At 34.6% G+C, this 72,089-nt stretch overlaps 7 protein-coding genes and 1 long non-coding RNA gene across 11 annotated transcripts; 4 read left to right on the plus strand and 4 right to left on the minus strand.

The window, feature by feature from the left end:
• Positions 1-9,176: 9,176 nt before the first annotated feature.
• On the minus strand, positions 9,177-12,796 carry LOC105828613. Of its 2 annotated transcripts, XM_012667072.3 has the most exons (5): positions 12,658-12,796; positions 12,487-12,582; positions 12,226-12,281; positions 12,018-12,122; positions 9,177-11,910 (listed from the first exon to the last, which is right to left on the minus strand). In XM_012667072.3, exons 4-5 carry the CDS (start codon positions 12,117-12,119, stop codon positions 11,050-11,052), a joined length of 963 nt encoding a protein of 320 aa, XP_012522526.1. In that variant the 5' UTR covers positions 12,120-12,122; positions 12,226-12,281; positions 12,487-12,582; positions 12,658-12,796; the 3' UTR covers positions 9,177-11,049. The 2 variants fall into 2 exon arrangements, with proteins under 2 accessions (XP_012522526.1, XP_028046206.1); XM_028190405.2 differs by lacking the exon at positions 12,226-12,281.
• Positions 12,797-12,893: 97 nt separating this feature from the next.
• Positions 12,894-17,734, plus strand: LOC105832315. Of its 3 annotated transcripts, XM_036282684.1 has the most exons (11): positions 12,894-13,049; positions 13,218-13,410; positions 14,372-14,559; positions 14,743-14,874; positions 14,938-15,151; positions 15,257-15,379; positions 15,456-15,629; positions 15,719-15,844; positions 15,920-16,012; positions 16,248-16,345; positions 16,851-17,734. In XM_036282684.1, exons 2-11 carry the CDS (start codon positions 13,263-13,265, stop codon positions 17,091-17,093), a joined length of 1,539 nt encoding a protein of 512 aa, XP_036138577.1. In that variant the 5' UTR covers positions 12,894-13,049; positions 13,218-13,262; the 3' UTR covers positions 17,094-17,734. The 3 variants fall into 3 exon arrangements, with proteins under 3 accessions (XP_036138577.1, XP_036138578.1, XP_036138579.1); XM_036282685.1 differs by lacking the exon at positions 12,894-13,049 and having other exon boundaries at positions 13,153-13,410; positions 15,474-15,629; XM_036282686.1 differs by lacking the exons at positions 12,894-13,049; positions 16,248-16,345 and having other exon boundaries at positions 13,155-13,410; positions 16,851-16,960.
• Positions 17,735-19,039: 1,305 nt separating this feature from the next.
• On the plus strand, positions 19,040-21,664 carry LOC118644339. The gene is made up of 3 exons (XR_004962143.1): positions 19,040-19,816; positions 20,321-20,342; positions 21,482-21,664. It is a non-coding gene; the product is annotated as an uncharacterized LOC118644339 (long non-coding RNA).
• Positions 21,665-30,503: 8,839 nt separating this feature from the next.
• On the plus strand, positions 30,504-33,201 carry LOC114254046. Its single transcript, XM_028189513.2, has 2 exons — positions 30,504-30,954; positions 31,087-33,201. The coding sequence occupies exons 1-2, from the start codon at positions 30,600-30,602 to the stop codon at positions 31,359-31,361; spliced, it is 630 nt and encodes a 209-aa protein (XP_028045314.1). The 5' UTR covers positions 30,504-30,599; the 3' UTR covers positions 31,362-33,201.
• Positions 32,801-36,234, minus strand: LOC105829693. The gene is made up of 2 exons (XM_012668735.2): positions 33,347-36,234; positions 32,801-33,272 (listed from the first exon to the last, which is right to left on the minus strand). The coding sequence occupies exons 1-2, from the start codon at positions 36,232-36,234 to the stop codon at positions 32,801-32,803; spliced, it is 3,360 nt and encodes a 1,119-aa protein (XP_012524189.2).
• Positions 36,235-36,701: 467 nt separating this feature from the next.
• On the minus strand, positions 36,702-39,346 carry LOC118644530. The gene has a single exon (XM_036283209.1). The coding sequence runs from the start codon at positions 38,065-38,067 to the stop codon at positions 36,706-36,708; it is 1,362 nt and encodes a 453-aa protein (XP_036139102.1). The 5' UTR covers positions 38,068-39,346; the 3' UTR covers positions 36,702-36,705.
• A 2,807-nt stretch (positions 39,347-42,153) lies between these two features.
• LOC105829136 (putative nuclease HARBI1) lies at positions 42,154-44,215 on the plus strand. The gene is made up of 4 exons (XM_012667792.3): positions 42,154-42,754; positions 43,023-43,309; positions 43,415-44,000; positions 44,086-44,215. The coding sequence occupies exons 1-4, from the start codon at positions 42,549-42,551 to the stop codon at positions 44,093-44,095; spliced, it is 1,089 nt and encodes a 362-aa protein (XP_012523246.1). The 5' UTR covers positions 42,154-42,548; the 3' UTR covers positions 44,096-44,215.
• A 199-nt stretch (positions 44,216-44,414) lies between these two features.
• On the minus strand, positions 44,415-45,368 carry LOC118644528. The gene is made up of 3 exons (XM_036283207.1): positions 45,248-45,368; positions 45,045-45,106; positions 44,415-44,876 (listed from the first exon to the last, which is right to left on the minus strand). Exon 3 carries the CDS (start codon positions 44,823-44,825, stop codon positions 44,433-44,435), a length of 393 nt encoding a protein of 130 aa, XP_036139100.1. The 5' UTR covers positions 44,826-44,876; positions 45,045-45,106; positions 45,248-45,368; the 3' UTR covers positions 44,415-44,432.
• Between the last annotated feature and the right edge of the window lie 26,721 nt (positions 45,369-72,089).

Raw genomic sequence — 72,089 nt, forward strand, 5'->3', positions numbered from 1 at the left:
GCACCACGACAGGGCATCTCGGAGGGCTGCGGAGGAGCCTCGAGAAGACTAAACTCATCGGGGGAGGCGGCGGGTCCTCTCGCGGGGAGCGGGGGTCACGGCGTGCGCTGCCCCGGCGCGGGCGCACAGTGGGAAAAAAAGCTCATTTTTTGGACAAAAATCTACCTACAGTGCAATTTTCAACCGATTTTAAGTTTGTTTGGCTTGTTTTACTCGTTAAGGTTTGCTCTTTGACGTAGTGCTGCGGCATTATCGATATAGAGTTGAAATACAAAATGACGGATAGAAATAGGACGTCAAAAGTGTTAAAATGCTATCTAATGATACTTTTTGTCTATGATATCAAACATATTTATTTTAAAATGGGTACATATATGTTTTTTGGGTCGCGGAACACGAATTTGAGGTCAAATTGAACATTCAATGATTACAATTTATTATAACATTTATTATAAAAGTAAAAAATACTAAATCTTTACAAGACTCATGGATATACAAGAGAGCAATATTATGCACTTGATGTATCATTATTTAACAAGTTTTTATATTGTTACATTAAATTTTTGACAAAATGGCAGAATTTTGTCATACTGCTTTATAACTTTTTAAATAATAAAACAATATTTAAGCTCTTATACCACGTCAAGGTATTTGCCATTATAAGAGTTATTGTTTTTTTTGTTTTTTTTTTAAATTTTTTTTATGTTTTTGTATTTTAATTTTTTTTTTACCTTTATCCTGTTGTTTTATAATTTTATCGAGCATATTTTACGTAAACTATTGTGGCTCAATTAAAAGATTTCTTATATCGTTTGTAAGTTCAGTCGGTGTTTTTTCTGGGTTTATTCTGATACTGCTTATTACAGGATCTGACGAAATTAAAAGGTAATGCATTATATCTGCATTAGTGCATTTTCTTGATTTCATCCTACTGAAACAGCTCGAGCTTTTCTGAAAATCTTATTATTCGCTTCTTGCGCTTCTTCTGACAAGCAACCAATTGGTAAATCAAGATGTTTAATAATGTCGCTACCATGTATTAAAACTTTATGTACAGATGGTGGCATGCTGTACCAAGGATACAAATTGAGACATAATTCTGCGGTATCCAGACAATATGTGTTAAATTTTTCACAATTAATATCTTTCTCACATGCCATTGTCCGCAAAATGTTACTTAATTGTTTTATTAAATCTGTATTTAATTCAGTTATTTTTGCTACACTTTCTGCTTGTGCAAAAAAAGAACGAGCAACATTTCCTGTATTTGTGGTTCCCGAGCCTTGTTTCACAACGTCAACAGTCAGTGACAATTTCAATTTTAAAAGTTTTTGGACTTTTTTCTTTCTTTTAATTTTCAATATTTTATCATCTCCCGTTGCACAACTCTTTTTAAAATCTAAATTATAACATATATGTAATAAATACTCCATGAAACGAATTCAGCAATGTAATATAGAAAGCCCAAATTTGTAGTTATCTTTATTACACGAAAGACTTTTGACATATTTTAAATTGTTTACATTTTTTGGACCTACCCCACAAATATTGCAACAATTCGAGGATTTTTGGCCACTTAAAATATTGCAAATTTTTCCATCAATCATTGTATATTCGATTTTGAAAATTACATTTAATGTTATATTTTCTACTGTAATGTGTAAAGAATGACAGTTATTGAAAATGTTAGAATAATATTTATATTCGTTAATAACAATGGAATCATTCTCTTTTATAAATTGAAACTTGATTGGTTGACAATAGAAGATTAATGAAGGTTTTTTATTTTTCCATATTATATTATTAGTAGTCACTAATTGAATTGGTACAAAAGAAATTATAAATACTGCATTATATCAGAAAAAGTATCTTTTGCAACTCCGTCATTATCGGTGTCAGTATCATTTGGTTCATTTTCAGTCTCTACGAGCCACTTTTGCCTAGTAGTTTGTTGCCCGGAAGCGCCATCCATACCCCATTCCCATATAAAATTAATTCTTTGTCGCGTAATTCATAAAGCTTTTCCTTCTGCAATATTGATATTATCCTTGAAGTGGTATGAATTAATAGCGACTTAACATTAACACTCGCACTAAAATCGTTGACACTTATATCAGTTGGATAACATTTTTCTTTTGCATCCTTTATAACAAAATATGGCGGATATAGTTTGCTTCCGTGTAATTTGTTATTATATGTGCGTAACTTGTCATACTTATCTTTTGTCAATCCCAAGTCCATATACATGGCTAAAATCTTATTAATATCAATACACTTGGTATTTTTTTTTTGTTTCCGTACCTGAATTAAGGGATTGGTTTTTTAGACATTCCGCGGCTCTCAAAATTTCATCAGCGCTGTACTGAGAAAGTAAATTTTCAATGCGTTTTCTTTTTGTTTTCTCAGAACTTTTATTATAATATGTAGATGGACGACCTCTTTTATTTTTTCTTCTTTATTCTCTGGTACAAGAACTTTTAATGGTGGATTTGACGAGAATTGTGCAATATTCTCAAATGAATTATTTAAATCAATAAATTTGACTACAAAATCATTATTTAAAAATTTGGAATAATATTGTTCAAATCGTTCCTTTTTCCGAGAAACGTAATTCCATTTATTATTATAAGAAGAGAGAAAGGTATTGCGTAATTTAATTTTTATTTGCTCAAGTTGTTCTTTATTAAAATTATGTGCATTTCTTATGCTATTTAAAATAATATCAAGTTTATTTTCATTTTTACTTGAACAATTCCACATATACTCACATAATACTTCATATTTTATTACAAAATCCATTTTTGTTAATCCAAAGAAATATATCAATTATCGTTATATATTATATAAATTTTGTCGTTATATACTCTATACGCAAATATTCAGTTGCGTAAACCAACACAGCAGGGTAAGCGCCAGATATGCGTGAGTGCTCTTGGTTATTGAGGCTAGCGAGCGATTGGGGTCTCTGCCACAACAACAGCGTTGCCAGAACTTCAGACAAAGCGAAGCGCCATCTACCAAAAGCTAACGCCTGTGTGGTAATGGCTGTACGTAGCTTATGCCTGAAGTTCTGACAACGCTGTTGTTGTGGCAGAGCGCAAAAAGCGAATAATAAGATTTTCAGAAAAACTCGAGCCTGTTTCAGTAGGACGAAATCAAGAAAATGCACTAATGCAGATATAATGCATTACCTTTTAATTTCGTCAGATCCTGTAATAAGTAGTATCAGAATAAACCCAGAAAAAACACCGACTGAACTTACAAACGATATAAGAAATCTTTTAATTGAGCCACAATAGTTTACGTAAAATATGCTCGATAAAATTATAAAACAACAGAATAAAAGTAAAAAAAAAATTTTTAATACAAAAACATAAAAAAAATTTAAAAACAAAAAACAAAAAAAAACAATAACTCTTATAATGGCAAATACCTTGACGTGGTATAAGAGCTTAAATATTGTTTTATTATTTAAAAAGTTATAAAGCAGTATGACAAAATTCTGCCATTTTGTCAAAAATTTAATGTAACAATATAAAAACTTATTAAATAATGATACATCAAGTGCATAATATTGCTCTCTTGTATATCCATGAGTCTTGTAAAGATTTAGTATTTTTTACTTTTATAATAAATGTTATAATAAATTGTGATTATTGAATGTTCAATTTGACCTCAAATTCGTGTCCCGCGACCCAAAAAACATATATGTACCCATTTTAAAATAAATATGTTTGATATCATAGACAAAAAGTATCATTAGATAGCATTTTAACACTTTTGACGCTCTATTTCTATCCGCCATTTTGTATTTCAACTCTATATCGATAATGCCGCAGCACTACGTCAAAGAGCAAACCTTAACAAGTAAAACAAGCTAATCAAACTTAAAATCGGTTGAGAATTGCCCTGTAGGTAGATTTTTGTCCAAAAAATGAGCTTTTTTCCCACTGTGGGGCGGTGGCCCGACGAAAGAATGAAAATTTCGCGGGGGCCTGCGAGGCCCCCAGAAGGATTAACAGCGGTCGCAGGACTGCGCGCCTTGCCGCAATTGGGTCACGGCGCGGAGACAATGCGCATGATTGAATGGGGGGTTGTGGCGTCGATCCGGGATCGACCGCGATCCACCCCGCTTTTGCGTGCAAACGGTCCAACCGTTAAGTAGCGTGTCGTATCCCGGGTGACATATCGGTATGGCCAGTGCGAGGCCCAGGCGAGAATGACCAGGACGAGCCTGGAGACTAGGGAGGTGACGATGTCCGGAGTTTTATCGGTGAGGTGGCCCGCTGTGTGAATGTTTTCGTGGGAGCGGTTGCCGGCTAGCGGGGTGTCCCAGGATCCTTTCTGCATCCGCTTTCGCGTTGGTGCGTGGATCGTGTAGGCCGCGGGCTATGCGTGCGCTTGTTTAGTTGGGGATCTATCGGATGTAAGCAGGCAGGACGCCAACGCGCCGAGCCACGGGGAAGACACTCGCGAGGACGCTCGAATTCCGTCAGAGATTCCCCTCGACCGCGTGCGCCGCAGAGCCCTCACGCGAGCGAGTATCGTGTCGCGAGTAGCGGTCGGACGGGACTGCCGGTCTCGAGACGAAGCAAGACGCAGCGGCGGCCGACGATTGCTTTCCGACCCTCGCGAGTCTCGCGGTCGTGATCTATCGTTGCCGGGAGTGTCGGCACGTTCGAACGCCCGAAAATTCTTGTGCGCGGAAAATCCCATCGCCCGTCATTGTCGATCGCGGCGGTATAGCAAATCAGCAGCGTCCCGTTGATATCATTGTTCACTTCTTACATTTATTTTGAATAAATTTCTGTTAATTGTTAAATACGGAGTTGATTTCTCTAGTGTGTCGTCCGCCCCTTCGTGTCGTAGACGTTACCCGCTCCCTTACGTACAGCCCCGCCCCTCTACCATTAGACAGAGCTGGCCGAGGTCATCGCGCGAGGATCGAAGCCGTTTGGGTCTAGCAAATTTCGTGAATTGACGCGTCGTAGTGCGCGTCTGGCGCCCAACTATTATTCGCGATAGCGTGGCTGAGATTCGAGCGCGACGAGCAGTATTCTTCGGACATTGCTCCCTCTTACTATCACTTGTTTCGATCAATGACATACGGCCTAGCTGACCAGCTTCCGTTCTTATGAAGAAGTGAAAAATTATATCAATTCGTGGATTCTTTCAAAAGATAACCAGTTTTTTTGACGCGGGATTCATATGCTGCCAGAAAGATGGGAGAAAATAGTGGCCAACGATGGATAATACTTTGAATTGTAAATGTATAACCAGTTTTTCACAATAAAGTCTCGAATTTCGAAAAAAAAGGCGAAAGCAAAGTTGTACACCTAATAGTTACCGTCATTTAGACTGAAAACAAATAGGAAAACATAAGGAAGGCGTACATGGCTGTGAAGAACCACAACTCCAGGTTTGGGAATACTCCAAAGACCTGTTCATTTTATGACAAGTTGGACGAAATATTTTGCAAATCATCAAATGTCACACCTGTTGCTCTTGCCTCCTCAAGAACAAAAAGAATCCTTACAACAGGAAATGATGATAATAATAGTGATGATACCTCTGAAGAAGTAGACAGTAATTCTGATAATACAGAAAAAGTATAAAAGCAGAGAAGAGCAAATTAAATAGAGAATTAGAAGCTTGATCCAAGACTCTTTGTGACGATGCGAATAAAAGAAAATCAACAAGGGAAAGACGACATAAAGCAATGATCGATGTACAAAATAGAGAAATTGCAGCGTTCACTGATGTTATGAATAAATTTATAGAAAGGTTATAAATCGTTTGCATTTCTTACTTATGAGCAAGTTGGGGATGTGTGCTGGAGATATGTTCTGATATGTGCTCTCTATTAATTATTTAATTTACTGAATCAGATGTAAATGCATCTACTGTTACCATTCATAAGCAACATGAGTGGATATTTTCGTAAAGAAACACAATAAATAACATTTTGATAAATAAAAAAATTTGTACTTATTACATTATTAAAAAAGAACATATATCAGAACATATTTCCAGCACATCGATAAATTGCTCACAAGCAAGTAATATAATTATGACTGTGGTTTACTAAAAATGCCAATTTTTTTACTTTTTTATTATTTTATTTCTACATTTTATTATATTTACCATTTTGTATCTGATTATAATTATCCAAAAATTTTTTTTAACTGCATTGTTTTGTTTGTACAAAATGTAATGTAAGTAATGTAAGATACAAAAAACATTATCAAATTTATTTAGTATTAAAGTTGTCTTTTTGTTATCAGTGTTGCCAATTTAGCTATTTTGTAGCTAGATCTAGCTTTTTTTTCATCTAGCTTGCTAAAAATGAATTTTGCTATTAGCCATTTTTCTAACTTTTTTCTTATAAAGTTAAGGAGAGGAAAAATATGTAAATGTTCTCTTTCTTATACGCATGCGTGCGAACGAAAACGCGAAAGCACAGGTTTGTCCATAATAGAATTATAAGTCATAAGAAATTACCAATCATATTTAATTATTCTTCTTTAAATTCAAATGTGATTGGTTAATATCTTACGACTTACAACTTCATAAAGTCTCTACTCTCTAGTATGATTAATTTGTATTATGTAATAAAAATACACGGTATATATTAAAAATTAAATAAGTACATTTATTAGTACAGATCTAAAAAGCTTGAAAAAAAGTTCACTTTCCTCATTTTTATCCCTTTAAAAATATTGTTAATTTAATAACAGACTTATAATAATAGACTTTAGATTAAATTTCAATTATTATCTATAGCTATATTATCTTTTCCTTGCCGTTAATTTAGCTATTATCTAACTTTTTTCAAGATACTGATTAGCTACCCAGAGAACATTATGACGTCTTAAAGACGTCTAAAAGACGTCTTATATTTCTATAAGACGTCTTATAAAACTATCAAAAAGACGTCTTTTAGACGTTTTTAAGACGTCTTATGACCCGATTTAAGACGTTTTTAAGAGGTCTAAAAGACGTCTAATTTTTTTTATTTATGACGCTTTATAGACGTTTTATTTTTGTCAAATTTATGACGTTTTATCTTATATAAAAATTATTTTAGGCATCTCTGGCGAAAAAATTTCTACGAAATTCTAAAAAACTACAAAAATTTACAAAAGTGTTCCAATTCTAGCATTTTTTGTACAGAAAAATGCTAAATTTGAAACAGACTTTTGTAAATTTTTGTAGTTCTTTAGAATTTTGTAGAAAATTTTTCCGCCAGGGATTCCAAAAGCTATGTTTTATTATTTTTTATTTTTTATTATTTTAAATAAAATACTTTATACTTATATTTTATTATTTTTATTTTATTATTTAAAAAAATTTTTTATGAATAAACAATTTTATATTATATATTTCAATTTTATTTCATGTTTTCGTGATTAGAAATTACAGAATTTTACAGAGATACTGGATTCAGTCACATTTTACAGCAACTTAAGCGCAACACTATAATTATCGTCTGGTTTATTAATTGTCAAACTGTTGTCAGAAACGTTGTCAAAAAGGTTAATTATTTCCAATAACAGTCTACACACGTGATACGTACCCAGGTAGCAAGCCCACGTCATTTTGACGTCCCAAAATGGTCATATCTGGTCATATGTCGTCAAAATGACCATTTTTTTACATGACCTAAAATTGACGTCATGATGACGTCGTTTCAAAGTCATATTTCAGTCATGATCTGACGATTATTTTCCCAGACAGCACACATCCAAAATCGGGACATAAAGACGTCATTAAGACATATTTTAGACACGGTCTAAAGCGGTTATACAATGAGATTTAAGGCGTAAAGCATAAGCATATTATATAAGCATATTATATTCAACTTTAAGAGAACTTTTTTAAGAAAACATTTAGATATCTTGGAAATAATTTCAAAATGGTCAAATTAACCATGCATTTAAACGCTTCAAAGCTTAGTGCTAAATAGATCGCAATTTCCATCAAATTATAAAGGTTATAGAAAAAGTTAAATTTAACAATGAAATTAATAAGTAAATAAGTTAATGCTATTTATTTTTAATATGTTTTGCAAAATTTAATTGCTTTTATAAAAAATAATATAATTGCGACAGTTTATAACATATAGGTATATGTAGACAATAACAAGTACCCATATCGATGATTCAAACTGGCGTAGCAGATAGAGTACAAGGTTTGTAATTCTAAGGTCCCGGGTTCAAAACCTACCAGCGGCAAGTAAGAATAAAATAAAATAATATAATTTAAATTTAATTAATTAATAAATATTTGTCCCAAATTTAGTACGTACTGTTGATAAGAATAATAAAAAAAAATGAAATTTTTATTTTATTTTTTAATCTCTAGTTGCATTTTAAAGATATCCGATTTAAGAAATCTTTTAGATATTAGTTTCATGATATCTTTCTGTTCTCAAAAAACGACGCATTGGTTAACATTCTGACATTATATGTTATCTTTTAGAAGTCTCTTTATGTTATCATTTTCAGAAACAGGATATCTTCCCGGGAAAAAATAATCCATATCTGTTTATGTAAAAACAGATAAAGTTATATACAGTTATACATGGTTTTATATGGTATTATGTATGGTTATATACGGTCATATATGGTATTATATACAATTATATATAATTATATAAATATATTTATATTATTATTTACAATTTTATCAAATCATGCATGAGATTAACCGCACGCTTCTAGTTTTGTATATGCTTAGATATAGTGTCTATCTCTGATCATTTCTGATTATAAAAAATTGTATTAAACACTTTATTTTATTTTTTATAATCAGAAGTGGTCAGATATGGATACCATATCTAAACATATACAAAATCAAAACAAGCGTTTGTTTCGTGTATGCTCTGAAATCATATATGATACACATGTAATTAATATATATGACTAAATATATATAATTCCACCTATTTTTATATAGTCAAATATAAATTTCTTTTAATGGTAAGTAGAATAAAAATTTATTTGTTTTCTTAAAATTACCTTGAAGTATTTAATTAATTATGCAGTATTTAAAAACAACACTCATTTTTATATTATTATTATTAGTGTAGAATTAGCTAACAATTAGTGATTATATTTAAAATTGTATTTAATATATGATATCGGGACTAGAGAAGAGATTACAGATAATAAATGTAATAAAGAAATAAAACTTTATTATGCTTTATGATAAGTGCAGGCTTACATACATCACGCAAAAATTATCATGTATAAATATATACAATAAAACATTGCATAATATTATTACGTATTGTTACAGATTTGCACGCTTATTATATTATAAATGCAAATCACATAATATAAATTATGTAGCTTAACACATAAAACAGAATAATTGACACTCCAAAATTCTTATACCAGGATCAAATGAGAGTACCAAATACAAAAGATAAATTGCCTATCAAGAGTAAAGTTACAACATATTTTTCCTCAATGATTCAGAAATTATACAAATGTAATCATTGATTTGTAGAACTTTGCTTACATGACGTAAATCTGTGGTACGCAATATTAATGGTGAACCTTCATCTTTTATGGGAATAATATGATTAAGTTTGTCACGAGTTTCTTTGTGGAACAAAATTTTAGCATGATTTATTGAGTATGGATCAATGATACAAAAAATAGTTGTTAAGTGATTGGCAAAATATCGAATAGATCCGTAAAGAACTGAATTATCCGGCATTATACACTTTATTATGTAGATCGCTGTTTTAATTGATTTATAGTATTGTGACGTAAATATTTCACCTTTAATACGAGCTCTCGAATAAACTGTTACATTGTCTGCTAATATACCTTTACTTGCTAGGAGGTTTCTTTCTTCTGCTGTAAACGTGACATTTACACTTTTCCCTAAAGCTTTATCCTCAAAAATCTTGAATGAATCATGTATGTCGATTCTATTTTGTAGAACTTGTATTCCCTGAGAAATCTTAATATTAGTAGTTAATTCTTTACCAACATGTTTTGATCCATGAACCATTCCAGACAGAGTTCCTATAAAATTTTCAAAGTGAAAAGCACTATTAGCAGACAACGGGCTCCACCGTCTGGTACTTAAACCTAGATGAAGCATTTGATGAATGTTGTATGTAAGTTCTCGTTCACCATAAAGGTTCTGAAACTGTTCAACAAATTTTTGAAGCAAATATTCTGCTTTTTCTAAATCAGGATGAATACAAATCCTATTTTGTAACAATATATGAATTGCAATGACAAAAAGAATCCAATGTTGTACATATTTTAAAGGCAAAAATGGTTTTATAGCGAAAATGGAATAAAATAAAGCCCAATAGAAGTATTCATAACCTTTCCAAAATTTGCTCAAAGATAAACGTCGTGGAAGACGATTCAATGTATCTGGAGGTTTTATTTGCATAAGGAATATATCGATGTCTGTAAGGTAAACTTTAATATTCCAGTCACCAGGTTTCTCTAATCACAAAGTAATCATTTGCTTCACTACTACTAAAGCAACAGAATGCAAAATTTCTGGAATCAGTAATGTACCGAGATCAGCACCAGGTAATATCTGTGCAATCGTTCTACCTTTCACACCTTTCACAACACAATGAGATTCTTCAGCCAAATTAGCATATTGTATCATTCTTTCATGTGTTCGCAAATGGCATTCATTATGTTGATATTTGTATACTCTTATATGTCACAGTCCTTCTTCTGTTTGACAAGTTTTTATTTCGCAAATGTTACAGCCATACGTTCCATTAAAATTATGAATATTTTGTATCATCGCCCTTGCAGGAGCATCAGCCACCACTAAAGGAGCTGTGACTTTACTTCGTAATATTAATTTTGTTCGGGGATGAGTCCATGTAAATCCACCATTGTGAAAGGAATCTCTCAGCCGCATACATACAGGTATCAAATAGGTATTCATTTCTGGTTTTACATCAGCATACCATACTGAAACGCACAGCATAAACATACGACGAAGTTTGATTGGTACTTCTGCAATAATAAAACTGACTGGCCATAAACTACTTTTTTAACTTTTCTTCAAACATGCACCATCAGTACTCAATATCAGTGTTAGATCATATTTTCTTCGTCTAGAGTTAACTCGTTTATACTCTGAACCATCTGTTATATCGGTAATGATGTTACTATCCCTATATTGCAATATCTCTGTTGTATCCAAAACTTCCGCCAAATTTCTTTGCTCGAACATATATCGAAGTTGTTCTATTATGTCCAACTCGTAAAATGGAATAAATTGTTCATGATTGTTACAAGCAGGACATAGAATTGGTTCAATCCCACAATAGTATTGGCAGTTATGACAACAAAAATGTTCCATAATTTTACAAGAAGGTACAAAAGCTAATACATATTGAAACAATTTATAGACTGTTGACGGTATTCTGTTAGGCTGTAGTAGTATTTTTTTTATAATCTGTAATTCATCTACAAGACATGCATTCGTTTTCTGATGTTTTACATAACAACATAACAAGTGACATCCATCTGAATCCACCGTTATGTTGCTGTTCTGAAATAACTTTTCTGATACTATGTCAGCACATAAATTATTCATCATTTGAATTTCATTTCTATAGTTTTCTTCTGGCAATACTTCGATTGGATTATTGTCTAACATTTCTGTGTTGAGATTATCATTCACACATACAGTCAAAGAATGTACAGCATGTGCAGCTGACACAAAAGATGTGTTCACATCATCGTTATTGTGCGAAAAAGAAGACGAAATTAAATTTGTTTCTGGTAAAAAAATGCTGACATTATCTGAATGAGAAATTGAAACATCACAAACGTTTAGTTTCTCCACAGTCTTTATTACATTTAAAGCACCATGTTCGGCCCATCGATAAACTGTCCTATAAGAAGCCTGTAAAAATAAACATAAAATATTAAAAAATGTATTTTTGATTAACAATTGTAAGATATCAAACATAACATCTATGAAAAGAACATGTACAGATTTGTTACGCTTACATTTTTTGGCAATGGTACATCTTGTACAGAAAGTTTGCGTTTCTTGGTCCACGGTACTAAATCTTCTTGTGATGAATCAGTTACAGATGCTTGACAATCCATGATCTGCAATAAATGTGACATGCTGTTTTATAACGATCACTTGGAGATTAAACTGCCCTATTATAAATAATATATGCAAAAATGTAATAAAAAAAGAAAAACATACATAAAAAAAGACACTCCAAGCGCCTCCAAGTAGTTATTCTTTCCGTGAGTTATTGTCTGTCACCCAATGTCTTATTTTGTATTATTTTATATAGCATACAGTATCAAATTGACATTCTTCATCACGATTTGTATAGAGTGGCATTAACTTAGACACAGTTCAATTGGACACGTCGCAAATGGACACGAAATTTTGGACACAGTTCTGAACGGTGTCCAATTGAACTGTATCCAAGTGAACCGCTCCCTCTGTATACAATACCTTCATAGTATTTAACAGACATAACATATTTTTTGGACACCCTGGTAGATACAGTGGTCAAGCATGAATAAAATACTGGGTCCATAATATTCACAACTAAAAGAAAATATAATTAGATAATTATATATGAAATTACAAATATAGTTGCATAGTTTTGAAAAAGGCACATACTCCGTTACGAAACAAATGCCATGTTAAATGCTAACATGTCAATGACACTCCTTCTCCAAGCCCTTTTATCTTCTTTTTTACGTAATACGATGGAATTATGCGTTAATGGATGATCCGGATTCCAGTAAGGCTATTAATTTCAAAATCGTGCCAGAATAAAGAAAAATGCTATGCCGGCATTGTTAATCAGCACGTCGAGACCATTATACGTGTTCTGCAAGTAATCCCGGAACGTCGTGAAACTAAACAAACAGAAAAGAACAATAAGATAACAATTCGATCGACTGTTGGCTAGACTTGCGCATTTTAAACATACCACACAAAACGGATTTGCCATTAACCTCTCGCACATCACGGTATCACAACATTTCCGCGGAACCATAAAACTTAAGGTGCCTTTTCACGCTGACGCTTGACGCTCATTTTCAGCGTCAAAAGACATCACGTGACTAAAAATTACAAATGGGTATCTTTATTTTTAGTCACGTGATGTCTTTTGACGCTGAAAATGAGCGTCAAGCGTCAGCCTGAAAAGGCACCTTTATATTCTCTGCATTCAGTGATCGAGAACGTGATACTCGTTAATTATTTCCCAAAAGTGTATTATGTTTTTATTACATTGCGAAAAGGACGATTCATTGCTCATATGCAACGAATCGGATGTGATTTGTGAAAATAACGTTGGAAAAGGAGACACAGTGCAGTTTGTATATAATGAAAAGATATATCTTGGTACAGTAATTGAGCACTCTGGTAAGTAAAAATAATAGATGCAGAAAAAAGGTATTACACTTTAGACTACTAAAAAATCTTTCTTTTTTAATGACTGTTGCTCGCTCCCTCCCCCCTCTCTCCCCCCTCCCTCCCTCTCTCTCGTTCTCTCTCTCTCTCTCTCTCTCCCCCCCTCCCTCCCTTTCTCTCGTTCTCTCTCTCTCTCTCTCTCTCTCTCTCTCTCTCTCTCTCTCCCCCTCTCTCTCTCTCCCTCCCTTCCTCTCTCTCTCTCTTTATCGTTTGTTTGCTTGTTCGCTGTCTTGTGTCTAATACTAAATATTTAAATGGCACACTAATAAAATGATTATGTGTGAAAAAGCATAAAAAACGTGATTAAAATATATTTTTTAATAGTGCCATCAATAATATATAAATGCATGTCTTTGAAAGACTCCGTCTGTGATGGAGATTAACTTTATCTCGGTTTAACTTACTGTTTATCTTTTTCTAATTTTTGAAACTAAAATGACATGACAAGTCAATTATTAAACTGAGATTAAAGTTAATCTACGCTGGTAGGAACGGGCCTAAATAAATTTATTAAATACAATTGTTTCTTCTCAAGTAGCAAAGATGATCTGTAAAAACATATTAAAAACATCCACGACTCGTTTCTACCAACGTGGATTAACTTTAATTTCGGTTTAACTTACTTAATTGTCATCTTATTCTAGTTCCAAAAATTAGAAAAAGATAAAGAATAAATTAAACCAAGCTTATAATAGTTAATCTCCGTTGGTAGAAACGGGCCCAAGAGATATTTATAAATTTTAAAAATACTTTATGATATTTTAAATCCCAGATTGCAATCCGGATGCAGGAATTTTGAAGATATTTTGCTATCTGGGATACATCTCTTGGAAATAGCTGTTTGAGTTGTTTTATTTCTATAATTTATTTCTATACTTTGTTATGTGCAATGACAGAAAGAAAATAATTTCAGAAAATGAGAAGGAATTGGAAACACATCTTACAAAACTGCGTTCTGAAAAACAAAAGCAAACAGGACAATCTCAGTCTATTGTAGAAGGAAGACGACATTCAATTCAAAATAAAAAATACAAAGATTGTATCTTGCCATCCGATAAGAGGAAGAAAAAAATTACAAAAAAAATGCACCCAAAGAAAAAGGTATATTTATTATTTAGATCTAATATAATTAGTGTGTGTATATATATATATATATATATATATATACACATATATACATACATATATATATATATATATGTATATACTTATGGAAAAATTAATTTTTTTTTATTGCACTATATCAGTATGACAAGTGTTTCTGAATATATATTTCTATTTTAGATAAAAAAATCTAAACACGAAATCCATACAAAACAAACTCAACTGCACCAAATAATGAATAATGTGGATTTACTTGAATGTTCATCAATCTCGTTCAGTGATTCAGAGACACTCTCTCCCCAAAAGCAAGAGGTACAGATCTATCAAACAAGTTTATTGTTGTTGCTTTATGATTGTTTTATATTTCATTTTTAGGACAAGATACAAGCAGTACAAAACACGAGTCAATCTACACTACTTGAACATGTAAAGCCACATGAACATTACATAGATTCAGAGAACAATAATGTGTTTTCTAAAACATGTAACGATACTTCATCGGTAAAGAATGAATTGTCACTTGAAGACGCTATAAGGACAATTTCAACACTCAAGGCAAAAATATGTGAACTTGAGCGTAAACAACCAGGTAAAGTAGCATTTTTATTAGTGGTATATTTTTTTCTTTACCCTTTTATATAATTTTTGTTTTTCAATATCATTATAATAAATTCTATCTATTTTGTATTTCCAGATGTTGGTTCATCAAGTTCAAATAATGTTATAATTACTCCTGCAAATGTGTTTCATAAAAGATCAAGTACAGTATCTGATAAGGAAAATATAAATAGGAATCTTTCGCCGTATAAAGTGCCATGTAAAACTATTATATTTATTCATATTTGTTTTCCTTCTTATGCTCCTTTTAAAATTACTACATTTTGTATGTATAGTACATTTTGCATATGTAGATGCTGTTCCATCCACGAGTAAATATGAACATGTGAGTAGTCCAAGACTATCGTCAAAGCCAATGAAAGAATTACATTTAGAAAAAGGAAGTATGTATCATGGGAAGAATTATTGTGTTTCGCAACATTTAGCATCACGTAATAAAATAATTTCACGTAAGTAATTATACTACTTCCTTTCCCTTTTCTCTTCAGCTTTTTTTGACATTGACAATGTATATACTATTTTGTACTTGTGAACACAGTTCCCTGTAGTTCTCATGAAAGTGCTACTTCTTCAACACTATCTAGGACAAGCTCAAGTGTATCTTTAAAGTCGGACCTGTTTTCGAAAACTAATACGCCGTGTCAAACATCACCTTCTGCAACAGGTCAGTAATAACATAATAATGTTGTTACTGAAAGATTTTTGTAAAAAATATTGTAAAACATTTTGTATTTTATAGATGATATGTTGAGCTCTGATGACAATAGCATAAGTAGTAATACTGATCGATGCGATTCACCCATAAATCAAGAAACAAATAATGAAACAAATGGTATTATTTACTTTCATATTATAAGAAATACTATCTTGGGAGCTAATTATGCTAATTGCAATCGGATACAAACCAATGAAATTGAATGGTTTGTTTGGATTAAACGATTAATTTTATTGGCTGTGTCCAATTTATTCTGTGTGCACCTAAAACTCTTTTCTTTTTTCTTTAATTTAATATTTTTTTATATCTTGTTTTTTGTTCTATGGAATGCTTATTTTATATTATATTAAAGTTCGTAATAATGAGGAAAAAGAAAACCTGCAAGAGAAAATTATATATGAGGCGCGACAAGAACATCAATTATATGGAAAGGATTGGCCTGATGAAACGGTATATTTATTTAACGGATCATTTATTATAGTCGCACTACATTGCAGTTTCATACAGAGGAAAAACACCATTACGAGATAGGATCTTAATATGAGCTTAGATAGCAAGGTTTCTGCTTAACTAATAGATGTAATTTTTTGATTCCGCAATAAATTTATTGTTCTTTGAAAGAGCATCTCATATTAAGATTTTATCTTATAATAGGTGTCTTCCTTTATAAAGATTTTGGAATTAGCTCTTTGTGCGTTTAAACGTTTGCTATATTATATATAGTAATCTTTATAGAAAATTTTTTCTGGTTGTAATAAAGTGGCCAGTAAAAAATTACTGTTGCTTAGTAGTCTTATTACTTAACGTACGAACAATGAAATTACTGAGCACAATAAATTATCAGTTGCCAATTTATCACAGAAAATAATTTCATATAAGGGTAATGTATAGCAAACAAATACGTGTTATACAACACATGTAAAATAAGAAACTAAATTAATAACTTAATTTCCAGATGATTTTGCTCCGTGATGGAATATTCTGTCGTCAGTCGGTACTTTTGGCAGCTCTTGGACATGCTTGTAAAGCGTCACATATCGTAAGACGTCTTGTACAAGGAGTGTTCAAAATTGAGACTATTATGAATGCAACAGTTACAGGACAGGCACCTCGCGCCACTGCCCGGGATAAGTCTATGCAAACTGTTCCATTAGATGGCAAGGCCAAAATGGCCATAATAAATGAGCATTTTTACTAATAGTTATATTTCGTAGGATAAATTTATAGACAAGTATCAATTATTAAAAAATGTCACTACTTTCAGAATATTCTCAACGTGTAGCAGAAGTCAGACGTTGGGACAAACAATCCACAAGGATGCTTCTTCATGTTATGACACAGCGTTTAGTTGAATTAAAGAAAGAATATAAAAAGTAATAAAAGTTTGTAATACCAAAGTTAAAGTAACTGTTCTTTCAAAATAATTCTTGGATATTACATTTACTTTTCTATTCTTCTTAATAGCTAGTAATACATACACAAAAATGGTATACTGATATACCATATTACTTTAATTTTAATATGAAAACATTATATTACAATATAATACTTTTTTTCCTTTTTAATTGTTTAGAAAGTACAGTCACTTTAATTTTTATATAAAAACATTATTATATTATAATTTCTTTTGAAAGTACAGTTACTTTAATTTTAATATAAAAACATAATACTTTTTTTCTTCTTTGTTTTGATTTACTGTTTCAAAAAAATTTTTTTAAATATTTTAATGCATGTGCAATTTTATAGATAAGACATACTACAGTATTGTATAGTAGAATAAACTGTAATTATTTAAAATATATTGTAATTAAAATATTAAAGTACATTGTACGAAATTCATGTACTGTGACTATACTACTTTGAAAATATGCAAAACTTTGTATGTGTAGTATTTTCTCTCATATTATGTTTTTGTGTACAGCTTTCCATAATTTGTAGTTCACGTTCAACATACATGTCTGATTAATTTTTTATTAAAATATAAAAAATAAATTTTATTAAAAAATAGCATAATTATATCGCAAATTATGGAATATCATACAAAATATTATAATCATAATTTGAGAGTAAAGGCTACATGGATTGATATTTTCTGAATAATGCGTACTGCATAACTAATAATTATATAAAGACATAATTTTGTTGTGCTCCTGTTAGAGTACGGTCACATGGCGTTCGAAATGATAGAATGGAAAAGCAAATAGTAGGTGTTAACCAATCAAAAAATCATAAAACAACGGAATGGAATTGTTCTGATTAGTTGATTCTTACCATTTGTTTTTTCCATTCCATTATATTTTGAACTCTGTAACTGCATCCCTAATGCTGTAATAGAATTACGCCTCTGATTGGTTAAACAATACGCATTATACAGAAAATATCAGTCCATATAGCTTTATAGCGTTTTTCATTGGGAGAACTAGTGCGCACTGAGTGCGCACTTGCCGCAGGAAACGTGTTTTACGCTATATGGATGCGTTCTTAAATTCGCAACGGATGCACCAGATACACCAGAATGTCATTCCATCTTTGTTACTTACGGAAAGTTGAACAAAGATAGAATGACACTCCAGTGCATCCGTTGCGAATTTAAAAACGCACTCTATGAGTGAAACACGTTGCCTGCGGCGAGTGCGCACTCAGTGCGCACTATTTCTTCCAGTGAAAAACGCTATTAAATATTGTGCACAAATTTCCTGAAAACCTATATATTTATCTAATCATATCTAAGTATATATGATCCCAGCAAACACCAAATATAAATGCAATATAACGTGAGAGTAACATGTAATATAACAGACGTTACACTCTATTTATATTATAGTTACGAAACTTTACTACATATATGTGATGTAACAAAATTATGAAGCTATAATATTACTTCGTTATTTGTATGTTACAATAACCGGACAGTGATGTAACCACAATGTTGCGTGGTTACACAACAATTGTTTCACTTATGTTATATAAATATTATAAAATTTGAATCTTGTGAGACTCTAACCTCAATCGCACAACGTACATCTCGTGCATTAGGCGCGCTTTCCCCTAGTGGATGCTATAATGACGAAAGAGAGATGTTGTTTTCTTGCAACTTTAATCAGGTAATCCTTTATGTTTTTTAAGTCAACATTTATTAAAGATTATATAAAAAGGTGTAGAAAATGTTGCTGCATTTAATTAACATATATTAATTTTCTTATATATAATATACATCATAGATAACTTATTATAATCTTTCCTACATGTTTTGTAGGTTATGTTTAGTCAGCAACAACAATATAGATTTATAAGTTATAACCGCCTTTATATATTTTTTATTTTTAATATTACATGTTAATTCGATGCAACATGTATTGTGGAATTGACGGTACATTGATAATTATACAATTTAGATCCATCATACAATTTCGATAAAATTGTATACGCTGCTTATTCGATGCATTTTTGCACAAAATGAACAAAAAAGTATGGCAGATAAAAGTTCTACTCTATCTTGCGAAGCAATAAATTTATCGTTAAAGTTAAAACTAACAGATATGTATATTATCAAATCTATTATTGACAAAATGTATAGCGATATGTTTCTTGTTTTGATCTGCACAACTACATATTTTTATATTTAAATAATGTATTTCTTAAGTAAATTTAAAGATAATTTATTATTCGGGCTGCTAGTTTTACATACATTTCTGCAAAAGTCACATAGCATATGTGTAAATCATACAATATATAAAGGCAGTTATAAACTTATAAATATAATTTATAAAGACGTATCATATTAAAACTAATTTTATATTACAGGATTCTGCCAATTATTCTTACATCATTCGGACAACTGTTCTTCTTAAAATTTAAAAGAACGCAAAGAATAACTGAAGTTTATAAAAGTTGAAGAAATTTTCACAAGGATTAGAACAGGTAAGAATAAATTATAGCCATTATATGTTTTTAGAATAAAACCCAGCAAATTAGAGATAGGAATAATCAAATGTTCCTTCTCAAGTTCCACTTTTGTGCACATTTCCAGAATAATCATACGCACATTCACTGGTCATTCTTAAATTATTCTATAAATAAAAATATCTTATTTTGTCTTTCGTCTCATATATGCCTATTTTGTAGTCTTTCGTCTTATATATGCCTCAATTTACAAACAATTAAGTTAGAGAATCAAAAATATAAATAAAAATTCTGAATGTGATCATTGTGAATGTATGAAAAGAATTGTATTAATTAGAATAAATTATTTTGGGAACAACAGAGTATTTAAATACTTACTTTTTAGTTTTTAATGTAATTAAGAGCTTTATCAATATAATTCTGAGGCGTATATCTGGCTGACACAAAATGCATAACAGTTACTAAATGACTAAGACCTACAGATAATCTTTGACATTCATAAACATATTTCCTATATTACAGCCTGCGACCACATCATCGGCAGGTTAGTTGAGTGACATTAGTCTGTATACTTTGTTGTAATTGTTTCAGATCAGATTTCGCTTTTTATTTATTTCAGTAATTTAAAAAAGATGGTTGTACGATACCTTTAAGAGTCACATAGTTGCAATACAATATTAAAATAAAATTATAACATTTGTCATTATTCTCTTACCTAGCCTGCCATAAGATAATGACATACTTGAAGAACTAGGAGGTACACCTTTGGATAATCCTTTTGATATGAATTGCTCTGCCAATTCTTTATATAATGGTTCGCTAAGCTTAAACAGAGACAAACTTCGGTGAATTTTTTATCAATAGCATACACCAGCTTACAAGAAAGAGAATTTTGGTGTAACAGCCAACAATTTTTTAATAATGTATTAATAAAATTTCTTACTGCTTCTCTTTAAAATTTGAATAATAAATATGATAATAATGATAATCTCATCAAATTGCTTGTTCTTTATTAAATCTTTTGCGAAGGTTTTCTCGAAACAAGTTAGATTGTAATATAGATATTTTCTCACACAAAAAAATAAACTGTTCACTTCATCCTATAACTTTTTTGGTAAAATTATGTTATTTGATACCTTCAAGGTCCACATATTCTGTTCGGCACACTGTAAATTCCAAGCTGTGAGGTTAATCTCTCTTTTATATCTTTCTTTCCTTACTCGTCTATTCTTTCTTCTACTTTACGCTCAAATAAAGTGTTTCTTCCTTTCTTGCTTTTAATATAACTAAAAATAAAACATAACACAAAGTATTAATCTTATCTCAGAATACTTACTCCATACAAAAAAATAAAAATTTTGTGAGACTTATCTGATTATACAACCCATTGTGTTAGACTAAACTTCAAATTAAGCACAGTCGTATTTTCCTTCACGATGTAAAATATGCAAATTATGCATAAAACTAAAAACTGACTCGCTGCTAACCTCGCGCACGTCATCATGTTGCGGCGTTGCGTCGATTACGCGTGCACCAGCGTGCAAAATAGCGAGATGCATACATGCGCATGACGGTTTATTCGTACCAATCCTCGAATATTCTGAATACGTATTTAATGTTCTATATATGAATTAGTGTATTGGTGAGCGTTATATAATATTATTTATTATTTTCTTTTTACAGAAAACTGAACTCAAATGGAAGCGCTTGCACTCATGTCACTATCATGTCCTGACAATTTCGGATTTTATAAAACTATAGGAGACGTGATTGACGTTGAGATTGTGATTGACAGCTGGAGCAAAGCTATAATTTAGTTCAACATTACGTGAAGTTTATTTAATGTTTTTCTCTTATTTTCCCTCGTTTTTTATGTTTTTAAAAATTATTTTTAAAATATATTTACTAATAATCATAAAGTATAATATGTATACATTTGTTTAGATATAAGTTTATTTTGTTGATAAATATATGTGTTAAATATATTAAGAAGTTTATTGAAAAGACTATTTTTAATGTTATCTTTTTCCTTTATAATTATATCTATCCTTTATAATTTTAGAACTTACAATTTTCAGGAAGTCAAGTTCTTAAATTAATTTTACATAAAACAACGAAATTGCATTCAAAAGTATTTTTTGTTTTATGTAAACTTAATTTAAGTACTTAACCTCCTGGGAATTATGTGCTAAAATATATACATGTACATATATAACAACACTGTAATTATTTTTTATAACAGCAATATAATAGTTTATATTGCCATTACAAAACATCTCGGTTATAGTTATATAACAGTTCAGTTCTACGCTATATTTATGTTATGTAACTATAACATCACATGAGTAGGAAATTATAACTAACAGGAATGTTACATGTAACGTTCATGTAATATTACCTGTTACATTCCGTTTTATTGCAGCAATGTAATGGTTATATATTGGTGTTTGCTGGGATAGGAGTGCTGCAATTTCAGATCTGATTATATGTATTCATATATGATAAACTATCGCATACCATATATGATCATATTTGGCAAGATATGATCAGATATTGACAAAATCCATATATGGCCAATTTTATATGGACTTTTTTTTCCCGGGTTTTAGAGATCTTTTTGACAACATATTGTTCACGTCATTCTATGACGTCAAAATACGATACATTTCATGACGTCAGGAATTTGTGACATTCGACCGTTATTTTAACGTCATAAGAGCGTCATTTCGTGACGTCAAGAATAGTCAGTAAATGACCATTTTGGGACGTCAAAATGACGTGAGCTTGCTACCTGGGTACGAGAGTTAAAAAATTGTGTTGTATTAACGTATCCACAATTGGCTGCGTTACACAGCAAACCGGGACAAAATGTCCCAACACACACGCGATACGTGCGAGAGTTCAAAAAATTGATACGGGATAAGCACGTCGATCGACTTGATTGCAGTGATGGGAACTCACGAGATATTCCGCGCGGCAGGCGCGCTCATGCGCATGCGTGAGATGACATATCAGTACTTTTCCAGTGACGGTTATAGGTGCTATATCGGGTGCCTACAAGGGTCCAAACATGCGCACAAGACCCCGCAGTCTCTTTCCCGCGTTCGTGTCCCGCGTTCGTTTTACCGCGAGATAAGTTTAGATTAAGTTATTAGTTTTATATTAAGTGCAAGTGATAACGTAAGTGGTCATTAGTATTGTGATATAAATGTAAGAAGATGGATCTCCAACAACCATCAACAAGTAGTTTGGAGCAAAAGAAAAACAGGCCGAAAACATTTCAACGAGCCTGGTTAGGTTTGGATATTTTTAAAGATTGGTTGACCTCACATGAAGATGATAGAGAAGCTGTCTGTACGGCTTGTAATAAAGTTTTATCATGCGGCAAATTAGATTTAATTAGACATTCAAAAACACAAAGCCACGTAAAAAATATCTCCAAGATACGTAATGTCAACCCATCTGCTGCATTAACTGTACATAATAATACATTTGTAGACCATATTAATAAGTTAAAATAGCTGAAATAAAATTAGCTGCTTTTTACGCGACACATAATATAGCTTTTGAAATAATTGATGACATGGTCCCATTATTAAAAGATACATTAACTGATTCACAAATAGCAAAAGATCTGAAATTGTCACGAAAAAAATGTAGGCAAATAATAGTCAATGTTTTAGGAAAACGCTAAACCGAAAAAACAGTTAATAATTTACTAAATACAAAATTTTCTATTTTAGTGAACGAAAGCACAACTGTCGCAAATGATAAGATGCTTTGTGTCTTAGTTAAATATTTTTCAATTGAAAATATTGTTTGAAAAGTAAACAAATTCCAATTTCAAATATTGTAGGAATGGCTTGCGATAATGCTTCCGTTATGGTAGGAAGTCGCAATTCTTTTATGACTAGATTAAAAAAAGAGGTACCGGCCTTCATTGTATTAAGATGTATATGCCATTCTTCAGCTCTTATCGCAAGTAAAGCGTGTTCAAAATTGCCGGATTCTTGTGAATATGTTCTACATGCAGTTGCTACATATTTTTCTGGTAGTGCTAAAAGATCAGCTATTCTATCTGATTTTCAATCATTTTTTGGAGTAGAATCACGTAAAATTTTAAAATTATCAGGAACAAGATGGCTTGTTTTACAAAAGTGTATTGATAGACTTTTCGATAATTGGAAAGTTTTAAAACATTACTTTAACCTTGAAACTTTAGAAAATAAAAATAAGACGGCAATTTCCATTTTTAATATTTTAAATGATAAAGTCATCAAAGCATATATGCTTTTTTTAAAATATATTTTAATGTTTTTTAACGTGTTTAATACATTATTTCAATCTAGAAAAATTTTAATTCATAAAATTGCTGAAAATAGTGAGCAGCTAATAAAGCAGTTGGGTCAAAATTTTTTGTTGTCTAATGCTTTAGAAGATATATCAAAAAACATATTAAATCCAAAAAATTTTATGCCGCTAAACTCCATTTATGTTGGTCCAGAATGTGAAGAATATCTCACAATTGAATGTCCCGATTTTATTATAGAAGTAAAATCAAAATGTTTAGAATTTTACACAACTGCATTAGACGAAATGTTACAACGGTTACCATATGACAATAACATCTTCCGCGAACTTAAATTTTTAGATTCTGAAGTGGCTTTGTACGATAAAAGTAGATTGATCTTTCCAGATTTAATAAATATAGCAAGACATTTTGGTATATCTGACATTACGACTTTAGCTTACGAATGGAGAATTTTACCAACAGTATTTAATGACGCGGACAAAATATCATTATCTAATTTAGAAATTGATAAAATGTGGAACATTATTTTTGAGAAAAAGAATTTTAATGATGAACCGTTGTTTCCAAATTTAGAGCAATTAGTATATGCTGTTTTATCGCTTCCACATTCCAATGCCGAAGCAGAAAGAATATTTTCTATCGTCACTGATGTGAAGAATAAAAAGAGAAACCGCATTAATGTTGAATGTTTAGATTCAATTTGTAAATTACGTTCACATTTTCAAGCTTATGATTTAGATTGCCGCAGTTTCCAAGTTGATTCTAGACACTTGGAACTGCACAATAAAGATATGTATAATTTATAAAAAGTAAGTCAAATATTAGAATCAAATATAATTAAACACATTTTTGTTTATTTTTATTATAATTTTTTAATTTGCAGTAAATTATATTAATATTTTTTAAATTTTATTATAATATTTAACGTAGCTAAAAATATTTTACTTTTGTAGATTTTTCATTGTATTGCTATTACTCTTTCCACATTTTAGAACATTGGTACTCTTTTTATTCCTTACGTTATCACTTTTATAATAATTTTAAGAATTGCTGTCACATTATTAATACATTACTTATTATTAATATTTTTTTATAATCGTAACATTAGCTTATTTTTTTTATTTTTTGTCTAATTAGATTTAACAATAATTTTCTTGCTTTGTGTGACAGTAAGTGCAATATCCCAGACAGCAGATGTAGATTATGAGAACAATAGTAGGATATTGCGAAAGTATATTGCAATATTCGTATAATATTGGAGATACGTCTGTGATATGCCGAGTATATACTCATAATGTACTATGTCCGCGTTGCCTTATCCCATAGAATTTCGCTGGCAGTTTGTGAAAATGTACCGAATATATCTCAAGAATGTTATACGTATGTCTAAAGTATATCTTCAGTATATTCACAATATGTCTACAGTATGTTCGCATTATATGGGCTCATGCATAATGAGAGAAATAAGGAACAAGGAATTAAACATACAGAATTAATTAGCAAGAAGAAAGAAAAAGAGGAATTAATCATTTCGCACATCAGGAAGCTATCGGGAGAAATGAAGTGTAATATCTGTTGAATACGCTGGGGTGCTTTGGGAAATTATGCTCAGATAATTGTAGTGTTACGTCCAGCCTTATAGGATTTAACTCTTTATTCGGTAGGAAGGATATTTCAGGGAGAACAGGTAAGGCAGGGAAGAACGTAACAAAACGTGTAGAATTCCCGTAGGCACACAGTTTAAGGAGGGTATGTGCCTCGGGTTGAACGCACTTTTTATGACTCAAAAATATAGGTCAACATGCCATAGGGCCGCTATAACCCGTTTCGAGTCGTACGTTCGTCGGTCCAAGTTTCGAGTCAACGAATTGAATCGCTTTAACTCGGGATCGGACCAGATGCAGTCTTTGTTCGGGATAGGCGAGGTCGTTATTAATTAAAATAAAATGATAAAGTTTCACATAAAATTAACAAAAGTATTTATTCTAATAACAAATAAAAATAAAAATAAAAGAAAATACAAATAAACGCTGAAGTCGTGGTTTGACAATTTGTAATAACGGTATAATCGAAATTAAAATGCATAATGAGTATGTATATAGTTGTACAAATATTAAATAAGTATATAGTGGGCGGAGAAAGGGAAACAAAGAGATTTTTTGTTTTTTAATTCTACAGTATTAACGGTAAACGCGGAGCAAAGAAATAGACGAAAGGTTTATTAAATGGTTGCATGGAGAAAACAGAGATGTTTGAAATTGTAAGAGGATAAAGAATAACGTAGGAGAGAGTGGGGGGGTGGAACATCTTCGGGTTTTAGAGAACTGATCTAGAAATAAGTAAGAGAAACAGGAGGAGCGGGGATGTTTCGAGGATCATACGGGGGTTCCTCGAGATTGAGGCATGGTGTCGGGATATCTGAGGATCACACAAAGGTTCCTCAGGGTCGTAGTATGGTGACGGGATATTCTGAGATTCGCACACGGGAGCCTCAGGTTCATGTAAGTGTGTGTAAACTTGAGATTCGCACACGGGAGCCTCAGGTTCGTGTGAGTGTGAGGGAATTATTTATAAATAATAGGAGGGTGTCTTAAAGAATTAAAATGGAAGGGAGCTGTTACCATGAGTAACGTAAAAACCAAAGAAATTATGATTGTGAGACTTACTCATTGTTGGTTCTCGAGCAAATTTGTCGGAATCGAATAGATTTCTTGACCGGATGGAACGGTACTAAAGTTTACTTGCGCACTGATTCTACATGATTACTAACTAACTAACTAACTCTAAAAAACGTAACTCTAAAACTTTAAACGTAACTGAACTCACAACTAACTACTCTCAACTAACTGATTATTACTTTCCATTACTATTACTGACTATCTATTACTGACTGCTAAACTCTTATTACTGGTACTCTCATTACTGACTATCTCTTCAAGATTTGGTATTATATATACAGAGTCTTACAGAGGGAGGATCCAGATGTGGGTGGTTCAAATATTCTAACTGGTAGGACTCTTTTTCAGGATTGTGTGGTGGGTGAATTCTAAGTTTTCTTATTGGAGAAATAGTTTTTCCTTTTTGACCAATCATACGTTGAGTACTCTGTCGAAAGTTTCTCTGTTTCTTCCCACATTCTTTCAATTTTATCGAAGGGATTCGACCTATCGCGTAGGTTATCTTCCCTTTGGGTTTAAGAGATAAATAATTTTTTTCTATCGTGCTAGACGTGCTACGGTATGGGTTGCAGATGGAGGAAACGGTTATTTATTTTTTGCTTATGTTTAGATACTTTATTGCTCATTTTTTGTGAGGAAACGTGAAACTTTGCTTAGATCTCATGTTTGTTTTTGAATTTCTATCTTCAGAATTTATTATTTGTTGACTCAATATTAAAAAGGAGTCGGAATTATCTACTTGGTCGTTTCGTCCATCTATGTTTGTCATTACGTTTCTAACAGACTAATCCTAGATGCATAAAAAATTATCGGAGACCGTTGAAACGGAATTTCTTTTGTAAATTATTAGTTTTTCTGACGAAGGGAAATCGTGGAGTCTGCCGGACGTAACAGTAGCCCAATCAGCAAAAAAATGTTTTTTTAACGTTTTTTTTTCATTGCAAAAAACATTTAAAAACCGTTTAAAAAATGTTTAAAAAATATTTTTAAAAACGTTTACTCAACGGGATAGATCCTTTTTTATTCATTAAAAAAAATGTTTTTTTAATGTTAAAACAATATTATTTTAACATTTAAAAAACATTTAAAAAATGTTTAAAAAATATCTTTCAAAACGTTTAATCAATGAGATAGATCCTTTTTTATTCATTAAAAAAAAAACGGTTTTTTATGTTAAAATAATATTACTTTAACATTTAAAAAACATTTTTTAAATGTTAAAGTAATATTATTTTAACATAAAAAAAAACGTTTGTTATTAAAAATAAAAAAAGTGTTTTAGTCTTAAAAAATTCAAAATTTTTATATTCCGAACTTCCAAAACCGCTTGAGTGTAAAATCTGAAAAAAATATTAATCAGACTTAACTAGTTTTTGTATTGTATTTGCTAAATACTCATTTGTTTGTATAAACAATTTTTTTAATTTCAATTTATGAATACAAAAGCAACAACCGGTAGTGTCTCACGTTGCGAGTGTTGCGACCATCAGCGTGCAATACATGTGCGAGAATATCGACCGACATATCGATCGACACATGAATCGATATGCGCCAATGCGCGCGACACACACTGCGCCTGTGCTAATTAATAAGTTTTGTCAAATCTGTATTGCGTATATATCGATATTAGCATATGTAATACATATATAATATAAATATATATAATAAACAAATGTAAAAAAATGTGTTTTACATAAACGTTTTAACATTGTTTTATCAAATATTTATTTTTTGTAATTATTAATTGACATTTATTTAATATTTATTTTACAATAAAAATTTAATTTTTTACATAAACATTTCAATATTTTGTAAATAACATTTTTCCCCATTTTACAATATTTAATAGTTACATTTATAAACATACATATTATATTTAATATTTTAAAATATTGTTTTAAAAATGTTATTTACATTAATTAAAAATTATAATTTTAAAAAACATTTTTTAATATTTGTTTCATATTTGTTTTACATTAAATTCACATTGGTTTTACATTAAATTTTTTTACATTTATTAATAATTTATAAATTTATATAATAAAATTAAAACAATTGTCCAAATTTATGTATTTAATATTTATCACATAAATCAAAATTAACTTCAGTACATATATCGATTATATTCATAGGAAATATCATATGTATAGCGTTGTAATGTAATAAATATTAACTTAATTAATATAAACAAGTGTTTTTTATATTTACGTTTTTAATTAGTTGTAAGTGTAAAATAAATATAAATTACATCTAAAATAAACATCAAATAAACGTAAAAAAATATTTGCTACATGTATGTTGTAAATGACTAATAAATATGAAATAAATGTAAAATAAATATAAAATAAACACGTTAAAAACGTTTATTTAACAAATGGATTTTAAATGTAAAATAGATGTTTTTTTAACGTGTAATAAATGTTTTTTTGGCAATGAAAATGTACAAATGTAAAATCAATGAAAAAAAAACGTTTAAAAGATATTTAATAAACGTTGTCTGCTGATTGGGAGGTTATAACCTAAATGATATATATATATATATATATATATATATATATATATATTATTATAGTTTACGTTACTATATTATATTTTATGTGCATATCAGGGTTATCTGAGCGTAATTCCTGAGAAAACCACGTTGTCCGTGAGTTTGTGTTTGCACGTTCATACCCTACACTTTACCACGTGTCTGCGTCACACGGCAGACGAAAATGCGTAACGTTACAGATAGCGTTGACGTGATTCACTTTCGATATTAGGCAGATATTTTGGAAATATGTGATAGATATACATGAGATATATCATAGGATATTTTACGGACGTTTTGAGTATATTAGATATAATCTCAGTACATTCAGTAGGAGTTGCGAAGTTGAGTCGCTATATTCTAAGTTTATCTTGAGGATATACCAAAATGACCTTCTACTGAGACGTTATATGAATGTTTTACGTATATTCGGTACGATCACAGAACATTCCGTATGAGAGTAAAATATTCGCACGATATCCGGTGCTGTCTGGGATACGTGCAATATTTTTTTTGTTCACGTTTAAATATTTTATTTATTAATTTTCATACGTATTTTTTAGTACATGACTGTGATTTGGAAATAGACGCGTAAGTGCTAAGCATTATTTATTTTATTTTTTTTATTATAATCATAATTTTTTAAAATTTTTTTTAATTTTAAATATTGCATGTTTTCTAAGTCATTATTATATTAATATTTATTGTGCATAGGACTATTTTCAATGTATGCTTTTTTCTAATTAAAATTAATTATTAAAGAGGGTTTTTTTATTAATTAGTGGGTAGGTGATAGGTGATAGTATCTTTTGCGATGTATCCCTATTGAATCTCACACACCCTGTAGTGCGGACTTCAGGGCGTCTTGTCCTTCTTGAAATGAAAATTGGAAAGTTATATTGCCTTCTGGCGAGGACTGGAAAATTATTATTTCTAGAAAGATCTTGTGAAGATTTTTCCCTCTTCCGTAAAAAAAAAAAAACTATTACATATATATATATATCATGTATTTATATATATTGTATTTAGATGGTTATATTTTATTTTTATTACATGTTGTTTTAATGTGCCATATTTATTATGTTTAATTTTAGTGCAAAAATGCTAATAAGATTTTTACAGGTTTTTTGTAATAAAATTTATGTAATAAATCGGTTGTAATTGTTACAAAAAAACATTAATAAATAAAATTTATTATTGTTCATAAGCGGGATTTTGTTTTAATATAAAATATTAATACAAACTTTTCTCTTTATAATTTTCTTCACATTTTTTTTATCGATGAATATTGGGACCTTTACAGTACCACTAAATATATACGTTGCTGCGCTGCGCCGCTGTTGCTCAGATGCGCGTGCGCGAGAAATATTTCGCGAGTTTCCATCACTGCGATCACACGAGGATCTTCGGTTATACGTACGCCTATTTCCGTTAAAAGTTCTTACGGATTCCATGATTGTGTTTTCATATCGTTTGGATGAAATAATGTTTCTTTTGAAGTGTGATGAAGACGAATCATATTGCATGGTAAATGACGAAGATGTCATTTTCAACGATGAAACGGTGAAAAAGGGAGAGACTGTTCGGTTCTATTACAACAAAAAACAATATTTTGGAGACGTCATTATGTTCTCAGGTTCGTTATTCTTTTCTATTAATTCTGTTTATAATTTGATAACTAACATATATTAGTATCTAACCTAATCTTTGAAATTTGGTATGCACGCTAGTTTTGAATTTCTTCGGATTTATTTCTTTTTATATGTAGATGACCAAGATGTAATTGAAAAAGAGCTGAAGAGAAGTAGGACAGAATATAAAATAAAACGAAGTAGCAATAAATCAAAGTACGCCCATGAAGAATTTGACATAAAGAAACCCGGCGATAACAAACTTGTTGGTAAAAAGAAAATGAAGACAGAAGAAAAAAATAGAAGAACAATATATACTCTTGTAAATATATATTTATTAATTATTTCTTATTTGTTATTAATCTTTAAAGGACAGAGGATCTATTTTAAAAATCTTACAGCTTTTCCTTGAGTAAGATTTATTATAAATCATTGTATTCTGTCTTAAAATATGACACTGTTTCAGTGCCACTATAGTAGCTTTCCATTCTGTTAAAACAAATGTATATTAACTTAAAAAAAAAACATTGACTAATTCTATCAAATTTTAATCTATTCAAGTAATATATAAAAATGTGTATATGTAAACAGTGTTATATTTAAAGCAGTTCAAATTGTTCATATTGCCAGTCACAAATTATTCGTTCATGATTAAAAGGTTCTTGATTTCATTGACCAGAGGGTTTAAAGTTTCATTAGAAAAAGTTTAAAAAATGAAATAATTTATTTAGTTGTACAGTATTATTAAGTTGATTTTTGTTCTGTAAATTTGTTTTATATCACTTAAAATTATGCAATAATAAAATTCACATTTCTAGGAAAATTCTAAGGTGTTCCAAAACATTACCCGATTGCTTTCGGGTATTATTCTATCATTGTTCTACTTTCCACGGACAACAAGGATAGAATGATATTCAAGAGTACTCGGGTAACGTTTTTGAACGCAGTCTAGATAATGAATATTTTATTTGCCACACTTCATTTAAATAAAAATATTATCTTTACACAAAGACTACATTGTTATATCCACACCACTTATTTTTCTATAACCAACTAAAATGTATTATTGTTTTATATTATATTATTTACATTTGCCAATTATCAGTATTATCATTATTGTTTTCCCATGAACAGAAAACTAAGAATATTGAAGAGACTGTGAACAGTAACATGTATGCGAAATGCTCGCGTGAGCTCGCGGTTATGCCCTGTGGATGTTCACGAGGGTGAGAAAGGGCGTCGTGGAGTCAGATATTAATACAATTTATTTTACTAATAAATTACAGCACGAAATGCGGAGATGTCTGTGGCTATCGTCATGCTATATCACAGAATGTCATTTTAATCACACTAGGATACACGTTGAGTCCTGTATGCTAACTTACTGTCCGATGAGCACTTGCGTGAGTCAATTTTATTAATCTATCACCTTAATGTGAGGATGCCCGTGAGCCGTGTTGAGCACGTGGCGCCGGCGCGCGCTGCGCGTGCTGAGCGATGAGAAGGTCCTTGTTGATGCACCGGAGTTGTCTGCTACGTTTTCTCCTTAGGCGAACGTGGCTGAGATGAGTTGAACGAGATGAGCACTAGAATCCCTGATGAATTCTCACAATTACTAGATTCACTCGATTTACTATTCTATCTGAGCTGCGTATACACACTAGGCCGGGGCCATGAGCACTAGAGAGTAGAAACTGAACGTGACCGCCAGCGCTACCGTGCGCTGTCGGCGTTTAGCGATCCATGCGCTCGGTGATCGATGGATGCTGCCACCTGACGGGGCGAGAACTAGTGAAAACTTCACTAATTCTCAAACATTCCGCCCGCCATCAGCAACTTCGTTGATGATCCCTACTCTGTTGATGAGATGGGCAGGACAGCAAGCTTGATCACCGGCCGAATGAGCGTTGTGGTGGCAGTTTTCACTGTCACCACTCTGACGAGTCCATCCTTGCCTGGGTGTAGAGCGGTCACACGAGCTAATGGCCACTTGCATGGTGGTAGTCTTTCATCAGTGATTAGCACCAAGGAACCAATCTTTATGCAGTTGTTCTTATGGTGCCACTTTGAGATTGCTTGCTGGCGTTGCAAGTAATGCGACGACCACTGTGTCCAAAATTGCTGGGCTCGTTGTTGTATGAATTGCCAGCGTGAGAGTCGAGAGATCGCTAGATCATCCAGGGATGGTTCTGGTATAGCTGTGAGCGGACTTCCTATGAGAAAATGTCCTGGAGTGAGCGCTGAGATGTCCTCTGGATCGTCACTCAGCGGCTCCAGCGGCCATGAGTTGAGAATGGCCTCTATTTGAGCAAGGTGGTGAGTTCTTCATATGTGAGTAGATTCTCTCCAATGGTGCGCCTGAGATGAAACTTTATAGATTTTACCACAGCCTCCCACTTTCCTCCCATGTGGGGAGAAGCTGGTGGGTTGAATTCCCATCTGGTATTATCCTGAGCCAGCAACTTGCTAATCTGCTGATGTTCTTGAGCGCCTTGAACGAACAGCCTTTTGAGAGCTGCATCTGCCCCAAGGAAATTGGTGCCACAATCGGAGTGCAGGGTGCGAGCTAGGCCGCGTCTTGATGAGAACCGTCGGTAGGCCGCGATGAATCCCTCCGTAGAGTAGTCGCAGACTACCTCAAGGTGTATTGCAGATGTTGTGAAGCAAACGAAGACGCAAATCCAGCCCTTGTATGTTTTGGCACCTCTTCCCTTCCAGGTTTTGAGGGCGAGTGGTCCGGCGTAGTCGACTCCTGTGTGAGCAAATGGACGTGAAGGCGTGACCCTCGAGAGAGGTAGTTGGCCCATCAATTGATGAGCACGGATTCCCCTCTGTCGAGCACACACAACACAGTTGAGTATATGAGATTTGACAGGAGCTCTTCTGCCTAGGATCCAGTAGTTCTGTCGGATGTGAGCGAGCGTGAGCTGGGTGCCTCCATGTAAAGTTCGCTTGTGAGAATTTGCAATTATCAACGAGGTAAAGTGTGAGTGACGAGGTAAGATCGCGGGGTGTTTACCCTCGCTTGAGAGAGACGAATAAGCGAGTCGACCTCCGACTCGAATGATTCCTTGAGCATCGATATAGGCAGTTAATCGAGTGAATGCGTGTGTCCTTGGGAGAGGCGAGCTGGCCTGGAGAGCTTGTAGCTCAAATGGAAAGCATGTCGCTTGAGTTGCCTTGATCCACAAGAGCCTTGACTTCTCCACGTCAGTTGCTGAAGAGTGTACGCTTGGTGACAAGTTGTGAATCTTCCGTAATCGTGAGATGAGTCTGAAGCATAGTGCTGTTATTCTCAATAATTTATTGAGGTCTGAGTACCTATAGATGATGTCCCACTGATATTCGGCTTTCGGCACAGCTGTGATCAATGAGATGCCGGGGCGCGATTCAGGGGAATTCAGCTCTTCAGGGAGATCTGGTTGTAACGGCCAGGAATCCGGTGTGAGTATCCATGATGGTCCCTTCCACCAGAGCGTATGATGTTGCAGTTGAGTTGTTGTCAATCCTCGTGAGGCACAATCTGCTGGATTGGACGTGCCAGGAACGTATCTCCAGTGAGCGTCCGGCGTGAGTTCCTGAATTTGAGCCACACGGTTCCTGACGAAGTCCTTCCAACGTGCTGCATGAGATTTGATCCACGAGAGTGTAACAAGAGAGTCCGTCCACAAGTGAGTTGCCGTTACGTCTCTTTTCAACGTGGCTTGGACGTATTGCATGAGTCGTGAGAGCAGCAGTGCTGCGGTGAGCTCGAGTCGCGGGATTGAGAGTCGCTTGAGAGGTGCTACCTTGGTTTTGGAGCACACAAGTGAGATCGTGGTACCAGCTGAGCTGTGAACGGAAATATATACGGCTGCAGCCATTGCCAGTTGAGAAGCATCAGAGAAGCCATGAAGTTCTACTGTCGAGTTGCTCGAAGTGTTAAACCATCGAGGTATTGAGAGTTTGGCCAAACTTGTGAGTTCCTCTCTGATGATGAGCCACCGCGATGAGAGCTGGGAAGGCAGTAGTTCATCCCATTGGAGCTTATGCAGCCAAAACTCCTGCAAGAGAATTTTAGCCCTAATCACCACTGGTGAGACTAGGCCAAGTGGATCGAATATCTGAGCCACTTCAGATAAGACGAGGCGTTTTGTGAGATGGTCAGATATAGATGAGCTTCGTGTTGTGAATGCGAGCATGTCCGTATGAGGTAGCAATTTTAATCCGAGTATGTTGGTTGCGCAATCGTCAAGTGTGAGCGTTGAGCCTTGGTCTTGACTGTTCGTAACAGCAGTGATAATGTCAGAATGAGTTGCGTGCCATTTTGCTAGTGGGAAGCCGCCCGCCATACAGAGATCCCGTAGTTGTAGTGCGACTTTCTTCAATTGTGGAACCGTGTCTGCGCCACCGAAGATGTCATCAACATATCTGCCGTGAGTAATGGTTGGCACAGCAAGAGGAAAGTTGTGTCCTTCATCCTCTGCCAATTGCAGCAGAGTTCGTACGGCTAAAAATGGTGCGGCCTTCGTTCCGTAAGTAACGGTGGTGAGGCAATATGGCACTTCGTTGAGCTGATCATCAATCCAGAGAATTCTCTGAAGATCCCAATCGTCTTCGTGAACCTTGATCTGCCTGTACATTTTCGTGATATCCGTGGCAAAGAGATGACGGTGTAGCCGAATCCAAATTAGCACATCTGGAATGTTTAGATGCAGTTTCGCTCCAGTATGCATAATGTCATTGACAGAATGTCCTGAGGTTGTCAGGCTGGAACCGTTGAATACCACGCGCAACTTCGTGGTTGCGCTGTCAGGCTTGAGTACACCATGATGTGGCAAATAATAATGCGGATGATGAGGTGAGCTTGTCGATACCTTCGTCATGTGATTGAGTACTTCATACTCCGTCATGAACTGCTGGTATCGCAGCTTATAGCTGTCGTCCCTTGCAAATCTTCGGAGCAGGCTCTTGAGACATTGGTGAGCTGAATTATATGAGCGTCCCAACACCGTGGGAGATGATTTGAGTGGAAGCCGGACCACATATCTGCCTGATGCGTCGCGTGAGTGAGTCGCCTTAAAATGTTCTTCACATCTCTGTTCGTCGGGAGTGAGATGACAGTCTTCTTTGCTGGGCACTTCCTCTTGTACCCAAAACTTCATTAACAACTCGTTGAGGGCGTCTTCCTGTCGGTGAACGGCAACATGCGCTGATGAGTGTGTAGGCGACGCTAAATTGACCGGTCCCATAACCAGCCATCCAAAAATAGACAACTGTGCGATCGGCATCGATGGAGAGTGCATAATGATGTTGGGCTTAATGACTTGCCCGTATGCGTCAGCTCCAATGAGCACATCGATGGACCGTGGTGTGAGAAAATCAGGGTCGGCCAATTTAAGATTCTTGAGATGTGGCCACTCTGGCCGTTCCGCTTCAAAGGATGGCAAAATTGTAGTGAGCGTCTTGAGAACGTGAGCTTGAATGGTGACAGTTGAGTTTGACTGAGCTGAGCGGAGTGTGAGCTGGACGATTCCTCGTGTCTGAGTGTATTCCTTGCCACCAATTCCCGAAATGATCGTGGCTGAGAATTGTCGAGGAATGTTGAGCTGACGGATGAGATTTTCAGTGACGAAGGTCAATTCTGAGCCTGAGTCAATGAGCAGCCGCACTGGGTGATGAGTGACTGATGAGCAGATCTGTGCCAAGGCTGTTGCGAGTAATGTTAAGCGTGTTGAGCGAGCCGGAGTTGGTGATTCGACGATTGCACCGGGTTCTCACTGGTTCGACTGAGTCGTTGAGCTGGCTGGTTGAGCAGTCTGAGCTGAGCCGTGTGCCTCGTGCAGCATAGTGTGATGGCGATGGTTGCACTTCTTGCAACCTCGCTGGCTCTTGCACGCCTTAACGTTGTGACGTCCAAGGCAATTAAAGCAGAGCCTCTTCGAGACGGCAAGCTTGTGCCGGTCTGCTGCAGAGAGATCCCTGAACCGGGCACACGTCACCACAAAGTGCTGCCCATTGCAGCAGTCACAGGGATACAATGTGGAAGCTGGATCGGATGCGGGCGTTTGAGACACTTGGTGAGCTGTTGCCCTTCTGGAGGACACCCGAGATGTGCCTGGGCTCGCTGAGGCAGGATCTGCCTCAATTCGTTCGAGGGCGCCTATCTTTGAATGAAGGAACTCTTCAAGTTGATCAAATCGAAGGTATTCCTTCATGGCACCTTGCGCAGTCTCCCATTGTTCTTTGGTAACTCGATCCAGCCTTTTGCTCACCTGATAGACAATGATGCAATCCCACATGTCCCGAGTGACTCCCAAGGCCTCCAGAGCTGAGAGCGCCTCCCGTGTACCAGCGATAACCTTGTCCAGGGCGGCGGCCCTGCGTGGAGCGGGGGTTGAGTCGCCAAATATCCTATCCAGATAAGCATGGATGAGAAGTCGTGGATTTTCATACTTATCGGAGAGCAGTTTCCACGAGGGCCCGAATGAGTTGCCTTGCATGGGTAATCCTCCAATGAGCTGAGCCGGCGTTCCCGACAAGCATGAGCGCAGGTAATGTAATCGCTCTACCTGTGTGAGACGCTTGTCGTCGATGATCATACTCCCGAAAAGATCCCTGAATTCCGGCCACTTCGAGTAGTCACCCGAAAAGCTAGGGAGCGAAATGTCAGGGAGACGAGAGTCTCTATTGAGATCTTCCGTGGCGTGTGTCCCCGTGGGAGCCGCGACAGCGGAAAGTGAGCTGCGGAGCCGGCCTATGTTGCGTCGAGCAGTCATATAGACTAGTGCCTCTTCGCCATGAGTACCCCGTGCAAAATATTCGTGATTGATGAGCGCCGCAGGCCACGACACTTCAAAATATGCGTGCTCCTTGAGAAATGCCTTATGAGTCTCTTCTAGGGTGTGCAGTAGTTGAGCGAGCTCCTCCAAGGAGGTCTCGTCATGAGTTGACGGAATCATTTCCGAGATCCGCTTCATTGTGGTGAGTCGACCGAGCTGCGTATGTACCTTAAGCGCAAGTTCGGCGGAAAGGCGCACAGGTGAGACATTTCGAGAGGACGCCCGTTCCTCCGATGGCACGTCTAGCTGCGGTGTGACAGGACGGTCGGCCTTGAGCTGTTTGTTCGGCTCCGACATGTTGAGCGAGTGAAAACCTTCCGCGATGAGCAGGGATGAGACGAACGATATTGGTTTTGAGAGGCTCGGTTGAGTAGGTCACGTGCTCGCTGCGTGATCACGACGTGATTCCTCGCACTTCGCTGGATGATCCACGATCCGGCTCGAAGGACCAAAATGTATGCGAAATGCTCGCGTGAGCTCGCGGTTATGCCCTGTGGATGTTCACGAGGGTGAGAAAGGGCGTCGTGGAGTCAGATATTAATACAATTTATTTTACTAATAAATTACAGCACGAAATGCGGAGATGTCTGTGGCTATCGTCATGCTATATCACAGAATGTCATTTTAATCACACTAGGATACACGTTGAGTCCTGTATGCTAACTTACTGTCCGATGAGCACTTGCGTGAGTCAATTTTATTAATCTATCACCTTAATGTGAGGATGCCCGTGAGCCGTGTTGAGCACGTGGCGCCGGCGCGCGCTGCGCGTGCTGAGCGATGAGAAGGTCCTTGTTGATGCACCGGAGTTGTCTGCTACGTTTTCTCCTTAGGCGAACGTGGCTGAGATGAGTTGAACGAGATGAGCACTAGAATCCCTGATGAATTCTCACAATTACTAGATTCACTCGATTTACTATTCTATCTGAGCTGCGTATACACACTAGGCCGGGGCCATGAGCACTAGAGAGTAGAAACTGAACGTGACCGCCAGCGCTACCGTGCGCTGTCGGCGTTTAGCGATCCATGCGCTCGGTGATCGATGGATGCTGCCACCTGACGGGGCGAGAACTAGTGAAAACTTCACTAATTCTCAAACAGTAACACAAGTAGCAAAAAAAGAAAAATGAAAGATTTGGACGAGTCTATAAATTCGTCTCGAAGTCTTTCGACGACGTATTCCTCTGATGAAGAGATAAAAGACAAAAAAAGTCCTACTAAGGAGAAACTTATAAAGTTGTTGGAGGATGCCAACAATATAATTACAATATTACAATCAACATTGAAAGGTAATTCATTACGCATGTATAAAAATATATTCTATGGACTTTAAATTTGTTTTTTATTATGTTTTTACAATATATTTTTTATTTATCAACTACGTATAATTAAAAAAATATATTTTATCGTTTTTTTCTTCATTACTTTAAAACCGTACAACAATGAGAAATCACAGAAATTGAAAATCAATTCAAAATAGCAAAAGGAGTAGGTGCAAGTTTTGAAATGTTCTTCATATGTATAATAATTTATTATAAATAACGATTTTTTTTAAGAGTTATGATATATGATTTGAAAATTATCAAATTTATAGAAAATTGAAGAAACAAACACTTTTATATACTTGAAAATTTTATGTAGATTTAACATAGATTAATATAAATTTTTTTTTAATTAAATAAGATTATACTAATAAGATTTTAATAAGAACTCAGTTTTTAATTAAAACTATAAATATTTAATTTTGATTATGTACAGATCTATATTAAATATTAATACTTATTTGTTAGGATAAGTAACGTTGAAAAATAACAAACAAGGAAACTGAAAGAAAGAAGAAGAACCAAATACAAAATAGAATAAAGGAGGATTTAGTTATTGTTGATCAGAGATTCACGCTTCGCGTCATACGACAGGTTCCGCTGGTGTGTTCAAGGATGTTCGGGAGTTTTCCGGTCTGTTCTGCTGTGTTAATACGTTGCCCGCGCACGTTCTTTTGTTAGCATAGCCAAGATGGGAGGATCGAGGACTCGGTCGAGGAAAGGGGGAAGAAAAGATGACCTATCCAAAGGAGATGACAAATTTAAGGCCTGGGTATTGAATTACTGCCGATCTGGATCTGAAAAAGAAACAATAAACTCCTCTCGCTCTTTTAAATCGGATGAGGGCGTATGCGAGTCTCCCTTTAACGTGTACGACACTCGAAGTGTCCGTTAGCCGTCTCCGCTACAAATCGGGCCTCAATGGCGTCTACGAGTCTCCCTTCGTGATTAACTCTCGACTGTCCGAAACTTCCCGGTCGACCAAACTTACGAATTCGACGTCGTTATTAACAAGAAAATCCACCTCGATCGCTTCTCACGAAAACAAAAAAAGAGGACCAACAGCACACACACCCGCACACACGATTCAAAGCCGACGAATTTTTGTATTCAAGCGAGCACCCGCCGAGTCACAACGCGTCTCAACCCAACAGCCCTCGCTCACCGCGCGTGCGCAGGTTTGTTTAGAAATTCATGTCAGTCACACCCACGCCGCCAGCGCGATACTCGCGCTGCACTCAACTGCACGCTCTGCTCTCTTCGTAGGTGTAGAGACGAGTACAGTTACAAGGCTCTTGTAACTGTACTCGTCATTACTGAAAACTAAAACTAAAAATATTATAATTATATAAAAATAAACTTTCTGTAATATGTTTTTACAAAAAAATTTAGTGTTTTATAGCATAATACTTTGTAAAAAAGTTTTCTTTTATATGTTAATATTTTTTATTAGCATTTACCAAATTAAAATACCAAGAAACAATTTGTAGAAGAAGACGACGAAACTACTAACGTTGCAAGTAAAGATGAGGGAAATCAGGAATTAACAGATCATCCTTTTCAAAATGCAAATAATCTACCAGTAAGCGACCATGAAGACCTAATTAATTACAACAATTACCAACTTTTTGGCGCTGATTGGATAAATGATAACGTAAGCTTTAAGAAACACAATTTTTTATTTTATTCGTAATAAGTTGAAAAAGATATTTCTTAATATGCATGTACTTTATATCATCTAGTATGTACATGTATCATCTAGATGGTTTTATTAGAAAACGGTATTTTTTGCAAAAGACGGATGCTACCCAATGAACAATACGTTGTCAAAAAGATCTCTAAAAGATATCTTGTTTCTGAAAATGATAACATGAAGAGACTTCTAAAAGATAACATAATGATGTCAGAATGTTAACCAATGCGCCGTTTTTTGAGAACAGAAAGATATCATAAAACTGATATCTAAAAGATTTCTTAAATCGGATATCTAAAAAATTTCTTAAACCGGATATCTAAAAAATTTTTTAAATCGGATATCTAAAAGGTTTCTTAAATCAGATATTTTTAAACTGCAACTAAAGATAAAAAAATAAAATAAAAATTCATTTTTAAAAAATTATTTTTATCAACAATAACATACAAAATTTAGGACAAATTTTTATTGATTAATTAAATTTAAATTAAATTATTTTATTCTTATTTGCCGCTGGTAGGTTTGAACCCGGAACCTTAGGATGACGAACCTTGTACTCTATCTGCTACGCCAATTTGACTTATCGATATGGGTACTTGTTATTGTCTTATACATATAATACCAATATGTTATAAACTGACGCAATTATATTATTTTTTATAAAAGCAATTAAATTTTGCAAAACATTAGAAATAAATAGCATTAATTTATTTACTTATTAATTTCATATTGTTAAATTTATCTTTTTCCATAGCCTTAATAATTTGATGGAAATTGCGATCTATTTTTAGCATTAATAGTTTGAAGCGTTCAAATGGTTAATTAGATGGTTTTTATTATTCTGTTTTTGTTTAGTACATGATAAATTTAGATTTTATGCATTTTTTATGCACAGTAATTGTAGGCAAACCGTTATTTTTGAAAACATTATCTTTATGATAATTTTTAAATAATATCAAATGGATTTCTCATTTAAGATATTATAATGTTATATATTTTATGAGTCAACTACAACGCGCATGGACGGCTCAAAAATTGGACAGCATTGTGATATCTTTTATGAGACATCAAGCTGATATCATTTAGTTGATGCTATAAAGATAACATTTTCAAGAAACTTAAATGAGACTCTTCAATTAGATATCTCAAAGACCTCTTAGTGTTGTCTGATTTCTGAGTCAACTACGACGCGCATGGACGGCTCAAAAATCGGACAGCATTGTGATATCTTTTATGAGATACCAAGCTGATATCATTTAACTGATGTCATAAGGATAACATTTTCAAGAAACTTAAGTAAGACTCTTCAATGAGATATCTTAAAGACCTCTCTTAGTAGACGTCTCTGGTAAATGTTACCATTTTGACATCATTTCCAAGATATCTAAATGTTTTCTTAAAAAAGTTCTCTTAGGCCCGGTTCCACAACTCACGGTTAACTCGACTTAACCGAAGTTCAACTCGTTAAACTCGGTTTATCGCATTTATGGCGTTCCACAACTGACTTAAACCTTCGTTAACATTCACTTGCCTCGGTTAAAGATAAACCCCCGATGTTGGGCGTTTAACCAATTTAACCGAGGTTTACGACTGAGGTTGGCGCCACTGGAATTACCAACTTTTGAAAGTTTTACAAATAACAATCTCTTTTGGGGTTATGTATTGCCGTGTGCTTCGTGTGTTGAATTGAGGAAAGGGAGTATTGTATTTTACAAAATATATTGGAAAGTATTCCTAAGATTCATTGAAAGTTTATATAAAATATGGCCTTTGCACATGTATTATCGTCATCAGACGATGAAGGTTTTGCTGATATTATTAATCGAAGAGTACGTAATGTTAGAAGACGATTTGCTCATTTTCACGAGTTTGACGATGTAGATTTTCACGCTCGATTTAGATTATCGAAAGAATGCGTTACTGAAGTGTTGGAAGCTATTGAACCCGAAATTTCACATCGAACACAACAGTAAGTATATATATATGCAGCATTACAAAATAGCATTGTAACTGGAGTATTTGTTATTTACAAAGCTGTCATTCACGAATAGTATTTATTGATTGTTATTGATAATAAAGATATAACAGTAAAAAGTACAACTGCAGTAACGCAAACAAATTAGTTTTTACTATTGAGAAGTATATATTTATGTTGCTGATACATAAGGACAAAGTGTTTAGTAGTTTAATTTTTTTTATATTATACTTATAATTTATGACTGCTATTTATTTATCAGGAACAATGTTATTTCTCCCATGAACCAACTGCTCCTGACGTTGAGATTTTATGCTACTGGCAGCCACTTAATATCGGCAGGTGATTTTTCTGGAGTGAGCAAAACGAGTGCTCACAGAATTGTCCACCGTGTAACAAATGCTATTGCTCGTCTTCGGCCAAGGTTTATAAAATTTCCTACTCTTGCGGATGAAATAAAAACCGAGCAAATAAAATTCTTTGACATTGCACGATTTCCAAGAGTTGTGGGCTGCATGGATTGCACTCACGTAAAAATCCAGTCATTTGGTAATTAAAGTTTAAACTGTGTATATCATCGATATTTAGGAGTGAACGTCATATTAACTTTCTTGCTATTATAGAAGTGTCAATAATTATTATAAATATTTTCAGGTGGAAATGATGCAGAATACTTCAGAAATCGAAAAGGTTACTTTTCGATCAATGTCCAAGCGATTTGTAACGCTAACTTGGAAATAACGGACCTTGTAGCTCGTTGGCAAGGATCGGTGCACGACACCACAATTTTCAACAATTCCAGGATCCGTGCTCTATTTGAGGCTGGAATGTTTGGAGATGCCCTACTCTTAGGTGATGGTGGTTATCCTGTTCGGCTCTATTTAATGACGCCTCTACGCAATACAGAAACTCGTGCACAGGAACTTTATAACGAGTCGCTTATTAGAACACGCAATACCATTGAGCGTGTGTTCGGAATATGGAAAAGACGGTTTCCAATTTTGGCACTGGGTTCTCGATTTTCTAAAGTCGAAAGAGTACTACCAGTCATTGTAGCAACTGGCATATTACATAACATTGCCCGGCGTGCTAGAGATCCATTACCACCAGATGATCCTGCATTACAGTTGCCTGCACCGTGGGAAGAAATTTTGGAACAGGGAAATGTACCACTCATGAATGATGCACCTGGTAATGATAATCATATACAGAACATACTAATCAACGATTATTTCCGCAGGTGAGAATAAAAATCTCTTAAGACATTATTTATGTACGTACTATTCTTATATGTAGTAATGTTTAATTATGATATCATTTTTCAGCTTGCTGTAGAATAAATAACCCTCTACTGTGGGAAAAAATTAAAAAATATGCTGAAATTAATTTTATGCATATAACGGTGCATTTCAACATTTGTACAGAATTTGTAACAATAAATTTGAATATTTTTTCTTAAAATATGAAATGTAAAAGTGTTTGCTTCTTAAATGGGCTCACATATATAGTTATGCACGAAATCATGTACATTATACTTTTTACACTTGTATACTTATTTTATTTAAATAAACGTTCATCTTGAATTATTCTGATACTTCCTGTAGATAATAAGAATTACTGTAAGGTTATCACGGGGAAATAAAAATTCAAGAGATAAAAAAATACTAAAGTTTTATTTCTCATATGATTGTAGTTGCTTTTTTAGAAGTTCAACTTCAAGTTGTTCTTTTTCCAATTGTGTTTTTAAAATTTGCAATTCTATTTCAGATCTTGCACGCAGATCCTCCTTCATCATCTCAACTAATTCCGCTTTAGATTGAGCTAAATCATAAAAACATTGGTTGCGTCTTACAGCACTTATTACAGGCATTCTCGTCTGTCTTCCCCGCTTTACAATTTTCTTTTTTATGGTCGAACCTGCAGGGTTTGCCAGATCTTGATTTTGTTTAGACGATGTTTCTATAGCTGCCTCTACATCAATATATGAAAGATGGTACGAATTTGAAGCTCCTTCATCATCGCATACTGGATTTTGTAATTCACTACTCTTCTCCGATTGCAGCATTGCCGGGGTCCAATCAGTCCAATCCGTTGATAAACCTGCTTCATCGAGTGCCTGTGAATAATAAACACATTGTTATTAATATTGTTTTGTGTAGTAATATATTTGGAACATCAGGAATGCCATTCTGAAAATATTGACCAACAGTCATCGATTGCGATAAGCGAGTACAGAATAGCACTCCCGAGATAAGAGTATAGAAACAATTTTCAATGTACATACTTCAACCTCGAAAATCACATCGTCATTGTCATTTGCATCCAGCTCATCCACATTAACGTTATCTACGTTAATAAAAATAAGTTTGTAATTATTCTAAATTTTTCAGATTCCTGTTCCGTTTCAGAAATTGATGTTAAGGCTTTTATACATTATATACATACAATGTATACAATCTATTTATAATTATCTTAAAACATATATACCTGCTACTGCTACATTATCGCTGTCGAATGGATTTCGTAAACCATCGATCGATGGTTGAATGACACATTTAACTTTTTCGGCTATCGGGTCGTCATCAGGAATAGTTGTCTTTCCGCCGCCTACACGTCAATTATTAATTATTATATACAATGTGCTTATATATACAATATGTTCATATTTATATATGTTTATAATAAATATGCTTAAATACAATACCTGTTGCAAAAACTTCTTTACGTATGTCCGCAAAATGTTTCCGAGTTTTTTTTTTTTAAATTGTCCCAGCAACATTTTAGAGACGTCACATTTCGGTTTGCTTGTATGCATCTGCTATTAAATTCACGACTTATATCTAACCAGCACTTCTCTTTTTCTTTGACAGTTACAGCGTCAGTTTGCTTGTTTTCAATGATATGTTTTTTAGTTTCGATGATTTCAATTAAGGTTATTTTTTCGTCTGTCGAAAAATTCGGCAGCCGCTTTTTATTTTGATTGTCCTTCATGGACAATTTTTTATTACACGACATTGCACAAGACACGATTACACTTTTATAATCTTTAGAATTAATTTATAGAAAAAATAATCACAGCTGAGCTCTTTACCGGCACGCTTTTACCTCTTCTTTGAAAAATTTCAGTTAACCAATCATAGTTCACATTTAAGGAGAAAGAAGCATATGTTTAAAGTTTCAGTGAATAGGGTATAGGTTTACGTAACCTATGGTTAAAAATGAGTTGTGGAACGCGATACAGGTTTAACGTCGACGTCAACTTTAACGGCCGTTCAGCTAAACTCGGGTTAAACTAAAAGTTGTGGAACCGGGCCTTAAAGTTTTCATTCTGACAAGCGTGTTGTCCGGGTAGAAGCTGCTCTTGCAACAGCGAAAAAAGCATCGCATCTCGCTCGGCAATTAATACCTGCTATTTTTAAACCTGAGGCAATCGTAAGGTCAACGCTGAAAGGCCAAAGTCCCAGAATAATCAAACTCCAAAATGCACCGGTACAAGTGGACTGCTTACACGGTGTTGCAAAAGACGGCATAATTGATGTGTTAATAATTTTATATCAATACATTATATTTAATATAAAAGTGTGATATTAAAAAAAATGTTTATACTTAGGAAAAATGTAAGTTTTATATAAAAGGTTGTTCTATGATTTATAGGTTTTTCAATAAAGTTTGCTCGAAAGAAAGGTTAGCCTGAACAAAGTGTAAAAAAAATTGAACAGCCCATGACGCATAAAGTTGGAGAACAGACAAGCAGCAAAAAATTAAAATATTTAAAGAAAAATAAGTTTTTTATACAAAATGGGTGTGCAATATTACAATAGTAATATCGAGTATGTATAATACACCGTGTAAATATGCATAAGTATATAATAAATAATATTTTTGTTACTTGTATATATGTATAATGTAATTAAGATTTCGAAAAAAATCTTATAATTAAAATAATGTATTTTTCGCATCAACATGTAGAATGGACCGCTTGACGCAGTGGAAGGGGATCCGGATGAATAGAATTAGAGGCAGATAGGTTACAGTTTCGTTCTTTCTCTTTTTAGTAAAATTTGATTAATTCGTGTAGTTACATCACAAACCAGCGATGAAAGATGGAGAGAGACGGACTGCAACCTATCTGCCTCTTGCTCTATTCGCCTGGCTTCCCTTTCCACTGCGTCAAGTGGTTCATTCCTCATGTCGATGATTTTTCGTAAAGGTGATCATGTCTGTTAGGATTAAATGAGATATACTTATGTCTGATTGGATCTGAGCAAACATAGATTATTGTTGTCATATCTGACCATATCCGCTAGGATTGGATCAGATCTCGTCAAATCTTTTTGGAGCTGATTAGATAAGGCCAATATTTTGATCAAACCAGATCTGAGTGATCGGATCTGCGGGGTCAATTATAAATCTTTTCTCTAGCGTGAACTTGTGAAAAGTGAAACAATGAACCTCAATCAGTGAAAAATAAAAAGATTAATTTGTATTGTTCAACATGGCAACTGCGTTTTTTATTATTCTTTAATAAATATCAAAACCAAAACGATCAAAATCAAAATAATAATCAAAGTAATTTCCGCGTAACAAGAAAGATATTAACGTATAGTAACGCGCAAAATTCGTTCGATATTCTGGAAAAAATGTTTCAATATATGTACAATTAAGTAATAAAAATTTATGTATTATTGCAGTGCTTGAGCCTAGTTGCCCTTTTCGAGCCGATTCCCGAACGCGCCGCCTCCTATGCTCCCACTACCGCGCGCGGCCTTGACGGCCGAGCCGCCGATCTCGCCCGTACGCTTTGTCTCAGGAGCAGCTCTGTATAAGAAATGGTGCCCTGCACCACAAAATTCATTAAAATTACTCTAAGTAAATAATTTTTGTTTTTATAAACAAAAAAGTACTAACTTTTTTATTACTAATTTATTTTATATGTAGTAAAACAATATGTAAAAACATAATATATAAATTAGAATTTTGACAATAGTTTAATTTCCACATCACCCGTGAGGTATTATTATTAATGCTTTTTTTAAAGTGGTTTTCTCAGTAGTCCTAAAATCCACTAAAAGATGAAATATAATATATAGCTTGGCATTCTTCTAATTTTCCTGTCGTTTTTATATATCTTACAATATATAAAATTCTGTTTTCCTGCTAAGCTGTATATTATATTTCATCTTTTAGTGGATTAGGCCCACTGGGGAAACCACTTTAAAAAAAACGCATCAATAATAGTACCTCACGGGTGATGTGGAAAACTATTGTCAAAATTCTAATTTACATATTGTTTTTACATATTGTTAAACTACATAAAATAAATTAGTAATAAAAAAGTTAGTACTTTTTTGTTTATAAAAACAAAAATTATTTACTTAAAGTAATTTTAATGAATTTTGTGGTGCAGGGCACCATTTCTTATACAGAGCTGCTCCTGAGACAAAGCGTACGGGCGAGATCGGCGGCTCGGCCGTCAAGGCCGCGCGCGGTAGTGGGGGCATAGGAGGCGGCGCGTTCGGGAATCGGCTCGAAAAGGGCAACTAGGATCAAGCACTGTATTATTGCATACTTTTTGACAAAAAAAGTCCGACTTTCTTTGTAAATTAAAGTTAACTTATTGGTCTTACGTAATAAATACTTTTATTATAAATTAAAATGTTAATTCAAAAAAAAATCAGACAATAATCTTTCGTCAAGACAAATGTATGTTTGTCATTTTGTTATTATGTATGTTTGCCATCTTGTTATGAATAATTATTTATATAATATTTTATATTTTTATATTACATCAGTATATTGCAATTAATTATACAACATAGCATAAATATAATTTTTCACTCAGCATCTTAAATTAATATAATATATACTGACAGTGACGTTAAATAAGAATCTATAGTAATGGAGTAATTAATTTGGTAAGCATGTAAATTAAGAAAAAACATTAAAATTTAACAAATTTGTTATATTTTTATACTCACTTTATAATTTCTGTGAAAATTACTCATTCTGTCGTACAACATAATAAAATATCAATAAACATTTATCAGTAAAGTCTTATTTCTCTGGATCTTTCTATATTAATTAGTTCTACACATCACTTTTTTATCCATCATATAACTAGTAGTAAGATTAAGGGAATGCTGGAGTTGTCTGTTTTACCAATAAAAAGATAGTAATTTTTGTTTAACAATACCTTTTTATTTCTTTTATAGATTTGGAAATCCTTCTCAAGAATAAAAGAATACGCATTGCTATCAGTCTGTGGAGTGGAATTTCCTCCAAAAACGAGAAAAAATTGTTAATTTGCTGTCACATCATAACAATATGTTTGCTTAATATAAAAGATCTACAGTTTGTACCTATGAAATTCGTATTCACAGACTAGTAGACGACGAGAGCAGTGTCGAGTTTCGAAAATTAGATTTTAGTGCCTAATTGAGACGAAATTGTGAAACGAAAATTTAGGTTATATACGCGTAAAAAGTCGATAAGTAGAGCAATAAAAAAAAAATTTTTTTGTCCTCGATATAAAGTCCAATTCACAGATGGATATTAATATGTGTACTTTAATTCTGGAAAAGGATTTCCAAATTTATAAAAGAGATATATACGAATTTATGACTTTAATTTATGACTAAAATAATATCTCATTAATGATGTGCATGAATGACTCTACATTATCGACCTCGATCAAGTTTAAGAGGCAGTCCAGAATCGCCTTAAAGTTACTAGATATATTGTATTCATATTTTTGACTTTTAACTACCTCGCGTGAAGGTTAAAAATTTCCATGAAAATTGACACTATTTTTAAGCAAATCGAAAGTTTACATGAAATATTTCACGTTTGAAGAATTCATGCTGACGATTAACCGAACCTAACCTAACTTTACAATCATTTGTTATATTTAATTGTATTATATATTATTATATTACATTATAACTATAAATTTTGGTTGCTTGATACTTATTAATATATTATTCATTACATTTTTATATTAATAATTTGTATAATAGAAATACTATTTTTCATTTTTCCCTTTTTCACATTTCACTTTTCATTTACTTACCAGTGAAAAGTGACAAAGATTCATGATCGCTGCCCTGATGAGATCCATTCAGATCTCTTCCATTTTTTCCCGAAAAATATTAAATATGGTACTTTCTTTAATCTGTTATTATTTTGTTGCATCCTATCGTTCCATCATTATGGACAAACATACTTTTTACATTATGCCATGACATTGCATATCTATAATGTCTCAAAATAAAGTCATAAATGTTTGCAAGTCATGTTACTTTGTAACTAGTATAACTTTCCAATAATGAGAAAAAGAAGCATGAATTTTTCAGTTTTATATAAAAGATCGCAATCACAGTTGAAATATTTGTATAAATTGTCGACTAACAAGTCGTATCACGGGATAAATACAAAATCCTAAAGCGATCATGCTACAAAATTGTAAAATCATGCATTTTCTTGTTATCAATGATGCATTGTAAGATGCAAATTGTAATAAAGATTTAAGGAAGCATACATTAGAAAGTTGCGATATAATATTAACTAAAAGCGTATAAAATGTTGCAACGTTATTCAACAGATAAAAAGGTACGTATCTTGCACATAAAAATATATTTAAATTACAACAAACATTATATTAACAATTATCTTATATTACAAATAAAAGAATGAGACAAAAGTATCAAAAATTGATAATTGTGATTAAAGGAAGTCTATATAATATTTATTTCCCCGTGACTAGACTTGTTAGTCGAAGATTTATGCAATTATTTCAACTGTGATTGCGGTCTTTACGTCATGCTAATTAAATGCAACACACAAATACAAAGTAAAATTTCTAAAAGTTTTATTTTTTCTTCTACATATTTTGAAACATTATTTTTAAAATGCGTTCTATGTTAAAAATTATATTTTAACTATATGTTTTTATATTGTAACTGTTTGTATAACATTAATAAATTTATATTAGATTTTTTATATAGATTTAGCTTGTCGGGGAAGGCCTAGGGCGAAAAAAGGCTCAGAGATAGCAAACGTGATTGCGGGTTTTAACGGTACAATTTATTACTATTGTAAACGATGGATTTAAATCTTTTGAATTTGGCGGCAATTCCAGAGGAAGAGGCAGGGATTCTACCAATAAAATGTCGAGAGCGCTTCAGCACTAAATTAATTTAATTTCGCTTTATTCCACAAAGGTTTTCGCCTCGACCGCCGACCACGCGGCCGTTGGACAATTTCAAAATGGTCTCCGCGATCACGCAAACAGGTCGTGACCGAACAAACCCGGCGCTGCTCCGATTAACCGGCACTACCGCACCGCTCCAGTCCGCTCGCCGTCGTACTATCAGTCCGGGCGCAAACCTGACGCACCGCGACTTCTACGCGCACAAACTCCTGGACAACGCACTCCGAAAATACCGGAGCACCTGCTCCAACCGGACGCAACTTTCGCGGGCAAAAGACGCCACTCGCTTCCTGCGTATTCGTTTTAAACCTCGCTTCCATTACTGCCAATCCAGGGAAAACAAAGTTCCGTTTCTAACTCGCCTAGTAACTTAAGTTTCCCCTGAATTCCCTTACACTATTTTACATTATATTAAGTTCGCGAATATTTACAGCGGTGTGATGTATATACAAAAGTCTGGTTACGCGTTATATACAGCATTGTCTTACAATGATCAGCAACGGTGCGCGTGACAGCCAGCCGATCAGCTGTTCGGTCTGGTGGGATGTCCGCGGTGCGCGGTGCGGCGGGCGGTGCGCGTTTCGAGTCCGCTGCTCGGAGTTCGACAACCGGCGGGTGCGCGGCGCGGGAGCGATGCTTTCGACCCCGGGTGTTCGGTGATTGGCGAGCGCGCGGCGCGGAAGCGGGTGTCTTGCGTTACCGTGCTTTCTTAGAATTGCTCCAGCAATTCTGCGAATCGCGGGCTGGTTTTCAGGAACGGCGTCGGCCCCGAGTACGCTCGGGGGGAAACGGAGAACACTCCGTGCCGGTTACCGGGCCGTGAGGATGTTCGGTAAGGCCGATGATAGCTAGCGGCCGGGAGCGCTCGGCGGAGACAGAGCACGCTCTACCCCATGGTTTTGCCAGCGTAGGAAGGAAAGGAGGCTGAGCTCGGCCGAGAACTCTCGGCGATGACGGAGAACACTCCACCGTGGATCGTAGCTCTAGGTCTGGCTTCTCGTCGGAACGGATTCGGACGGGATGCGAGAAGTGAAGATTATTGCTGCCGGGCGGCCTTATATATGGTCCCCGGCAGCTGCTCGGAAATCTTCGGGGCTCCTCGGCCTCCTCTCGGTAACATCTCCCCTCGGGCCGGGATGCTGGCTCGAGAGGAGGGAGGCGAAATGCCTCCGAGATGCGCGTTATCTCGGTGGCGTGAAGTTCTTATGGCGGGCACGCTTTGCCCGATTTTCGGCCCGGCGGGTGGTCGGCCGGGCCGCGCGGTTGTTGTTAGCCGCTTAGGAACGCGGTTCGTTACAATTTATTTCTATGAGCGTCTCCAAAATCCCAATCTTAAGTATAGGTAAAGTAAAGGGGAGGAGTTTTTAGTGGGTGCAAGCCCCACACTACCCCCACCGGACGGCCGATGAGGTGTGCGTTAGGCATTTTCCCCTCCCTCGTAAAAAAAACTACATTTTCATTTCGTGAGAAGATAAGTGCAAGGAAGATTTGATTCGATCTTCGAGCTTTCCGCGTGTTATATGTCATAATTTAATAAATTGTTTTATTAATTTAAAAAACGTGTCGATTGCTTAAAACAGTTGTTACTTGAGCGACCGAGAAGATTATAAGAATGAGCGAGACTGCAAGAGAAACGAGCGAGATAGGAGTAACAGCAAGGATTGGATCCGATCCTCGAACCTTCAACGTTCAGCGTGTTGTTATTCTCATCTCGCTCACTTCTGTTATTGTCTCGCTCGCTCTCCAGGCTCTCTTGTTGTCATCTCGCTCGCTCTCATTACTTTCTCGCTCGTTTTTATATAAAAATTGTCGCGTTATCATTCCCTCGCTCTTATACCTTTCCGTTCGCTCATATAACTTATATATTTAAAGACCGACGATTAGAAACTAATTATAGTATAATTTTTTAAATTATATATTGCTCTTTATCATATATAAATTATATATAATATATGTATAACTATATATTTATTTAATTATGTGTTAAAAAAAACTTAACTCGCTGAAAAGAATCTCGCGTGTCTTTCTACATTAGGCGCAAGACACTGTAGCATCTTTTAATTACAATGTAATTAAAAATACAATACACATTTATCTCCTTTTTTAAATAAAAATAGCATTATATATAAATTGAAAAATTAAAAAGTGACTATTTCATAATGCTAATGTTAAGCCGAAGCAGGCGTGTACCCATACAGCACAAAAGCTTGCAGCAACATTGCTGCAACGTTGCAACATTGCATATTGCGATGTAATGTTTCAGAAATATTGCAAAGACATTATTTTACAATATTACTTCAGCAATGATGCAGCAACATTTTAAAATATTATTAAAATAGTGAAAATAGATAAAATTAATATTCAATACAGTTTGAATAAATATATTACAGTAACTTTTCAAAAATAATGTAAAAGTGATCGTTCTATATTATTTAAAATTTTTCATCTATAGAGATACATGCATTCTGGAGTAGTTTTAATTTGTGTGTAAAACTATTATTATGTAGATTTGTGTATAACAGAGTACAAGGTTATTCAAAATTATTTTAAATAACTGTATTTTTTAATTTAACAAATACAGAGTGATTATAGTGACATCAACCAAACGATCATCCGATCAATTCATTCAGTTTTAAATAACTATATTTTGAATTTAACAACAGAGTGATTACGTCAACCAAAAGATAAATTTTGTAAGTTTTGTCTCTCTCATCTTATAATGTACTTATATAAGATAAAAGACAAAACTTGCAAAGTTTATCTTTTGGTTGAAGTTTCACTAATCACTCTGTATTTGTTAAATTCAAAATAGTTATTTAAAATCAGATGAATTATTTTGAATAATCTTTTTCTGAATAATATTGCATACATATTTTACTGCAATATTGCTACAATATTACGTAACAATATTTCTAAAAGCGGACATTTTACCATTGCTGCAATCTTGCAGCAACCTTGCAGCAACATTTCACAACGTTTATGCAATATTGCAATCTTGCGTTGAAATGTTGCCACAATGTTGCTGCAATCTTTCTGTGCTGTATGGGTACGAGTGAATCCCAGATGCGCACAGTAATAAACGGACACAGCAAGTTGAGTGAAACGAACACAGTAACAAACGGACACAGACCAAACGGACACAGTAATAAACGGACACAGTGCGAAACGGACACAGACCAAATGCGCACAGAGCGAAACGGACACAGTCCAAATGCGCACACTGCACATGCGCACGGACCAAATGCACACACGGAAAGTCGCAAACCCATGTGATGCAGTGAATCCTTTGCACGCACACACACACACACACACACACACACACACACACACACACACACACACACACACACACACACGGGAGGTACAAGGGGGGCCTTCGGCCCCCCTCCCGCACCCACCCCGTCCAAGTCGCTAACCTATGTGGACTTTACTCTGCTTGCAATGTACATGGATTGCATTTGGTTCGTGCGCACGTGCAATGTGCGCATGTGCAGTGTGCGCATTTGGTCCGTGTGCATTTGGTCCGTGCGCATTTGGTCTGTGTCCGTTTCGCTCTGTGCGCATTTGGTCTGTATCCGTTTGTTACTGTGTCCGTTTCGCACTGTGTCCGTTTCGCTCTGTGCGCATTTGGTCTGTGTCTGTTTGTTACTGTGTCCGTTTGTTACTGTGTCCGTTTATTACTGTGTCCGTTTGTTACTGTGTCCGTTTATTACTGTGTCCGTTTGTTACTGTGTCCGTTTCAATCAGCCTGCTGTGCCCGTTTATTACTGTGCGCATCTGGGACGCTCCCGCGTGTACGCGCGTACTAATAACTTAATTATTATATTTGCACGGGTTTTAATCCGACTAGAGAATAAAATATTTGTTTAATATATTTGTTTAAAAAATTGGGATGGTCGAAACTTATTTAGTACTTCGAAAAATTCAGTTTAGACTATTTATTTATTACTTTTTTTAGCTAAACTGAATATACTAAATCAAGAAAGTGATTACTGGAAAAAAATTACTGGAAAAACGAAGCTGCTACTATAAAAAAAGCTGTTTATCAAAAAGAACTAACAGCAATGGAAGCTCAAGTTAGTTACTGGGAAGCCAAACGCGAATCTTACAATTTACAACAAAGTAATTAGTTAATGTAGTAGATTCACTGCTAATAAGTCTGTCTTAAAAAGACAAGTTTGTTTTAAAATGCTAAAAAATAATATAGTTTTTAGATCACAAATTTTATTGATTTTACGTTATATTATTTTCTAAAAAGATGTTTTGTTCTGTTTTATTAGATTTTCATGAAGACTTTAAGTATTAATTAGTACTGGGGAGCAAGCTTAACTTAATTGATTATTATTAACAAAATCTACAGTTATTATTCAAATAAACTTATTTTATTTTAATAACCAAGCTTTGCCCCCCTAAAAACCAAAAAACATTAGAGTACAGCACAATCAGTGCGCTTACAGTATTATTATGTTACTATACATGTTTTATGATACGAATTTTATGTATTGTTAAAATACTTTTTAATAATTTAAGATTTATAAGACTGTAATATATACAATAGCTAATATATTTTACAATACTGAAAAAACAAGTTATTAGACTTGATAGTACAACTTTTCTTTAAAAAAAGTATTTTATTGTCTAATAATTTTAGGCATATAAACACTATTGTTGTTCATAGGTTTAAGATAAATTATTAGTATTAATATCGAATTTTCTTATCTTTTATTTTTTTATGGTACAAGATTTAAAAAAATGTTAATTAGTGCATACTTAAGTAGATTTTTTTATTACATTTATGTGATTGTTACAAAAGTAATTTTGTAATTTCTAAACAAATATAAAATGTTTATTAAAAACGTTACTTTTTAAACAATATTTTTATAACTAATATTATGTTTTATAGCTTAAATAATATACAGCTTACATCAATAATTCTTTTTAAAATACTTTAATATATAAACTTTTTGTTTATACAATTAACAATTATATTTAATCAATTTACAGTTATATGCTGAAAGTGTCTCAATATAAATTGATTTATGTAATCAATTCCATTTACCTTTTTACAAGAAAGGTGATTAATGAAATACAATACCTAGATAACACAGAGATGAACAAAAAGTCCTAAAAAGGTCATTTTAGTGAATACTTGGAGAAGTAAAAAAATGAAATACATAAAGGATTCTTAAGGAATTAGCCACAATGAGTTCACATTGAAGTATTCCTTAAGAGTTCATTGCTATGAATACTTCGCGATTTATTATTTGGAATACTTTGAGTATTCATCAGAAATTACTCGAGTGTTTGGATAATTTCAATTACATTTTTATAATTATATATCGCTTAATAAATGCTAATTTATACTTTTATACACGAAATGCGCTATATATAATTAACAAAACAATATATTAACAAATATGTATGCATAAACAAGAAGTGTTCATGGATCATCACGGGGCGTTAGGATGCGTACGGTATTCGAAGTCAAGCAACGTTGGCGATGGTTAACATTTGGATGGGTGACCGTTTTTTCAGGTGCAGAAATTAAACATGCTTTAACAGGTACGACTATGACTTGGCTGAAACATGATATAATCTTCTTTCTCTTACAAAATTACAGAATTTTTTATTTTTTAAATTTTTATGAGAAACGTTCCAATATTATAAAAATCGGAACATTTATCAAAAATCTTGAAAATAAATTTTTTAATTCCGTTTGAGATATCTACTTGGAAAAGTCCTAATGAATATTTTAAGAAGTTTTGAGGAATTCTAACAAATAATTTTATATGAATACTTTAAGAAGTCCTGAGGAATTCGAATCATGGTGCATGTAACTTCCTACGTTATTCTTAAAGTATTCTTCTATGAATTCCTCAGGAATTACTGTTCAGAAAGGAAGACTACTTTATAAATTCTTTAAGAAGACACTGTGTTATCTGGATATTGTAAGGTTCTTATTAATAGAATTTATTATAAATTATTAAATCATAAAAAATTACTGAAAGTGTCTAAGCATTTTCAATGTCAACATCGTGTGCACGACATTCATGGGGATAAGTAAAACGTATGTGCAAATTCCACAACACCGCTGTAGCACAGATAATAGCAATACTATTATTCAAATTATTTTTTAATCCCCTGTGCAAACAGGAAAACTTCTTTTTCCATTGACCAAATGTCCTTTCAACAACATTTTTAATCCTGATATGACTTTCATTATAATTACGTTGCATCTGTGTTACAGCATTTGATACAGGAACCAATAAATATGGTTGATAACTATATCCGTTGTCACCCAAAAGTATCCCTAAAAGTTTTAAACAAAATTAATATAACTAAATTATTAAAAGAAATAAAAATAAATTATACTATACCATATATTTGATTTTCTTCACAAAACAATTTTAATGCGCTTCTATCAAAACAAGTTTAATCATGAGTACTACCAGGGTTTCTAACATCCATAAATAAAAACTCACCCCTGGGCCCAACTGTTGCCTGTAAATATTGATAAATTGTGATATATAATATAAATATTGTATTATTTTACAGAATATAAAAAAATTTTTTTTATCCCTATAGATGCTGTATGAACATTGCTACCCTGCACGCCGTTTATCTCTTCGAAAAAAAAGCGGTCTTAAGTAACTTATTGCCACAACGCCATTTTGTACTTTAAATAAAAAAAAAATTTTTTTTGTATATCTTAAAACTTATATAATAAACCCTGTAAACTTTAGTTTGATTGCTTTATTAGTAGTGGAGAAAAAAATTCATAAAAAAAGCCTCATTTTTCAGCACGCCTGGGTAGTATAATCCCTTAAAAAAAAAATCGTCACCGACAAAAGAATGTTTCTGAGGGTATTATGTAAAAATTTGAAAACGATCCATCGATTAGTTTTTGAGATCTTGTGGTCACCGTCTTTGAAAACCATGTTTTGAGAAAAACGCGTTTAAAGTTTCAAGTTTAGTTCTACTATTGTTAACAGCCAAATTTTGCACTTTACCTCTAGTCGGCAATTCCGGGGCCATATGAGATTCCTTCCAAATCAATAGCAGCAGCGCTCTGTGAAGACTTCTGTTGACGGCGAGCAATCCTTCCTTCGCGCGTCGCCTTCTGCGCTCGTACTTCGGCCACATCGATGCGCGCTCGATCTTGATTTTCGCAAATATGCAGCACAATTCTTTTATTATCATTAATAAATATGTGGCAGCACCTTCATTAAATGTGTATGCAGCAATATTGGCAGCAATTTGCACAATGTGTGCACCGCTGTGCTGCACTTTTGGCGCTATGCGCCAAATCAGATTGTTCAAACTTTCGTTAACGTTTTGCGTAAATCCACCGACGCATTTCTCCAGTAAATTATCACTAGAAAGTTGTTTTCAAATATTGGACGAATGGCTTTAATCACATCATCGACCAGTGGCGATTTATGTTGATATTGCTCCAATTCGAGCATTCGAACGCTCGATCCCGTTTTACTCAACTCTCTGTAATTCCGGCATTTTTACAGATATCAACATAAAATTTTCAGGATATATTCTCGAAACTTGAAGCTTCAAGAAAATGTAATTAAAAAAATCGATTTTTTTTCCCGCTAGGTTGGTGTAACCCTTTAACATTAGTAGGTTTTAATGACTGCCTTGGTGAAATATTATTGTTAATGTGCAAATTTGCACTTGCTTTATTGGGTTCCGCACAGCTATTTTTACTAATTATGTTTAACGCAGATTTGTTTATTTGCTTATTGCTATCAGTTACACTTTTTAAACCTATACAAACATACAAATTATTATAAATGATCATATTACGTTCTATTCTCCATTTAAACTTTTTCTAAATAACCCAGATAGCCAAGCAAGATTAAGCATATCGGGCAAATTAATGCACTGCATGTATGTTGTGAACTTGCCCACAATTTGCTGTCATTGTAATTTAACGTGGAACGAAGTTAACATCAGGAGAGCAAATAACCTTCATGAATTTATAAAATTATAAATGCATGCATTGAGGAATAATAAACTTGTCATATTGACAGCAATTGTGCATGCATGTTGACAACTTGCCGTCAGTTTGTTGAATTCTAATGTAGAATTTTATATGATGTCAGAACAACAGACAGTTTGAGGAAACACCTTGGCTTTAGTTTGATAAAATTAATAGGAAATAAGTGACAGCAAAATAACAACACGTTGTTTTTATTTGGCTATCTGGGAATGTGTATTTACCTGAAGGACCAGCCCTGTTAACAGATACCTTGTCAAATGATACGGTATCATTTGGTTCACCCTGTATATAATCCAACACATCATCTTCTAAAAAGTTTTTCAAATTTTTCTTGTATTCCGAGTGGTCTGATAAAAAAAAACTATTCTAATAAATAATTAAATTTCATTAAAAAATGAAAACTATAAATCTGTGACAACCCAAAATAATAGTTTAACTCAATTTTATTTAAAATGGAGTTTATAATACATTTCATTTTTAGAAGTTGTTTATTTTCAATGATACTACACCTCTAAAGATTACAAAACAATATAGAAAATTAAAAATGCAACTTTTAAAACAATTTTCTCATAAGCCCCAATGTTAATCATTAAAATGTATTTTACTCGAAAACACAAAAAATCAAGTTAAGTCGTTATTATAAAAGCCACAGAAATGTAATAATGACTGTTTTAATCATTAATTTATAAAAATCATTAATTTGTATACCTAATAATAAAATGGCAATAAATATTTCTCTTTTAAAAAAGCCGTGTAAGCGATTTTATTGCAGACAGCTTTCCGCAATGGTAGAATACAATAAAATATTGATAACATACCTTCTAATTGACTTGTACTATCATAAGGATTTTCCAGTGTAAAATTAATATATGGAACAATTCGTCTCACATGTTCATGCAGATGATCTTCTTCATCAACTGACAGTTCTATACCTCCACCTGTACCCATCAAATATGGGAGCGTCCCAGATGCGCACAGTAATAAACGGACACAGCAGGCTGAGTGAAACGGACACAGTAACAAACGGACACAGACCAAACGGACACAGTAATAAACGGACACAGTAACAAACGGACACAGACCAAATGCGCACAGAGCGAAACGGACACAGTGCGAAACGGACACAGTAACAAACGGACACAGATTAAATGCGCACAGAGCGAAACGGACACAGTGCGAAACGGACACAGACCAAATGCGCACGGACCAAATGCACACGGACCAAATGCGCACACTGCACATGCGCACACTGCACATGCGCACACTGCACGTGCGCACGGACCAAATGCAATCCATGTACATTGCAAGCAGAGTAAAGTCCACATAGGTTAGCGACTTGGACGAGGTGGATGGGGGAGGGGGGCCGAAGGCCCCCCTTGCACCCCCCCGTGTGTGTGTGTGTGTGTGTGTGTGTGCGTGCAAAGCATTCACTGCATCACATGGGTTTGCGACTTTCCGTGTATGCATTTGGTCCGTGCGCATGTGCAGTGTGCGCATTTGGTCTGTGTCCGTTTCGCACTGTGTCCGTTTCGCTCTGTGCGCATTTGGTCTGTGTCCGTTTGTTACTGTGTCCGTTTTGCACTGTGTCCGTTTGTTACTGTGTCCGTTTCGCACTGTGTCCGTTTATTACTGTGTCCGTTTGGTCTGTGTTCGTTTGTTACTACCCACACAGCACACTTTATCCTAGGAATGTCCCTGGGATGTCATTTTGGGATATCGCAATATCGTTGGATATCCGTGGACCGTCTGCGATATCCGAGGGATATCCAAGGGATGCACAAATGTCCACCGATTTGATATCCTGTAGATATCTAAAACGATATCCAGAGGATGTCCAAGGGATTTCCTGAGATATCGTAATATACCCTAGTAAAAAAATTTGTCAGAATTAAAAAAATTTTTTTCAGGATTTCTGATAAATGTTTCGATTTTTTATAATTGAAACGTTTCTCGGAAAAATTTTAAAAATAAAAAATTTTGATTAATTAAAAAAATTTTTGAATATTTCTAAGTATTTTTGAGAGTTTCTAAGAATTGAAAAAAACTTGAACAAAAAATAAAATATTCTAATTATTTTTACGGCAATTTTGTAAGAGAAAGAAGACTATAATATAACATGTTTCAGCCAAGCCGTCGTACCTGTTAAAGCATGTTTAATAGTTTAATATCTCTATACCTGAAAAAACGGTCACCCATCCAAGTGTCAACCCTCGCCGATGTCGCTTGACTTTGAAGACCGTACGCATTCTAACGCTTCGTGGTGATCCATAAACACTTCTTGTTTATGGATTCATATTTGTTATAGATTATTACAATAGATGTTGTCAGAAGGATAAAACATGTATAGTTAACTTATATTTTTATAAATAAATATGAAGTTTTACCATTTTTTTTACTTTTTTTACTATTTTTATATATGCGCGCAAAATAGTATGTAGACTAACTTATTAAAAAATCTGTTTTTGCTCTGTTTGTATAAAATAAAAAAATTTTTTTAATGTCATTTTTTATAATTTTTTAGTATATGTGGCATATTATTAATATGCCACATTAGTAGTTAAGACTAAGACAGTTCTAACTACGGGGCTCCGAGGGGGGTGCGGGTGTGCGGGGGGTACCGGTAGGCGCGGGGGTATGACGTCACGCGGGGAGGGGATCTCGCGGTGCGGAAATTGCTGACGCGGTATTTTCGGGTCCGCGGTCGCGGTGTGGAAATTGCTGACGCGGTATTTTCGGGTCCGCGACCCGGAGCGGGAAAGGGGGAATCGGGGTCCGCGACCGCCGCCGCCGCCGCCGCCGCCCGCCGCCGCCGCCCGCCGCCGCCCGCCGCCGCCGCCCGCCGCCGCCGCCCGCCGCCCGCCACCCGCCGCCCGCCACCCGCCGCCCATCGCCGAGTGCATGAGAATACGTACGTGATGGGTGGGAGCGAAAGAACGCGATGTGCAGTATGCGATAGGTAGTATGCAATGTGTGTGTGTGTGTGTGTGTGTGTGTGTGTGTGTGTGTGTGTGTGTTTGTATGTGTGTGTGTGAGTGAGAGCGTCAAGAGATGAGAGCAAGAGAACGCGATGGATAATATCATGCAATAAGTGTGAGTGAGAGAGCGTGTGATAAGTGCGAGTGAGAGAGCGTGCGAGAATATGTATGTAACGGGTGCGAGCGAGAGCGTGCAATGAGTGCGAGTGAGAGCGATAGCATACAAAGTATAAGAAAATGACGATACATTGTGGAAAACGGGAGCAAGAGAACGTGAGTATAAGAGAGAATATGAAAGAGAGAAGACAAGTGTATGAAAGAGCGAGAGAGCGGGAGCGCACGGGAATATAAAAGAAAGAGGGAGAGGTGTGAGAGTTAGAGCGAGAGCGCGCAAAGTACGATAGAGAATGGTGATTTTATAATAATTATTTAAAGAGCGCAATAACGGAATGAAGAACAATACGCGTACATAAAAGTAATCTAAACTATTTATCGAGAATTGAAGTGTGAGTGAAAGAGCGTGCGGGAATATGTATGTAACGGGTTTGAGCGAAAACGTGTGATGAGTGTGAGTGAGAGATCTTGCAGGAATATGTATGTAACGGGTGGGTGAGAGAACATGCGATGAGTGCAAGTGAGAGCGATAGCATACAAAGTATAAGAGAACAACGATAATATTGTAAAGAACGCAAGCAAAAGAACGTGAGTATAAGAGAAAATATGAAAAAGAGAAGACAAGTGTATGAAAGAGCGAGAGAGCAGAAGCGCACGGGAATACAAGAGAAAGAGGGAGAGGATAGTATGATGTGTGAGAGTTAGAGCGAGAGCGCGCAAAGTACGATAGAAAATGATGATTTTATAATAATTATTTAAAGAGCGGAATAACGAGATGAAAAACAATACGCGTACATGAAAATAATAAATCTAAACTATTTATCGAGGAATGAAGTAATCACTCACCGGAAAAGCAGCCCCATGCCTCAGCCCAGGAACTAGTCCGTAAAAGAACAAAAACTACACTAAACTATCACTACATTACTAACTATTACTACACTGAAACTATCACTACTAAAAACTACTAAAACTACTAAAACTACTATCAATTAATACTATAATTATAAAAATAATGTTAGAGGAGGAAGTCACTCCTCCCCCTCTTCGGGGGAGTCATTATCTCCCTCGTCCTCCTCCTCCTCCTCAAAGTCTGATACCCCCCATGTAGTCCATATTGGGGACTGCAAGGGGTTGGAGGACCTCGCGGGGGTCACTGTCACTGTCACCGTCACTGTCACGGTCACTGTCACGGTCACCGTCACGGTCACCGTCACGGTCACTGTCACCGTCACTGTCACCGTCACTGTCACCGTCACTGTCACCGTCACTGTCACTCTCTTCTCGATCGGAGACTTCGCGAAGGTCTATAAATTCACCCACTACTTCCCCCGCATCTTCATCAGCGTCTACAATTGTCAAAATGCCCGGAATGGGCGATGCGGGGGGTGATGGAATATATACATGCATGATATAAGTACACGACGCGATGCACACCGTAAAAAACAGTGGACGACTAACATAGAGAACTGAGAAGACAGCACGGCATCGGCAGTCGCAAGAAAGCTTAAAAGAGCTGACATATCAAAATGATAGGCTTCAGAGAAAACGGGATCACATATCTCAATCATGACCGATAACCCGTCTTAATCTTTTATACCTGCATGCACCTTAACGAAGGACCACGTTTACGAATACGAATATGTCTATGAAACTAGATTGCATAGTATTGAACTGGACGCTAACATAGAGAACTGAGAAGACAGCCCGACAGTTGTGCACCTTAACGAAGGACTACCAAGCAATTCACAATATCGAATAGAAAATTAATAGTTTTGCAACCCTTTCTTATTCATTCTCATTCTCTCTCACCATCATGCGATCTTTATTTTACATACGGTTAGATAGAAGTATGAGATGATGGCATGATAGAGAACTCGAGTAAGAGAACGTGGCTAAGAGAAAACATGAATAAATATGGTTTTATTTTATTTCCGTTGATGCGAGGGCGTGACATCATACAGATCGAAGTGGTCTTGCGGCACATTACTTTCATTTTCAGATTATATTTTATAAACATTACAGATTTTATTAAACATTTACAAGGAAAAGCAAAGAAAACACTTTATTTTTGAAAAAATTAATCGTTTGAATGTTACATCGAACGGTTGATTGGGAGGAGATCACGTTTTGCAGGCACGTTTGTCACCATGGAACAGCTGAGCAAGGAGAAGGAAATCGCCCCTCCGAGGTCTGCGTTCGCCAGCATCACCATGATGCTCTTTCCCTCTTATGTACTGCGGTTTTCATGATTTCTCTTACACTCGTTCGTACATGGTCATCTCCGTCGACTTACATGTTATCTCTCACTTCCACCCGTACGCAATGTCTCCAACCGTACGCTCATTATCATTCCGGCTCTCTCATCCACTGTATTTTTCATATGCGATCACCTATTAACATACATGTGTTTCCATCCATCACACCTTATCTATGTACCTCCTACTCAGTCCTACATGTGCCCTTTTACCTCTAAAGGAACAAGAATTATGGAAAACAATTTCAAAAAAATTAAATTGAATTCAGAAAAATGTGTATGATTCATCAAAGATATAGTCTTATAGTATACTCTTATGCTACCTAGTAAGAGATATAGTCTTAATAAATTTATATCAGTCAAAGTAAAGAGCACATTAAACATGAATCGAACGTATTATACATCAATCAAATACATCCACCAACCGCTAAAGAAGCATAGAAGAGAGAAAATAAACTAAATAATTATTTATAATTATTTTCATTTATTTGTCATGCAAAGCGTTATACAAAATATTATAATATAAAGCGTAAGCAATTATTTACTTCTATGAGACAAGTTTTATCATATTTTTTATGCAATAATTTTACAGCATCGCTTTTATGAAATTATTCGTTTGACATTGCAGCGAACAGCTGATTGGAAGAAGATCACGTTTCGCAAGCACGTTACGTTCCGGTAAAAAGAATAGTCGCTTGATAAATTTTATTGAACTATATCAAACATCAAACATTAAACCACCATTATACATCTATGTTTGCTTTTCAATGCATTCTTGTTCTCTCTCTCTTTCTCCCATTCGTTACGTTCATACACGATCATCTTCGTCAACTTACATGATATCTATCGTTCTAAAGCTGGTCACACACACTTTCCGTAGAACGTAACAGTAAGATTTCGACATGTTGGATTGGGCGACCGTAACAGTAAGCGACTAAATCAAGTACGTGATTGGTCAAAACCTTACTGTTACGTTCTACGGAAAGTGTGTGTGACCCGCTTAACCCGTACGCAATGTCTCCGACCGTACACTCATACAATCCTATCATTCTAACTCTCTTTCATCCGTTGCATTCACTCTTTATCTATGTACTCAACCCTCCTCCTCCTCCTCAGTCCTGCACAAACCATATTACCGCTAAGGGAACAAAGATGGTGAAAAACAATCTCAAAAAATAATTTATAATTTATAAATATTTTGAAAAACATGCAACATGTAACTTATATCCCTTACAAGAATTTATCTCAGTCAAAATAAAGAGCACACGAATCAAACATATAATATATCAATCAAATCACATTATATCATACATATCAAACCACGTTGTATATCTATTGAACTGTTATCATTGTGGATCAGTACAGCCAATTATAAGCGGACTGTGCTGAGTCGATGTGCGAGCAAAATTCAAGAACTATCGATACCAGCGGTCCTAGCACATCTTCGGTTTGAAATTACATGCAAACGTTTAAAAAAAAAATGAATGCAATACGAATTGTAAAGAATAAAATTGTAAAAAAGCAATAATGTATTAGATTATTACATAAACCGATACAATATAAACAACAAACCGATACAATGTATTAATATTACATAACCGATATAATATAAACGTTAATGAGAAAATTTCTCTATACTAAACACATCCAGTGCTACCGCATCATCAATATCCTCCTCATTGTTCAAAAATATCTCTACACACACTCTACAATCTTGCGCAGGTTTAACTTCAATCAGTTTTTTGTCACAGAAAGAACACTCTATCACAGTTGCCAATGGATCATCCTGCGATAATTTGCTTCTAAATCCATGTGATTCTGGAGTTCGATACCAGCTTCTGAATCTTCCCGGCCGATAGCATCTAAAACATTGGCGTCTCCAAGGAAATTCAGTCTCAATGAAGCATCTTTCCATCGGCTTTATGCATACCCGTCAAGATATTTGCATATCTTTCAGGATAGTCTTCTGGGCGCACCCCATCAAATTGTCTCACCTCTTCAGGGGACTTGTTCAAGGGAATCTTCATCTATAAACATTATCTATTAAACTCTCTCTATATATTTATTTTAATGTCTTAAAGTCTACTTTATTTTGTATTGTAAAATTACCTTTATTTTCTCAATCGTTGACTAAACTTCTTAGATTTGCACTGTTCTTGTAATCTCTCACTCGCTAACTTCTCAGACTTGTACTGGACGTTTGACGTGAAACAGCGGACCACTTCATTTTATATCATGAAAATACATGTCTCTTACATATGAAATAATTTAGACTCAGCTTCTGACGTGGAATTTTTTTATCTGGTGATCACCAGTTAAATATATTAAATACATTTTGTAATACAATTCTTAACATGTTTTTTCATATAGCGTATCACCGACGTCATATAATATTATTTTATACTGAAATTATTCGTTTGACATTGCAGCGAACAGCTGATTGGAAGAAGATCACGTTTCGCAAGCACGTTCCGCGGAGAACACCTGAGAGTGTCCATGTGAGACGCGTTTGACTGACGCGGGGAGCGCGGAGTTGAGCGTAAAAAGAATAGCCGCTTGATAAATTTTATTGAACTACATCAAACATCAAACATTAAACCACCATCATACATCTACGTTTGCTTTTCAATTTATTCTTGTTTTCTCTCTTTCTCTCATTCGTTACATTCATACATGGTCATCTCCATCGACTTACATACATGATATCTATCGCTCTCACCCATACGCGATGTTTCCAACCGTACGCTCATACAGTCTTATCATTCAAACTCTCGCTCTCTCTCTCTCTTTCATCCATTGCATTCACTCTTTATCTCTCAGTCCTACACAAACCATATTACCTGCTAAGAAAACAAAGATGGTGAAAAACAATCTCTAAAAATTATTTATAAATTGTATTCTGAAAAACACGTATAATTTATTATCCCTTACATTATTATGCTATATGAATTTATCTCAGTCAAAATAAAGAGCATATAAATCGAACATATTGTACACCAATCAAATCACATTATACATATCAAACCACGTCGTATATCTATTGTATCTATTGAACCGTTATCAAACCGCATGGTATCGAACTACTATTGAACCGCTATCGAACCGTTATCTTTGTGGATCAGTACAGACAATTATAAGCGGACTGTGCAGATTCGATGTGCAAGCAAAATTCGGGAACTATTGATACCAGTGGTTCTAGCACATCTTTGTGTGAAATTACATGTATTACGTTCAAAAAATCTGAATGCAATACAAATTGCAAAGAACACCAATACGAACGGCCAAAAATTTATTATCGAGTTGAAGGCAGTTTGCGTTATCAACTGTACTTTACTTCTGAAGTGCTCCTGTAATTAAGGACATATTTTGATAACTTTTAAATCGTCTAAAATTTTTATAACTATCACAATCGAATGTGTATCGAATCACTTCATCTATCAAATTGTAAAGAACACCAATACGAACGGCTAAAAATTTATTATCGAGTTGAAGGCAGTTTGCATTATCAACTGTACTTTACTTCTGAAGTGCTCCTCCTTGAGAACGTATAAGTATTGTACAATACTTATACGTTCTCAACTCGTCAACTTTCTCTGACATTAACCATTGCAAAAACATGCAGTTATTTAATCGATTACAAGTAAGATGGACGAAGCCCCTGCACCCCGGACTATTTTATGTTTCTTTATATCGGGAAGTCTGTGGGATCTATTCGTTAAAAATTTAACGATGTAGACTGATATCGGTTCAGTAGCTGTACAAAACGGTCTGATATCGGTTTAGTAGCTGTACAAAACGGTCTGATATCGGTTCTGTAGCTGTACGATACGGTCTGATATCGGTTCAGTAGCTATACAAAACGGTCTGATAACGGTTCAATAGCTGTACGATACGGTCTGATATCGGTTCTGTAGCTGTACGATACGGTCTGATATCGGTTCAGTAGCTATACAAAACGGTTTGATAACGGTTCAATAGCTGTACGATACGGTTTGATATCGGTTCTGTAGCTGTACGATACGGTCTGATATCGGTTCAGTAGCTGTACAAAAGGATCTGATAACGGCTTCAATAGCTGTATAATAGTGGTTCGATATATGTTTGATAGATAATAGATGAAGTGATTCGATACACATTCGATTGTGGTAGTTATAAAAATTTTAGACGATTTAAAAGTTACCAAAATATGTCCTTAATTACAGGAGCACTTCAGAAGTAAAGTACAGTTGATAATGCAAACTGCCTTCAACTCGATAATAAATTTTTAGCCGTTCGTATTGGTGTTCTTTACAATTTGATAGATGAAGTGATTCGATACACATTCGATTGTGATAGTTATAAAAATTTTAGACGATTTAAAAGTAATCAAAATATGTCCTTAATTACAGGAGCACTTCAGAAGTAAAGTACAGTTGATAACGCAAACTGCCTTCAACTCGATAATAAATTTTTAGCCGTTCGTATTGGTGTTCTTTGCAATTTGTATTGCGTTCAGATTTTTTGAACGTAATACATGTAATTTCACACAAAGATGTGCTAGAACCACTGGTATCAATAGTTCCCGAATTTTGCTTGCACATCGAATCTGCACAGTCCGCTTATAATTGTCTGTACTGATCCACAAAGATAACGGTTCGATAGCGGTTCAATAGTAGTTCGATACCATGCGGTTTGATAACGGTTCAATAGATACAATAGATATACGACGTGGTTTGATATGTATAATGTGATTTGATTGGTGTACAATATGTTCGATTTATATGCTCTTTATTTTGACTGAGATAAATTCATATAGCATAATAATGTAAGGGATAATAAATTATACGTGTTTTTCAGAATACAATTTATAAATAATTTTTAGAGATTGTTTTTCACCATCTTTGTTTTCTTAGCAGGTAATATGGTTTGTGTAGGACTGAGAGATAAAGAGTGAATGCAATGGATGAAAGAGAGAGAGAGAGCGAGAGTTTGAATGATAAGACTGTATGAGCGTACGGTTGGAAACATCGCGTATGGGTGAGAGCGATAGATATCATGTATGTAAGTCGATGGAGATGACCATGTATGAATGTAACGAATGAGAGAAAGAGAGAAAACAAGAATAAATTGAAAAGCAAACGTAGATGTATGATGGTGGTTTAATGTTTGATGTTTGATGTAGTTCAATAAAATTTATCAAGCGGCTATTCTTTTTACGCTCAACTCCGCGCTCCCCGCGTCAGTCAAACGCGTCTCACATGGACACTCTCAGGTGTTCTCCGCGGAACGTGCTTGCGAAACGTGATCTTCTTCCAATCAGCTGTTCGCTGCAATGTCAAACGAATAATTTCAGTATAAAATAATATTATATGACGTCGGTGATACGCTATATGAAAAAACATGTTAAGAATTGTATTACAAAATGTATTTAATATATTTAACTGGTGATCACCAGATAAAAAAATTCCACGTCAGAAGCTGAGTCTAAATTATTTCATATGTAAGAGACATGTATTTTCATGATATAAAATGAAGTGGTCCGCTGTTTCACGTCAAACGTCCAGTACAAGTCTGAGAAGTTAGCGAGTGAGAGATTACAAGAACAGTGCAAATCTAAGAAGTTTAGTCAACGATTGAGAAAATAAAGGTAATTTTACAATACAAAATAAAGTAGACTTTAAGACATTAAAATAAATATATAGAGAGAGTTTAATAGATAATGTTTATAGATAAAGATTCCCTTGAACAAGTCCCCTGAAGAGGTGAGACAATTTGATGGGGTGCGCCCAGAAGACTATCCTGAAAGATATGCAAATATCTTGACGGGTATGCATAAAGCCCATGGAAAGATGCTTCATTGAGACTGAATTTCCTTGGAGACGCCAATGTTTTAGATGCTATCGGCCGGGAAGATTCAGAAGCTGGTATCGAACTCCAGAATCACATGGATTTAGAAGCAAATTATCGCAGGATGATCCATTGGCAACTGTGATAGAGTGTTCTTTCTGTGACAAAAAACTGATTGAAGTTAAACCTGCGCAAGATTGTAGAGTGTGTGTAGAGATATTTTTGAACAATGAGGAGGATATTGATGATGCGGTAGCACTGGATGTGTTTAGTATAGAGAAATTTTCTCATTAACGTTTATATTATATCGGTTATGTAATATTAATACATTGTATCGGTTTGTTGTTTATATTGTATCGGTTTATGTAATAATCTAATACATTATTGCTTTTTTACAATTTTATTCTTTACAATTCGTATTGCATTCATTTTTTTTTTAAACGTTTGCATGTAATTTCAAACCGAAGATGTGCTAGGACCGCTGGTATCGATAGTTCTTGAATTTTGCTCGCACATCGACTCAGCACAGTCCGCTTATAATTGGCTGTACTGATCCACAATGATAACAGTTCAATAGATATACAACGTGGTTTGATATGTATGATATAATGTGATTTGATTGATATATTATATGTTTGATTCGTGTGCTCTTTATTTTGACTGAGATAAATTCTTGTAAGGGATATAAGTTACATGTTGCATGTTTTTCAAAATATTTATAAATTATAAATTATTTTTTGAGATTGTTTTTCACCATCTTTGTTCCCTTAGCGGTAATATGGTTTGTGCAGGACTGAGGAGGAGGAGGAGGGTTGAGTACATAGATAAAGAGTGAATGCAACGGATGAAAGAGAGTTAGAATGATAGGATTGTATGAGTGTACGGTCGGAGACATTGCGTACGGGTTAAGCGGGTCACACACACTTTCCGTAGAACGTAACAGTAAGGTTTTGACCAATCACGTACTTGATTTAGTCGCTTACTGTTACGGTCGCCCAATCCAACATGTCGAAATCTTACTGTTACGTTCTACGGAAAGTGTGTGTGACCAGCTTTAGAACGATAGATATCATGTAAGTTGACGAAGATGATCGTGTATGAACGTAACGAATGGGAGAAAGAGAGAGAGAACAAGAATGCATTGAAAAGCAAACATAGATGTATAATGGTGGTTTAATGTTTGATGTTTGATATAGTTCAATAAAATTTATCAAGCGACTATTCTTTTTACCGGAACGTAACGTGCTTGCGAAACGTGATCTTCTTCCAATCAGCTGTTCGCTGCAATGTCAAACGAATAATTTCATAAAAGCGATGCTGTAAAATTATTGCATAAAAAATATGATAAAACTTGTCTCATAGAAGTAAATAATTGCTTACGCTTTATATTATAATATTTTGTATAACGCTTTGCATGACAAATAAATGAAAATAATTATAAATAATTATTTAGTTTATTTTCTCTCTTCTATGCTTCTTTAGCGGTTGGTGGATGTATTTGATTGATGTATAATACGTTCGATTCATGTTTAATGTGCTCTTTACTTTGACTGATATAAATTTATTAAGACTATATCTCTTACTAGGTAGCATAAGAGTATACTATAAGACTATATCTTTGATGAATCATACACATTTTTCTGAATTCAATTTAATTTTTTTGAAATTGTTTTCCATAATTCTTGTTCCTTTAGAGGTAAAAGGGCACATGTAGGACTGAGTAGGAGGTACATAGATAAGGTGTGATGGATGGAAACACATGTATGTTAATAGGTGATCGCATATGAAAAATACAGTGGATGAGAGAGCCGGAATGATAATGAGCGTACGGTTGGAGACATTGCGTACGGGTGGAAGTGAGAGATAACATGTAAGTCGACGGAGATGACCATGTACGAACGAGTGTAAGAGAAATCATGAAAACCGCAGTACATAAG

The sequence above is a fragment of the Monomorium pharaonis genome, chromosome 2, assembly GCF_013373865.1.
Source record: "Monomorium pharaonis isolate MP-MQ-018 chromosome 2, ASM1337386v2, whole genome shotgun sequence".
NCBI classification, from domain to species: Eukaryota; Metazoa; Arthropoda; class Insecta; order Hymenoptera; family Formicidae; genus Monomorium; species Monomorium pharaonis.

What these genes read in the sequence shown, in the direction of transcription:
- LOC105828613 (XM_028190405.2), bottom strand. Translation starts at nt 12,513, where the DNA reads ATGTTATGTCTGTTAAATACTATGAAG. An exon ending in GTCTGTTAAATACTATGAAG is followed by an intron (nt 12,123 to 12,486) that starts GTATTGTATACA and finishes CATTTATTGCAG; the next exon opens with ATCATGGATTGTCAAGCATC. An exon ending in ATGTACCATTGCCAAAAAAT is followed by an intron (nt 11,911 to 12,017) that starts GTAAGCGTAACA and finishes TTATTTTTACAG; the next exon opens with GCTTCTTATAGGACAGTTTA.
- LOC105829136 (XM_012667792.3), top strand. Translation starts at nt 42,549, where the DNA reads ATGGCCTTTGCACATGTATTATCGTCATCAGACGATGAAGGTTTTGCT. An exon ending in ATTTCACATCGAACACAACA is followed by an intron (nt 42,755 to 43,022) that starts GTAAGTATATAT and finishes TTTATTTATCAG; the next exon opens with GAACAATGTTATTTCTCCCA. An exon ending in CGTAAAAATCCAGTCATTTG is followed by an intron (nt 43,310 to 43,414) that starts GTAATTAAAGTT and finishes AAATATTTTCAG; the next exon opens with GTGGAAATGATGCAGAATAC.
- LOC114254046 (XM_028189513.2), top strand. Translation starts at nt 30,600, where the DNA reads ATGAATATTGGGACCTTTACAGTACCACTAAATATATACGTTGCTGCG. An exon ending in AGACGTCATTATGTTCTCAG is followed by an intron (nt 30,955 to 31,086) that starts GTTCGTTATTCT and finishes TTTTATATGTAG; the next exon opens with ATGACCAAGATGTAATTGAA.
- LOC118644530 (XM_036283209.1), bottom strand. Translation starts at nt 38,067, where the DNA reads ATGTCGGAGCCGAACAAACAGCTCAAGGCCGACCGTCCTGTCACACCG.
- LOC118644528 (XM_036283207.1), bottom strand. Translation starts at nt 44,825, where the DNA reads ATGCTGCAATCGGAGAAGAGTAGTGAATTACAAAATCCAGTATGCGAT.
- LOC105832315 (XM_036282684.1), top strand. Translation starts at nt 13,263, where the DNA reads ATGTTTTTATTACATTGCGAAAAGGACGATTCATTGCTCATATGCAAC. An exon ending in TACAGTAATTGAGCACTCTG is followed by an intron (nt 13,411 to 14,371) that starts GTAAGTAAAAAT and finishes AAATAATTTCAG; the next exon opens with AAAATGAGAAGGAATTGGAA. An exon ending in AACATCACCTTCTGCAACAG is followed by an intron (nt 15,845 to 15,919) that starts GTCAGTAATAAC and finishes TGTATTTTATAG; the next exon opens with ATGATATGTTGAGCTCTGAT.
- LOC105829693 (XM_012668735.2), bottom strand. Translation starts at nt 36,234, where the DNA reads ATGCACTCTCCATCGATGCCGATCGCACAGTTGTCTATTTTTGGATGG. An exon ending in TCTCCCCACATGGGAGGAAA is followed by an intron (nt 33,273 to 33,346) that starts GTGGGAGGCTGT and finishes TCACATATGAAG; the next exon opens with AACTCACCACCTTGCTCAAA.